This window comes from Pelobates fuscus, chromosome 3 (genome assembly GCF_036172605.1).
Source record: "Pelobates fuscus isolate aPelFus1 chromosome 3, aPelFus1.pri, whole genome shotgun sequence".
Taxonomy (NCBI): Eukaryota; Metazoa; Chordata; class Amphibia; order Anura; family Pelobatidae; genus Pelobates; species Pelobates fuscus.
In genome coordinates, this window is record NC_086319.1 from 423,811,820 (window position 1) to 423,883,908 (window position 72,089).

The 72,089-nt window shown below is 49.9% G+C and overlaps 1 protein-coding gene across 1 annotated transcript; it reads left to right on the plus strand.

The window, feature by feature from the left end:
* The first annotated feature begins 692 nt into the window (after window positions 1-692).
* Window positions 693-48,791, plus strand: LOC134603656 (phospholipid scramblase 1-like). The gene is made up of 8 exons (XM_063449824.1): window positions 693-857; window positions 3,973-4,009; window positions 10,331-10,578; window positions 16,376-16,418; window positions 20,178-20,398; window positions 39,093-39,254; window positions 42,587-42,748; window positions 48,022-48,791. The coding sequence occupies exons 2-8, from the start codon at window positions 3,997-3,999 to the stop codon at window positions 48,082-48,084; spliced, it is 912 nt and encodes a 303-aa protein (XP_063305894.1). The 5' UTR covers window positions 693-857; window positions 3,973-3,996; the 3' UTR covers window positions 48,085-48,791.
* The last annotated feature ends 23,298 nt before the right edge of the window (window positions 48,792-72,089 follow it).

A 72,089-nucleotide genomic window follows, 5' to 3' on the forward strand; every position in this document is an offset into this window, starting at 1 on the left:
ACACACGCACTGTCTCTCTCTCTCACACACACGCACTGTCTCTCTCTCACACACACACACACACACACTGTCTCTCTCTCACACACTGTCTCGGTTTCTCTCCGCCTGTCTCACACTGTCTCTCTCTCTCTCTTACTCTCTCCCTGTCTCTCACACACTGTATCTCTCCCTCTCACACACACTGTTTCTCTTCCTGTCTCTATCTCTCTCTCCCTGTCTCTCTCTCTCTCTCTCTCCCTGTCTCTCTCTCTCTCTCTCTCTCCCTGTCTCTCTCTCTCTCTCTCCCTGTCTCTCTCTCTCTCTCTCTCCCTGTCTCTCTCTCTCTCTCTCTCTCCCTGTCTCTCTCTCTCTCCCTGTCTCTCTCTCTCTCTCCCTGTCTCTCTCTCTCTCTCCCTGTCTCAGTCTCACTCTCTCCCTGTCTCAGTCTCACTCTCTCCCTGTCTCAGTCTCTCCCTGTTTCTCTCTCTCCCTGTCTCTGTCTCTCCCTGTTTCTCTCTCTCCCTGTCTCTGTCTCTCCCTGTTTCTGTCTCTCCCTGTTTCTGTCTCTGTCTCACTCTCTCCCTGTCTCACTCTCTCTCTTTCTCTCTGTCTCTCTCTCTCTCTCCCTGTCTCTCCCTCTCTCTCTCCCTGTCTCTCTCTCTCTCCCTCTCTCTCTCTCTCTCTCTCTCTCTCCCTCCCCCCAGGGGAGCCCCCGCCCTGCTCTCCCTCCCCCCCATTCCTCCATTGGGCTGGATCTGGTTTCTTTCCTCCCCCGACAGGAAAAAATATTCCGGACAAAACGAGTCTGAGTGTGAGTGAGAGACAGCTTTACGGGGGGCTGGAGACTCCCCAACTGCACCCTGGGGGAGGGCAACAAGGTATGGATCTGCCCTGCTCCTCCCCCCCACTGCTGCCCCCCAAACTTTACTGTCCTCTGCCCCCACCTGAACCTTAAAATATAGCCCCCCAAACTTTACTGTCCTCTGCTCCCCTGAACCTTAATATATAGCCCCCCAAACTTTACTGTTCTCTGCTCCCCTGAACCTTAATATGCAGACCCCCAAACTTTACTGTCCTCTGCTCCCCCTGAACCTTAATATATACCCCCAAACTTTACTGTCCTCTGCCCCCTCCCTGAACCTTAAAATATAGCCCCCCAAACTTTACTGTCCTCTGCTCCCCTGAACCTTAATATATAGCCCCCCAAACTTTACTGTTCTCTGCTCCCCTGAACCTTAATATGCAGACCCCCAAACTTTACTGTCCTCTGCCCCCCTGTACCTTAATATATAGCCCCCCAAACTTTGCTGTCCTCTGCTCCCCCTGAACCTTAATATATAGCCCCCAAACTTTACTGTCCTCTGCTCCCCCTGAACCTTAATATATAGCCCCCCAAACTTTACTGTCCTCTGCTCCCCCTGAACCTTAATATATAGCCCCCCAAACTTTACTGTCCTCTGCTCCCCCTGAACCTTAATATATAGCCCCCCAAACTTTACTGTCCTCTGCTCCCCCTGAACCTTAATATATAGCCCCCCAAACTTTACTGTCCTCTGCTCCCCCTGAACCTTAATATATAACCCCCCAAACTTTACTGTCCTCTGCTCCCCCTGAACCTTAATATATAGCCCCCCAAACTTTACTGTCCTCTGCTCCCCCTGAACCTTAATATATAGCCCCCCAAACTTTACTGTCCTCTGCTCCCCCTGAACCTTAATATATAGCCCCCCAAACTTTACTGTCCTCTGCTCCCCCTGAACCTTAATATATAGCCCCCCAAACTTTACTGTCCTCTGCTCCCCCTGAACCTTAATATATAGCCCCCCAAACTTTACTGTCCTCTGCTCCCCCTGAACCTTAATATATAGCCCCCCAAACTTTACTGTCCTCTGCTCCCCCTGAACCTTAATATATAGCCCCCCAAACTTTACTGTCCTCTGCTCCCCCTGAACCTTAATATATAGCCTCCCAAAATTTACTGTCCTCTGCTCCCCTGAACCTTAATATATAGGCCCCCAAAACTTTACTGTCCTCTCCCCCCCTGAACCTTAATATATAGCCCCCCAAACGTTACTGTCCTCTGCCCCCCTGAACCTTAATATATAGCCCCCCAAACTTTACTGTCCTCTGCTCCCCCTGAACCTTAATATATACCCCCAAAACTTTACTGTCCTCTGCTCCCCCTGAACCTTAATATTCACCCCCAAAACACTGAGCTTTACCATTATATACCCCATAAACTTTACTGTACTTTGCCCCAACAAATCTTCAGTCCTCTGCTCCCCAAAGCCTCGATACTATTATCTACCCTGCAACTCTAAACTACACTGTTATTTGCCCCAACCCTAAATTATATTGTAGCCTCTTACACAATACCTCACCCCCCCAATACCCTTTCATATCTCCCTACATACCTTCTCATGGTATCCCCTCATTTCATGCTGCTCCCCCCCCCTCCCCCCCCAATACCCTCTCATATAATTTCATGGTATCCCCGCATGCTGCTTTTTTCTCAGAACCCCACTATCAATGTATCCCCATCACTTGCTCGCATTCTGCTCCTCTGCTTTCACAATGTATCCTCCCTCTTTAAATGCTTTCTTTGTGTCCTGAATCATCGCCCTGCTCATGTTTTTTATACTCTTCCCATTACACACTTTTTGTTCCTGAAGTGCTCATCTGTCAAATTATCATCCTTTCCCTCTGCATCCTCCAAATCCTCGTCCCCCACCTGTATCCCCCAAATCCTCGCCCACCCCTCTGTATCCTCCAGATCCTCGCCCCCCCTGTATCCCCCAAATCCTCGTCCCCCCCTGTATCCCCTAAATCCTCGCCCCCCCCGTATCCCCCAGATCCTCGTCCTCCCCTCTCCGTATCCCCCAGATCCTCGCCCCCCCCCTCCGTATCCCCCAGATCCTCGCCCCCCCCCCTCCGTATCCCCCAGATCCTCGTCCCTTCCCTCCGTATCCCCCAGATCCTCGTCCCCCCCTCCGTATCCCCCAGATCCTCGTCCCTTCCCTCCGTATCCCCCAGATCCTCGTCCCTTCCCTCCGTATCCCCCAGATCCTCGTCCTCCCCCCTCCGTATCCCCCAGAGCCTCGTCCCTTCCCTCCGTATCCCCCAGATCCTCGTCCTCCCCCCTCTGTATCCCCCAGATCCTCGTCCTCCCCCCTCCGTATCCCCCAGAGCCTCGTCCCTTCCCTCCGTATCCCCCAGATCCTCGTCCTCCCCCTCCGTATCCCCCAGATCCTCGTCCTCCCCTCTCCGTATCCCCCAGATCCTCGCCCCCCCCTCCGTATCCCCCAGATCCTCGCCCCCCCCTCCGTATCCCCCAGAGCCTCGTCCCTCCCCTCCGTATCCCCCAGATCCTCGTCCCTCCCCTCCGTATCCCCCAGATCCTCGTCCCTTCCCTCCGTATCCCCCAGAGCCTCGTCCCTCCCCTCCGTATCCCCCAGATCCTCGTCCCTTCCCTCCGTATCCCCCAGATCCTCGCCCCCCCCCTCCGTATCCCTCATACCCTCAATATTTCCATTTTCCTCCCTAGGAGCAGTTTGTCTCTTTGTTTCTCTCGGTCGGCCTTTGTTTTGGTTTTCTCCCACCCTTAGTGATGATTCACATAGAAAATTCTTCAGGCCTGTTTAACATATGAAACGAAACACACCTAAGCAGGCTGTCTGCTGTCTGCACCTTGTTACCTACCAAACCCATCATATAGGAAAGACTCACCTACACAACAAACCACCACAGCAGCCCACCTCAATGTGTAGCTCAACCACATCACCACTACCTCGTTCTACAACATTCGGCTTCAGTTACCTACAGCCAAAGGTCCACCAGTCTGTCTGCCACCTGACCTAAAAAGTTGCTGATTAACAACCCGAATTATGACTGCTTCATTCCACATACACTCTTAGCCAGCCAGCCGGGTTTCTCTCACTGATACACTGTGTTGTATTCTCTGTGTACTAATCCTGTGGTTTTGGTGTTTGGCAGGACGGCTGAGGTATATCCCACACGATGGCAGCGCCAGGTAAGAATTAAAGTGGAGTAGAGTGGGTCCAACCTTACAAAAATAGAGTGCTCTGATAAACAGAAAACAACAGATCACTGCTAGGATTTATCATTCTAGGGCTGCCATCGAATATATGCATGGTTCATAAACCCAGCAGTTCTATTCACTGTATCCCCGAGCTATAGCCGGCTGGTAGGATAAACCCAGCAGTTCTATTCACTGTATCCCCGAGCTATAGCCGGCTGGTAGAATGAACCCAGCAGTTCTATTCACTGTATCCCGGAGCTATAGCCGGCTGGTAGGATAAACCCAGCAGTTCTATTCACTGTATCCCAGAGCTATAGCCGGCTGGTAGGATAAACCCAGCGGTTCTATTCACTGTATCCCTGAGCTATAGCCGGCTGGTAGAATAAACCCAGCAGTTCTATTCACTGTATCCCCGAGCTATAGCCGGCTGGTAGAAAAAACCCAGCAGTTCTATTCATTGTATCCCCGAGCTATAGCCGGCTGGTAGGATAAACCCAGCAGTTCTATTCACTGTATCCCTGAGCTATAGCCGGCTGGTAGAATAAACCCAGCAGTTCTATTCACTGTATCCCCGAGCTATAGCCGGCTGGTAGAATGAACCCAGCAGTTCTATTCACTGTATCTCCGAGCTATAGCCCGCTGGTAGAATAAACCCAGCAGTTCTATTCACTGTATCCCCGAGCTATAGCCGGCTGGTAAAATAAACCCAGCGGTTCTATTCACTGTATCCCCGAGCTATAGCCGGCTGGTAGAATGAACCCAGCAGTTCTATTCACTGTATCCCGGAGCTATAGCCGGCTGGTAGGATAAACCCAGCAGTTCTATTCACTGTATCCCAGAGCTATAGCCGGCTGGTAGGATAAACCCAGCGGTTCTATTCACTGTATCCCTGAGCTATAGCCGGCTGGTAGAATAAACCCAGCAGTTCTATTCACTGTATCCCCGAGCTATAGCCGGCTGGTAGAATAAACCCAGCAGTTCTATTCATTGTATCCCCGAGCTATAGCCGGCTGGTAGGATAAACCCAGCAGTTCTATTCACTGTATCCCTGAGCTATAGCCGGCTGGTAGAATAAACCCAGCAGTTCTATTCACTGTATCCCCGAGCTATAGCCGGCTGGTAGAATGAACCCAGCAGTTCTATTCACTGTATCTCCGAGCTATAGCCCGCTGGTAGAATAAACCCAGCAGTTCTATTCACTGTATCCCGAGCTATAGCCGGCTGGTAAAATAAACCCAGCGGTTCTATTCACTGTATCCCCGAGCTATAGCCGGCTGGTAGAATAAACCCAGCGGTTCTATTCACTGTATCCCCGAGCTATAGCCGGCTGGTAGGATAAACCCAGCAGTTATATTCAATGTATCCCCGAGCTATAGCCGGCTGGTAGGATAAACCCAGCAGTTATATTCAATGTATCCCCGAGCTATAGCCGGCTGGTAGGATAAACCCAGCAGTTCTATTCACTGTATCCCCGAGCTATAGCCGGCTGGTAGGATAAACCCAGCAGTTCTATTCACTGTATAACCGAGCTATAGCCGGCTGGTAGGATAAACCCAGCAGTTCTATTCACTGTATCCCCGAGCAATAGCCGGCTGGTAGAATAAACCCAGCAGTTCTATTCACTGTATCCCCGAGCAATAGCCGGCTGGTAGGATAAACCCAGCAGTTCTATTCACTGTATCCCCGAGTTATAGCCGGCTGGTAGGATAAACCCAGCAGTTCTATTCACTGTATCCCCGAGCTATAGCCGGCTGGTAGAATAAACCCAGCAGTTCTATTCACTGTATCCCGGAGCTATAGCCGGCTGGTAGGATAAACCCAGCGGTTCTATTCACTGTATCCCCGAGCTATAGCCGGCTGGTAGGATAAACCCAGCAGTTCTATTCACTGTATCCCCGAGCTATAGCCGGCTGGTAGAATAAACCCAGCAGTTCTATTCACTGTATCCCCGAGCTATAGCCGGCTGGTAGAATAAACCCAGCAGTTCTATTCACTGTATCCCTGAGCTATAGCCGGCTGGTAAAATAAACCCAGCAGTTCTCTTCACTTTATCCCTGAGCTATAGCCGGCTGGTAGGATAAACCCAGCAGTTCTATTCACTGTATCCCCGAGCTATAGCCGGCTGGTATAATAAACCCAGCAGTTCTATTCACTGTATCCCCGAGCAATAGCCGGCTGGTAAAATAAACCCAGCAGTTCTATTCACTGTATCCCAGAGCTATAGCCGGCTGGTAGAATAAACCCAGCAGTTCTATTCACTGTATCCCGGAGCTATAGCCGGCTGGTAGGATAAACCCAGCGGTTCTATTCACTGTATCCCCGAGCTATAGCCGGCTGGTAGGATAAACCCAGCAGTTCTATTCACTGTATCCCCGAGCTATAGCCGGCTGGTAGAATAAACCCAGCAGTTCTATTCACTGTATCCCCGAGCAATAGCCGGCTGGTAAAATAAACCCAGCAGTTCTATTCACTGTATCCCAGAGCTATAGCCGGCTGGTAGAATAAACCCAGCAGTTCTATTCACTGTATCCCGGAGCTATAGCCGGCTGGTAGGATAAACCCAGCGGTTCGATTCACTGTATCCCCGAGCTATAGCCGGCTGGTAGGATAAACCCAGCAGTTCTATTCACTGTATCCCCGAGCAATAGCCGGCTGGTAGAATAAACCTAGCAGTTCTATTCACTGTATCCCTGAGCTATAGCCGGCTGGTAGAATAAACCCAGCAGTTCTATTCACTGTATCCCTGAGCTATAGCCGGCTGGTAGGATAAACTCAGCAGTTCTATTCACTGTATCCCCGAGCTATAGCCGGCTGGTAGGATAAACCCAGCAGGTCTATTCACTGTATCCTCGAGCTATAGCCGGCTGGTAGAATAAACCCAGCAGCTCTATTCACTGTATCCCCGAGCTATAGCCGGCTGGTAGGATAAACCCAGCAGTTCTATTCACTGTATCCCCGAGCTATAGCCGGCTGGTAGAAAACACCCAGCAGTTCTATTCACTGTATCCCCGAGCTACAGCCGGCTGGTAAAATAAACCCAGCAGTTCTATTCACTGTATCCCTGAGCTACAGCCGGCAGGTAGGATAAACCCAGCAGTTCTATTTACTGTATCCCCGAGCTTTAGCCGGCTGGTAGAATAAACCCAGCAGTTCTATTCACTGTATCCCCGAGCTATAGCCGGCTGGTAAAATAAACCCAGCGGTTCTATTCACTGTATCCCCGAGCTATAGCCGGCTGGTAGAATAAACCCAGCGGTTCTATTCACTGTATCCCCGAGCTATAGCCGGCTTGTAGGATAAACCCAGCAGTTATATTCAATGTATCCCCGAGCTATAGCCGGCTGGTAGGATAAACCCAGCAGTTATATTCAATGTATCCCCGAGCTATAGCCGGCTGGTAGGATAAACCCAGCAGTTCTATTCACTGTATCCCCGAGCTATAGCCGGCTGGTAGGATAAACCCAGCAGTTCTATTCACTGTATAACCGAGCTATAGCCGGCTGGTAGGATAAACCCAGCAGTTCTATTCACTGTATCCCCGAGCAATAGCCGGCTGGTAGAATAAACCCAGCAGTTCTATTCACTGTATCCCCGAGCAATAGCCGGCTGGTAGGATAAACCCAGCAGTTCTATTCACTGTATCCCCGAGTTATAGCCGGCTGGTAGGATAAACCCAGCAGTTCTATTCACTGTATCCCCGAGCTATAGCCGGCTGGTAGAATAAACCCAGCAGTTCTATTCACTGTATCCCGGAGCTATAGCCGGCTGGTAGGATAAACCCAGCGGTTCTATTCACTGTATCCCCGAGCTATAGCCGGCTGGTAGAATAAACCCAGCAGTTCTATTCACTGTATCCCCGAGCTATAGCCGGCTGGTAGAATAAACCCAGCAGTTCTATTCACTGTATCCCTGAGCTATAGCCGGCTGGTAAAATAAACCCAGCAGTTCTATTCACTTTATCCCTGAGCTATAGCCGGCTGGTAGGATAAACCCAGCAGTTCTATTCACTGTATCCCCGAGCTATAGCCGGCTGGTATAATAAACCCAGCAGTTCTATTCACTGTATCCCCGAGCAATAGCCGGCTGGTAAAATAAACCCAGCAGTTCTATTCACTGTATCCCAGAGCTATAGCCGGCTGGTAGAATAAACCCAGCAGTTCTATTCACTGTATCCCGGAGCTATAGCCGGCTGGTAGGATAAACCCAGCGGTTCGATTCACTGTATCCCCGAGCTATAGCCGGCTGGTAGGATAAACCCAGCAGTTCTATTCACTGTATCCCCGAGCTATAGCCGGCTGGTAGAATAAACCCAGCAGTTCTATTCACTGTATCCCTGAGCTATAGCCGGCTGGTAAAATAAACCCAGCAGTTCTATTCACTTTATCCCTGAGCTATAGCCGGCTGGTAGGATAAACCCAGCAGTTCTATTCACTGTATCCCCGAGCTATAGCCGGCTGGTATAATAAACCCAGCAGTTCTATTCACTGTATCCCCGAGCAATAGCCGGCTGGTAAAATAAACCCAGCAGTTCTATTCACTGTATCCCAGAGCTATAGCCGGCTGGTAGAATAAACCCAGCAGTTCTATTCACTGTATCCCGGAGCTATAGCCGGCTGGTAGGATAAACCCAGCGGTTCGATTCACTGTATCCCCGAGCTATAGCCGGCTGGTAGGATAAACCCAGCAGTTCTATTCACTGTATCCCCGAGCAATAGCCGGCTGGTAGAATAAACCCAGCAGTTCTATTCACTGTATCCCCGAGCTATAGCCGGCTGGTAGAATAAACCCAGCAGTTCTATTCACTGTATCCCCGAGCTACAGCCGGCTGGTAGAATAAACCTAGCAGTTCTATTCACTGTATCCCCGAGCTATAGCCGGCTGGTAGAATAAACCCAGCAGTTCTATTCACTGTATCCCTGAGCTATAGCCGGCTGGTAGGATAAACTCAGCAGTTCTATTCACTGTATCCCCGAGCTATAGCCGGCTGGTAGGATAAACCCAGCTGTTCTATTCACTGTATCCCCGAGCTACAGCCGGCTGGTAGAATAAACCCAGCAGCTCTATTCACTGTATCCCTGAGCTACAGCCGGCTGGTAGGATAAACCCAGCAGTTCTATTCACTGTATCCCCGAGCTATAGCCCGCTGGTAGGATAAACCCAGCAGCTCTATTCACTGTATCCCCGAGCTTTAGCCGGCTGGTAGAATAAACTCAGCAGTTCTATTCACTGTATCCCCGAGCTATAGCCGGCTGGTAGAATAAACCCATGAGTTCTATTCACTGTATCCCCGAGCTATAGCCGGCTGGTAGAATAAACCCAGCTGTTCTATTCACTGTATCCCCGAGCTATAGCCGGCTGGTAGAATAAACCCATGAGTTCTATTCACTGTATCCCCGAGCTATAGCCGGCTGGTAGAATAAACCCAGCTGTTCTATTCACTGTATCCCCGAGCTATAGCCGGCTGGTAGAATAAACCCAGCTGTTCTATTCACTGTATCCCTGAGCTATAGCCGGCTGGTAGAATAAACTCAGCAGTTCTATTCACTGTGTCCCCGAGCTATAGCCGGCTGGTAGGATAAACCCAGCAGGTCTATTCACTGTATCCTCGAGCTATAGCTGGCTGGTACATAAACCCAGCAGTTCTATTCACTGTATCCCCGAGCTATAGCCAGCTGGTAGAATAAACCCAGCAGTTCTATTCACTGTATCCCCGAGCTATAGCCGGCTGGTAGGATAAACCCAGCAGTTCTATTCACTGTATCCCCGAGCTATAGCCGGCTGGTAGGATAAACCCAGCAGTTCTATTCACTGTATCCCTGAGCTATAGCCGGCTGGTAGGATAAACCCAGCAGTTCTATTCACTGTATCCCCGAGCTATAGCCGGCTGGTTAAATAAACGCAGCAGTTCTAGTCACTGTATCCTCGAGCTATAGCCGGCTGGTAGAATAAACCCAGCAGTTCTATTCACTGTATCCCCGAGCTATAGCCGGCTGGTAGAATAAACCCATGAGTTCTATTCACTGTATCCCTGAGCTATAGCCAGCTGGTAGGATAAACCCAGCAGTTCTATTCACTGTATCCCTGAGCTTTAGCCGGCTGGTAGGATAAACCCAGCAGTTCTATTCACTGTATCCCCAAGTTATAGCCGGCTGGTAGGATAAACCCAGCAGTTCTATTCACTGTATCCCTGAGCTATAGCCAGCTGGTAGGATAAACCCAGCAGTTCTATTCACTGTATCCCTGAGCTATAAGTTAATCAGTTATTAAATGAATGATTGACCATCAGTATTGACCCCTGCGTTCTTCCCACAGGTTATCCTTCACCCATGGCTGGGTACTCTTCCCCACCATATCCCACCCCACCTTATCCTGGCCCATCAGCAACTCCTGCACCTTCATCACCCGGTTTCCATGACTACCCTGGTCCTGGATACAGCATTCCCCCACATGACCACATGCACCCCTCGAAACATCCACAGCCAGCCCCTTCTCCAGGGGGAGCACCTTACCTGCCCGTGAGCACAGGAACTGCCACCTGTGGCCTGGCCTACTTGGATCAGGTAAGTCAGGGGTTACTATATTCAGAGGTTGAAGGGAACAATATGTTTGGATGAATCTGACTGGGGGGGGGGGGCTCGTGTGACTCCCTGGGGAAGGGGAAGTCCCCAATGGGACACCTTACAACCGATTACAATATCAGCAAAGCGTATTCCTGCTAGGACAGGGACAGTTACCGTCATGGAGCTTATTGCTAGATGCCTGAGTTGTTCACAGCTGGTTGTGGTGTGTTCAGTGCTGACAGGTGGTTGCAGTGTGTGCAGTGCTGACAGGTGGTTGCAGTGTGTTCAGTGCTGACAGGTGGTTGCGATGTGTTCAGTGCTGACAGGTGGTTGCGATGTGTGCAGTGCTGACAGGTGGTTGCGATGTGTGCAGTGCTGACAGGTGGTTGCGATGTGTTCAGTGCTGACAGGTGGTTGCAGTGTGTTCAGTGCTGACAGGTGGTTGCGATGTGTTCAGTGCTGACAGGTGGTTGCGATGTGTTCAGTGCTGACAGGTGGTTGCGATGTGTTCAGTGCTGACAGGTGGTTGCAGTGTGTGCAGTGCTGACAGGTGGTTGCGATGTGTTCAGTGCTGACAGGTGGTTGCAGTGTGTTCAGTGCTGACAGGTGGTTGCGGTGTGTTCAGTGCTGACAGGTGGTTGCGGTGTGTTCAGTGCTGACAGGTGGTTGCGATGTGTGCAGTGCTGACAGGTGGTTGCGGTGTGTTCAGTGCTGACAGGTGGTTGCGGTGTGTTCAGTGCTGACAAGTGGTTGCAATGTGTGCAGTGCTGACAGGTGGTTGCGATGTGTGCAGTGCTGACAGGTGGTTGCAGTGTGTGCAGTGCTGACAGGTGGTTGCAGTGTGTGCAGTGCTGACAGGTGGTTGCAGTGTGTGCAGTGCTGACAGGTGGTTGCAGTGTGTGCAGTGCTGACAGGTGGTTGCAGTGTGTGCAGTGCTGACAGGTGGTTGCAGTGTGTGCAGTGCTGACAGGTGGTTGCAGTGTGTGCAGTGCTGACAGGTGGTTGCGATGTGTTCAGTGCTGACAGGTGGTTGCAGTTTGTTCAGTGCTGGCAGGTGGTTGCAGTGTGTTCAGTGCTGACAGGTGGTTGCGGTGTGTTCAGTGCTGACAGGTGGTTGCAGTGTGTTCAGTGCTGACAGGTGGTTGCGATGTGTTCAGTGCTGACAGGTGGTTGCGATGTGTTCAGTGCTGACAGGTGGTTGCGATGTGTTCAGTGCTGACAGGTGGTTGTGATGTGTGCAGTGCTGACAGGTGGTTGCAGTGTGTGCAGTGCTGACAGGTGGTTGCAGTGTGTGCAGTGCTGACAGGTGGTTGCGATGTGTGCAGTGCTGACAGATGGTTGCAGTGTGTGCAGTGCTGACAGGTGGTTGCGGTGTGTTCAGTGCTGACAGGTGGTTGCGATGTGTGCAGTGCTGACAGGTGGTTGTGATGTGTTCAGTGCTGACAGGTGGTTGCAGTGTGTGCAGTGCTGACAGGTGGTTGCAGTGTGTGCAGTGCTGACAGGTGGTTGCAGTGTGTGCAGTGCTGACAGGTGGTTGCGATGTGTGCAGTGCTGACAGATGGTTGCAGTGTGTGCAGTGCTGACAGGTGGTTGCCGTGTGTTCAGTGCTGACTGGTGGTTGCAGTGTGTGCAGTGCTGACAGGTGGTTGCAGTGTGTGCAGTGCTGACAGGTGGTTGCAGTGTGTGCAGTGCTGACAGGTGGTTGCGATGTGTGCAGTGCTGACAGATGGTTGCAGTGTGTGCAGTGCTGACAGGTGGTTGCAGTGTGTGCAGTGCTGACAGGTGGTTGCAGTGTGTGCAGTGCTGACAGGTGGTTGCAGTGTGTGCAGTGCTGACAGGTGGTTGCGATGTGTGCAGTGCTGACAGATGGTTGCAGTGTGTGCAGTGCTGACAGGTGGTTGCGGTGTGTTCAGTGCTGACAGGTGGTTGCGATGTGTGCAGTGCTGACAGGTGGTTGTGATGTGTTCAGTGCTGACAGGTGGTTGTGATGTGTTCAGTGCTGACAGGTGGTTGTGATGTGTTCAGTGCTGACAGGTGGTTGCAGTGTGTGCAGTGCTGACAGGTGGTTGCAGTGTGTGCAGTGCTGACAGGTGGTTGCAGTGTGTGCAGTGCTGACAGGTGGTTGCAGTGTGTGCAGTGCTGACAGGTGGTTGCAGTGTGTGCAGTGCTGACAGGTGGTTGCGATGTGTGCAGTGCTGACAGATGGTTGCAGTGTGTGCAGTGCTGACAGGTGGTTGCCGTGTGTTCAGTGCTGACAGGTGGTTGCAGTGTGTGCAGTGCTGACAGGTGGTTGCAGTGTGTGCAGTGCTGACAGGTGGTTGCGATGTGTGCAGTGCTGACAGATGGTTGCAGTGTGTGCAGTGCTGACTGGTGGTTGCCGTGTGTTCAGTGCTGACTGGTGGTTGCCGTGTGTTCAGTGCTGACTGGTGGTTGCAGTGTGTGCAGTGCTGACAGGTGGTTGCAGTGTGTGCAGTGCTGACAGGTGGTTGTGGTGTGTGCAGTGCTGACAGGTGGTTGCAGTGTGTGCAGTGCTGACAGGTGGTTGCGATGTGTGCAGTGCTGACAGGTGGTTGCGATGTGTGCAGTGCTGACAGGTGGTTGCAGTGTGTGCAGTGCTGACAGGTGGTTGTGGTGTGTGCAGTGCTGACTGGTGGTTGCGGTGTGTGCAGTGCTGACAGGTGGTTGCAGTGTGTGCAGTGCTGACAGGTGGTTGCAGTGTGTGCAGTGCTGACAGGTGGTTGTGGTGTCTATATAGGGATAAACGCTGTATTTTGTGCAGGTTAGTGAGAGCTTTTTTCCTGTCGAGTACATGGAAGGGCACTGTAATGGAGTGGGTTCCGGTCATGCTGTGTCCTGGAAGGACGGCTCATTGGGCTGTCGCCCCGCCCTCTGCGACACTCATATTACACATTCCCAGACATTGTTCGTAGATGGGCTCTTGCTCTGTCAGCGTCTTATTGCTCCAGACATGGTACGTAGAATGCCTCCCTCCAAGCTAGCCAAACCAAGGCCTGAATGTGTCGGCAACCAGTGTGGCTACCAGTTTAACCCAGTGTCTCTCAGAGTGCGTAATCCAGCCAGAGCGTCAGACAGCTTACATTATTGCACATTATGTCTTCGATTCTTTAATATCATGCGCGCTGGACATGAAAAGCGCACTGGCGACTTCAGAGGCAGCTCAGATCCAGGCGTCCTGGCTCCAGCCTCCGGAACCCACGGCAGCCAGGCTGGAGGATCAGACTGCTGGCTATATGAATACAATATGTGTTTAAGACTGACATTGCACCTTGTTGTAAAATCTTCATTTATTTTCTGAATATTGTCCTAGAGACCACAATGTACTCGTGGAGTCCGCCTTATTTACTGCAAACGCTGTTACAGGTTTTCTTAACATTGGAGCTCCATGCCTATTGTTGCTATTCAGAATATTTCTCCCCTGTGTACCTGGCCTCCTATTTCACATTATGTTAAGTATTTGGAACTGGTGCGTGACTCATTGGGGAGGGCATGGCAGGGTGTGTGCAGTAAAAGCCTTTCTTTTATGGAGTTCCACCGCAGTAGTTCCTGGTCTATTATAATATAACATGGTAAAATATCTGTATTCTGTAATTTGTTTAACAGAGCTTGCCGTTCACAATGTGTCATTTAATCCCAACATTGCAAACTTTAACAGACTGTCTCGTAGAACCAGGACTAGGTGGGGGGCTGGGTGGCAACTTCCCGCCGGGGTACTAGTACCTCACATACCGCTCACATACCGCTCTCTCTCCTAAGGACAGCACTCTACCCTCTCCTCCAGCTCTGCTTTATTCCCACGTTATTTGATTGCTACCTCCTGTCCTAGTGTGTTTTATACCCCACCTACTATGGACTGTAAGGAGCAGGGTCTTCTTCCACCTTGTAAAATTACTAACAAAAGGGAGTGGAGTTTGCTGATGTGGCCTCAGACCAGGCTATTTATTTTCAGTCAGACAGAATACACTAGGGAACCATAGCCACTTCATCTCATGTAAGTGGTTATAGTACCTGGAGTTCTCTGTCCTGTGGTTTTAATTGGTTTGACACTGAGTCGCTGTGTTGGCTCAGGTGACACTTGCAGACCATCACTACTACCTAGTGGTATTAGTGCCAGCTAGGTCCATGTACCTGGGGACCCTTATTCAGTGCCAAACCAATCGAAAATAAACACTGAACGGTTTGGCGGTGCCAGTATTAACACTTCAATGAGATAAAGTGGTGATGGTGCCTTTAATCCTGGCGGTTGTTTGTACCGGAGCGGGGACTTTCCTGGGTGGATGTCATAAAACCTGTAACCCCAATGCTTGCATTTCAGTGTAGAAAGCTGTGATAACACATTGTTTGGGATAACTGACCTGGGGGTTCGTGGGACCGCAAAGGCCGAGGTTCAATCATTATGTAGCAATATCATTTAGGTGATAGACACACAAGCGTCTCCAATTCCAGCGTCCCATGTGTAGTATTGAGGCGGTTGTATTGCACGTGAGTTTGGTGGTCGGCAGGGCTGAACATAGACTGCGTGCAATGCACCATAACCACTAAATCACTGCTCCTGCTTAAAACCCAGTCATTAAAATCGTTAACGCAGGACGTGGCAGTGATAATCATAATACTGTCTACGGAGCGCCCATAGCATTCCCCCTCCTCCCACCACACAGCGGATAGAGAGCCCCCATAGACATTACCTTGTCATTAATGAGTGACGGTCCTTGCAAACCCACCATCAAATAAACATCAGCGTGATGGGAGAATGCCTTCCTTACACATGAAATAAAAATCCTTCATTGTGTGAGCTAAATATCTCTGACAAAGAATCTTGAGATATAGACACCAGCACATGGATTGGCTGCGATGCCCTTGTGGCTATCGGGGGTCGGCTGCCGTGTCTGCGGTGCCTGTGTGCCTGTCGGGGGTCGGCTGCCGTGTCTGCGGTGCCTGAGTTCCTGTCGGGGGTCGGCTGCCGTGTCTGCGGTGCCTGAGTTCCTGTCGGGGGTCGGCTGCCGTGTCTGCGGTGCCTGAGTGCCTGTCGGGATCGGCTGCCGTGTCTGCGGTGCCTGAGTGCCTGTCTGGGTCGTCTGCCGTGTCTGCGGTGCCTGAGTGCCTGTCTGGGTCGTCTGCCGTGTCTGCGGTGCCTGAGTGCCTGTCTGGGTCGTCTGCCGTGTCTGCGGTGCCTGAGTGCCTGTCTGGGTCGGCTGCCGTGTCTGCAGTGCCTGTGTGCCTGTCGGGGTCGGCTGCGTGTCTGCGTTGCCTGAGTGCCTGTCTGGGTCGGCTGCCGTGTCTACGGTGCCTGAGTGTCTGTCTGGGTCGGCTGCCGTGTCTGCGGTGCCTGTGTGCCTGTCAGGGGTTGGCCGCCGTGTCTGCGGTGCCTGTCGGCGGTTGGCTGCCGTGTCTGCGGTGCCTGTGTGCCTGTCGGGGTCGGCTGCCGTGTCTGCGGTGCCTGTGTGCCTGTCGGGGATTGGCTGCCGTGTCTGCGGTGCCTGTGTGCCTGTCGGGGTCGGCTGCCGTGTCTGCGGTGCCTGTGTGCCTGTCGGGGGTCGGCTGCCGTGTCTGCGGTGCCTGTTGGGGTCGGCTGCCGTGTCTGTGGTGCCTGTGTGCTTGTCGGGGTTGGCTGCCGTGTATTCGGTGCCTGTGTGCCTGTCGGGGTCGGCTGCTGTGTCTGCTGTGCCTGTCGGGGTCGGCTGCCTTGCCCGCCGGGGCTGATATCTGCTTAGCGCAGCACTGTTGCTCTGCCATTTTATGATTGCTGATTTTTAATGCTTTTCATCTAATTGCTTTTCAGATTGACCAAATTCTAATTCACCAGAAAACAGAGCTGCTGGAAGGCAAGTGATTTTATAGAAATGAAACGGGTCTGGTCGGGATCACACAGAAACTCAGACAAAGAAAATAAACAAAATATTTATGTACCAAGGTTATGTACTAAACAGTAAATGCAAAATGAATTTCAAATGTAAGGCCGAGTATGAAAGCAGAGCCATCTTGGAGAATTTTTAAGTTTCCGTTATAAACAGTGAATTATAGGGAACACTCCAATGCCCAAATACTGAAAAATAAAATTCATTATTTAGTAGACATTTAATCAAAACTATATTCCTCTGGGGTATATCTTCAAACAGCTTGTAAAACCTGTAGATCTCGCGTCTGCACCCTTTGCAAGCCCTCCCCTTCTAACTCCGCCCACGCTTTCTGTGACTGTCCAATCAGACTGCCAGGCAGGTGCTATGATTGGCAGCCAGGAGTGTAACAAGGTTATTTTATAAAAGTGACAATCACTGTTGAAATCTGCACTTTTTGCACAATGAAAACACTTCACACTTCAGCTTCAGGTGTCTGGATTGTCCCTTAAAATGTGCTTTGGAAATCTTACTATAAGTGCGAAAGCAGAACGAACACTGCAAACACATCACCTGACTTTCTACCGATTCCTTGTTAATCCGTTACACCAATTAAAGGCCAAGCGAGTGTAACGAGTACGATAATACAGTACCCGGGATTGTCCGTTTAGAAGTACCTTATAGGGAGATGCACTGCACCGTGTGTAAGGACACTGTGTCTCGTACGCCGACAGATCCCAATGGAATGAACACAGTAACCGTGTTTGGCCAAGGGCTGGCCTTTGGAGACTTGTCCTTCAAAATGTGGTGAAATCCAAATAAATAGAAACAAACACACATAACTTTGTAGAACAAGTAACATAATAATACATCAATCTATAACACAATCAGAACTTTCCTAAATATGGAAAAACACTGATATCCAGAGGCAACTGGTCCGTTATTGGCAATTTCCAAATTAGCATATTGTGTTCATACAAATCAATGCATTTTCCAGTTTCACCAACAGAGAGCAATGGGGAGTCATCGTAAACCGGAAAAAATCCCCAAATACCAGCTAGAGGGTTTAGGGACACACACATTGCAATTCACATGTAAAAAGAAATCAACACAGTAAAGGAGGAGACTATATTTAAAAGAAGAAAAACTACCACAACAAGAGGACATAGTCTTAAATTAGAGGGACAAAGGTTTAAAAAAAATATCAGGAAGTATTACTTTACTGAGAGGGTAGTGGATGCATGGAATAGCCTTCCAGCTGAAGTGGTAGAGGTTAACACAGTAAAGGAGTTTAAGCATGCGTGGGATAGGCATAAGGCTATCCTAACTATAAGATAAGGCCAGGGACTAATGAAAGTATTTAGAACATTGGGCAGACTAGATGGGCCGAATGGTTCTTATCTGCCGTCACATTCTATGTTTCTAATGTCTGTAAGGAGCACGTTAAAGGGACGCACACTGCAATGTCTGTAAGGAACACGTTAAAGCGACACACACTGCAATGTCTGTAAGGAACACGTTAAAGCGACACACACTGCAATGTCTGTAAGGAACACGTTAAAGCGACACACACTGCAATGTCTGTAAGGAACACGTTAAAGCGACACACACTGCAATGTCTGTAAGGAACACGTTAAAGGGACACACACTGCAATGTCTGTAAGGAACACGTTAAAGGGATACGCACACTGCAATGTCTGTAAGGAACACGTTAAAGGGACACACACTGCAATGTCTGTAAGGAACACGTTAAAGGGACACACACTGCAATGTCTGTAAGGAACACGTTAAAGGGACACACACTGCAATGTCTGTAAGGAACACGTTAAAGCGACACACACTGCAATGTCTGTAAGGAACACGTTAAAGGGACACACACACTGCAATGTCTGTAAGGAACACGTTAAAGGGACACACACTGCAATGTCTGTAAGGAACACGTTAAAGGGACACACACTGCAATGTCTGTAAGGAACACGTTAAAGGGACACACACTGCAATGTCTGTAAGGAACACGTTAAAGGGACACACACACTGCAATGTCTGTAAGGAACACGTTAAAGGGACACACACTGCAATGTCTGTAAGGAACACGTTAAAGGGACACACACACTGCAATGTCTGTAAGGAACACGTTAAAGGGACACACACTGCAATGTCTGTAAGGAACATGTTAAAGGGACACACACACTGCAATGTCTGTAAGGAACACGTTAAAGGGACACACACTGCAATGTCTGTAAGGAACACGTTAAAGGGACACACACTGCAATGTCTGTAAGGAACACGTTAAAGGGACACACACTGCAATGTCTGTAAGGAACACGTTAAAGGGACACACACTGCAATGTCTGTAAGGAACACGTTAAAGGGACACACACACTGCAATGTCTGTAAGGAACACGTTAAAGGGACACACACTGCAATGTCTGTAAGGAACACGTTAAAGGGACACACACTGCAATGTCTGTAAGGAACACGTTAAAGGGACACACACACTGCAATGTCTGTAAGGGACACGTTAAAGGGACACACACACTGCAATGTCTGTAAGGAACACGTTAAAGGGACACACACACTGCAATGTCTGTAAGGAGCACGTTAAAGGGACGCACACTGCAATGTCTGTAACGAACACGTTAAAGGGACACACACTGCAATGTCTGTAACGAACACGTTAAAGGGGGACACGCACTGCAATGTCTGTAAGGAACACGTTAAAGGGACACACACTGCAATGCCTGTAAGGAACACGTTAAAGGGACACACACTGCAATGCCTGTAAGGAACACGTTAAAGGGACACACACACTGCAATGTCTGTAAGGAACACGTTAAAGGGACACACACTGCAATGTCTGTAAGGAACACGTTAAAGGGACACACACTGCAATGTCTGTAAGGGACACGTTAAAGGGACACACACTGCAATGTCTGTATGGAACACTTTAAAGCACTGCTCAGCACCTTGTTCCAGCTCGTGGAGGAGTCGGCGGGGAAAAACCTTGTAAGTACTAGAGCTCCCAGGGCTTTGTGTCGTCAACTCCCTGAGAAGGAATAGAGCTGGTCCCCTATCATGCTCGAGGACGGAGCGGCTCTAGGAGGACCCCAGTCAAGCCACGGCAACTGGGGCAGGAACCCTGAGGTTTTCCCCTGTTCCAGCTAGGAAGCGGTCCTTGGCGGAGGTACCCAGCCGGGTACAGGGAGCTCCGTTACAGACACACATATTGCAATGTCTTTAAAGGGACACACATTGCAATGTCTGTATGGAACTATTTAAAGGAACACACACACTGCTGTATCTACACAGATCACAATGACACACCCTGTCACATACTAGCATTGTCAATGTCCTCGGCTGTCCGTAACCTTTGACCTGTGATCGTGACAATCTCTTCTCCCATTTTCTTTTCTTTTCATTAAATTTGTGATTTTGAGATATTAAGCTCGATATGAAAAGATTAACAAGAAATGCAAAATCTGAACAATTCTGACAGTCAGAGAAAGAGTGGTCGTTACAAAACTGGGGTGCAATAGACCCAATGTATGTTTTAATATAGGATGTTACCGATAATGCTTTGTATTTATTGTATTGTACTGCCCGTCTGTAATTCTCACCTACTCCCCACCTTCCTTGCCCTGTCTGTCTCTTTAACCTTCCTCTCCATCTACACCTTCCTCCCCTCATCTTACCTACACCCCTCTCCTTCACTCCCCCATTTTACCTTTTCTCCCTCCTCCCCCCCAGCCATCACCGGTTTTGAGACCTGCAATCAGTATGAATTGAGGAACAGTATGGGTCAGCGAGTATTCTCAGTGCGGGAGCGGAGCTCGCTGTGTGCACGCTGGTGCTGTGGCTCTCTCCGTCCTCTCACACTCCAAGTCTTTGACTCTTCGGGACGAGAGGTCATTCATTTCATTCGTCCACTGAAATGTGCGAGCTGCTGCTTCTCGTGCTGCCTACAGGAGGTAACCTTCCCTGCCACAAAATACCTAATATAGCGAGAAAACAAATACCGCCACTTACCTGCTAATACATAATGCCCGGGTACCTACCTCACAGAATGCAGACATATCTACAACCATGGGGCAACGTTAGGCCCCAACTAAGCATGTCTAATATAATATATTGATAAATGTCTGACAAACTGTTCGTTATTGGAGTCACTCACTTCATTTAATTCATTTTAGTCGCTTATTTTACCTGATTCACGCATTTTTTCACAATGTTATCACCATAGTGATGACTTCCAGCACATGCCATGGCACTGGTCACATGACTTGGCGCATTAATTGAAGAACAATTCATGTTGTAAATATTCACTTAGTAATCCCAGGTGTGGCCGAAACATTGATCATCCTTTAAAAGTTAATGCTAACGTCTGTCTGTCTGTCTGTCTACCTATGTATCGTATCTATACCACTGCACCTCCATCCTGCCCTGCAGCTCTCTGTTATTCCTGTACTGACCCCCCACACAGCTCTGTCACTGCACCTCCATCCTGCCCTGCAGCTCTCTCTGCTATTCCTGTACTGACCCCACACACAGCTCTGTCACTGCACCTCCATCCTGCCCTGCAGCTCTCTCTGCTATTCCTGTACTGACCCTACACACAGCTCTGTTAGTGCACCTCCATCCTGCCCTGCAGCTCTCTCTGCTATTCATGTACTGACCCCACACACAGCTCTGTCACTGCACCTCCATCCTGCCCTGCAGCTCTCTCTGCTATTCCTGTACTGACCCCACACACAGCTCTGTCACTGCACCTCCATCCTGCCCTGCAGCTCTCTCTGCTATTCCTGTACTGACCCCACATACAGCTCTGTCACCGCACCTCCATCCAGCCCTGCAGCTCTCTCTGCTATTCCTGTACTGACCCCACACACAGCTCTGTCACTGCACCTCCATCCTGCCCTGCAGCTCTCTCTCTGCTATTCCTGTACTGACCCCACACACAGCTCTGTCACTGCACCTCCATCCTGCCCTGCAGCTCTCTCTGCTATTCCTGTACTGACCCCACACACAGCTCTGTCACTGCACCTCCATCCTGCCCTGCAGCTCTCTGTTATACCTGTACTGACCCCCCACACAGCTCTGTCACTGCACCTCCATCCTGCCCTGCAGCTCTCTCTGCTATTCCTGTACTGACCCCACACACAGCTCTGTCACTGCACCTCCATCCTGCCCTGCAGCTCTCTCTGCTATTCCTGTACTGACCCTACACACAGCTCTGTTAGTGCACCTCCATCCTGCCCTGCAGCTCTCTCTGCTATTCATGTACTGACCCCACACACAGCTCTGTCACTGCACCTCCATCCTGCCCTGCAGCTCTCTCTGCTATTCCTGTACTGACCCCACACACAGCTCTGTCACTGCACCTCCATCATGCCCTGCAGCTCTCTCTGCTATTCCTGTACTGACCCCACATACAGCTCTGTCACCGCACCTCCATCCAGCCCTGCAGCTCTCTCTGCTATTCCTGTACTGACCCCACACACAGCTCTGTCACTGCACCTCCATCCTGCCCTGCAGCTCTCTCTGCTATTCCTGTACTGACCCCACACACAGCTCTGTCACTGCACCTCCATCCCACCCTGCAGCTCTCTCTGCTATTCCTGTACTTACCCCACACACAGCTCTGTCACTACACCTCCATCCTACCCTGCAGCTCTGCTATTCCTGTACTGACCCCACACACAGCTCTGTCACTACACCTCCATCCTGCCCTGCAGCTCCCTCTGCTATTCCTGTACTTACCCCACACACAGCTCTGTCACTACACCTCCATCCTACCCTGCAGCTCACTCTGCTATTCCTGTACTGACCCCCCACACAGCTCTGTCACTGCACCTCCATCCTGCCCTGCAGCTCTCTGCTATTCCTGTACTGACCCCACACACAGCTCTGTCACTGCACCTCCATCCTGCCCTGCAGCTCCCTCTGCTATTCCTGTACTGACCCCACACACAGCTCTGTCACTGCACCTCCATCCTGCCCTGCAGCTCTCTCTGCTATTCCTGTACTTACCCCACACACAGCTCTGTCACTACACCTCCATCCTACCCTGCAGCTCTCTCTGCTATTCCTGTACTGACCCCACACACAGCTCTGTCACTACACCTCCATCCTGCCCTGCAGCTCTCTCTGCTATTCCTGTACTTACCCCACACACAGCTCTGTCACTACACCTCCATCCTACCCTGCAGCTCTCTCTGCTATTCCTGTACTGACCCCACACACAGCTCTGTCACTGCACCTCCATCCTGCCCTGCAGCTCTCTCTGCTATTCCTGTACTTACCCCACACACAGCTCTGTCACTACACCTCCATCCTACCCTGCAGCTCTCTCTGCTATTCCTGTACTGACCCCACACACAGCTCTGTCACTACACCTCCATCCTGCCCTGCAGCTCCCTCTGCTATTCCTGTACTTACCCCACACACAGCTCTGTCACTACACCTCCATCCTACCCTGCAGCTCACTCTGCTATTCCTGTACTGACCCCCCACACAGCTCTGTCACTGCACCTCCATCCTGCCCTGCAGCTCTCTGCTATTCCTGTACTGACCCCACACACAGCTCTGTCACTGCACCTCCATCCTGCCCTGCAGCTCTCTCTGCTATTCCTGTACTGACCCCACACACAGCTCTGTCACTGCACCTCCATCCTGCCCTGCAGCTCTCTCTGCTATTCCTGTACTGACCCCACACACAGCTCTGTCACTGCACCTCCATCCTGCCCTGCAGCTCTCTCTGCTATTCCTGTACGTACCCCACACACAGCTCTGTCACTACACCTCCATCCTACCCTGCAGCTCTCTCTGCTATTCCTGTACTGACCCCACACACAGCTCTGTCACTACACCTCCATCCTGCCCTGCAGCTCTCTCTGCTATTCCTGTACTTACCCCACACACAGCTCTGTCACTACACCTCCATCCTACCCTGCAGCTCTCTCTGCTATTCCTGTACTGACCCCACACACAGCTCTGTCACTGCACCTCCATCCTGCCCTGCAGCTCTCTCTGCTATTCCTGTACTGACCCCACACACAGCTCTGTCACTGCACCTCCATCCTGCCCTGCAGCTCTCTCTGCTATTCCTGTACTGACCCCACACACAGCTCTGTCACTACACCTCCATCCTGCCCTGCAGCTCTCTCTGCTATTCCTGTACTGACCCCACACACAGCTCTGTCACTACACCTCCATCCTACCCTGCAGCTCTCTCTGCTATTCCTGTACTGACCCCACACACAGCTCTGTCACTACACCTCCATCCTGCCCTGCAGCTCTCTCTGCTATTCCTGTACTTACCCCACACACAGCTCTGTCACTACACCTCCATCCTACCCTGCAGCTCTCTCTGCTATTCCTGTACTGACCCCACACACAGCTCTGTCACTACACCTCCATCCTGCCCTGCAGCTCTCTCTGCTATTCCTGTACTGACCCCACACACAGCTCTGTCACTGCACCTCCATCCTGCCCTGCAGCTCTCTCTGCTATTCCTGTACTGACCACACACACAGCTCTGTCACTACACCTCCATCCTGCCCTGCAGCTCTCTCTGCTATTCCTGTACTGACCCCACACACAGCTCTGTCACTACACCTCCATCCTGCCCTGCAGCTCTCTCTGTTATTCTTGTACTGACCCCACACACAGCTCTGTCACTGCACCTCCATCCTGCCCTGCAGCTCTCTCTGCTATTCCTGTACTGACCCCACACACAGCTCTGTCACTGCACCTCCATCCTGCCCTGCAGCTCTCTCTGCTATTCTTGTACTGACCCCACACACAGCTCTGTCACTGCACCTCCATCCTGCCAGGCAGCTCTCTGCGATTTCTGTACTGACCCCACACAGCTCTGTCACTGCACCTCCATCCTGCCCTGCAGCTCTCTCTGCTATTCCTGTACTGACCCCCCCCCCCCCCACACACACAGCTCTGTCACTGCACCTCCATCCTGCCCTGCAGCTCTGTCTGCTATTCCTGTACTGACCCCGCACACAGCTCTGTCACTGCACCTCCATCCAGCCCTGCAGCTCTCTGCTATTCCTGTACTGACCCCACACACAGCTCTGTCACTACACCCCCATCCTGCCCTGCAGCTCTCTCTGCTATTCCTGTACTGACCCTACACACAGATCTGTCACTGCACCTCCATCCTGCCCTGCAGCTCTCTCTGCTATTCCTGTACTGACCCTACACACAGCTCTGTCACTACACCCCCATCCTGCCCTGCAGCTCTCTCTGCTATTCCTGTACTGACCCCACACACAGCTCTGTCACTACACCTCCATCCTGCCCTGCAGCTCTCTCTACTATTCCTGCACTGACCCCCACACACAGCTCTGTCACTGCACCTCCATCCTGCCCTGCAGCTCTCTCTGCTATTCCTGTACTGACCCCACACACAGCTCTGTCACTACACCTCCATCCTGCCCTGCAGCTCTCTCTGCTATTCCTGTACTAACCCCACACACAGCCCTGTCACTACACCTCCATCCTGCCCTGCAGCTCTCTCTGCTATTCCTGTACTGACCCCACACGCAGCTCTGTCACTACACCTCCATCCTGCCCTGCAGCTCTCTCTGCTATTCCTGTACTGGCCCCACACACAGCTCTGTCACTGCACCTCCATCCTGCCCTGCAGCTCTCTCTGCTATTCCTGTACTGACCCCACACACAGCTCTGTTACTGCACCTCCATCCTGCCCTGCAGCTCTCTCTGCTATTCCTGTACTGACCCCAAACACAGCTCTGTCACTGCACCTCCATCCTGCCCTGCAGCTCTCTCTGCTATTCCTGTACTGACCCCACACACAGCTCTGTCACTGCACCTCCATCCTGCCCTGCAGCTCTCTCTGCTATTCCTGTACTGACCCCACACACAGCTCTGTCACTGCACCTCCATCCTGCCCTGCAGCTCTCTCTGCTATTCCTGTACTGACCCCACACACAGCTCTGTCACTGCACCTCCATCCTGCCCTGCAGCTCTCTCTGCTATTCCTGTACTGACCCCACACACAGCTCTGTCACTGCACCTCCATCCTGCCCTGCAGCTCTCTCTGCTATTCCTGTACTGACCCCACACACAGCTCTGTCACTGCACCTCCATCCTGCCCTGCAGCTCTCTCTGCTATTCCTGTACTGACCCCACACACAGCTCTGTCACTGCACCTCCATCCTGCCCTGCAGCTCTCTCTGCTATTCCTGTACTGACCCCCCACACAGCTCTGTCACTGCACCTCCATCCTGCCCTGCAGCTCTCTGCTATTCCTGTACTAACCCCCCACACAGCTCTGTCACTACACCTCCATCCTGCCCTGCAGCTCTCTCTGCTATTCCTGTACTGACCCCACACACAGCTCTGTCACTACACCTCCATCCTGCCCTGCAGCTCTCTCTGCTATTCCTGTACTGACCCCACACACAGCTCTGTCACTGCACCTCCATCGTGCCCTGCAGCTCTCTCTGCTATTCCTGTACTGACCCCACACACAGCTCTGTCACTGCACCTTCATCCTGCCCTGCAGCTCTCTCTGCTATTCCTGTACTGACCCCACACACAGCTCTGTCACTACACCTCCATCCTGCGCTGCAGCTCTCTCTGCTATTCCTGTACTGACCCCAAACACAGCTCTGTCACTACACCTCCATCCTGCCCTGCAGCTCTCTCTCCTATTCCTGTACTGACCCCACACACAGCTCTGTGACTGCACCTCCATCCTGCCCTGCAGCTCTCTCTGCTATTCCTGTACTGACCCCACACACAGCTCTGTCACTGCACCTCCATCCTGCCCTGCAGCTCTCTCTGCTATTCCTGTACTGACCCCCCACACAGCTCTGTCACTGCACCTCCATCCTGCCCTGCAGCTCTCTGCTATTCCTGTACTAACCCCCCACACAGCTCTGTCACTACACCTCCATCCTGCCCTGCAGCTCTCTCTGCTATTCCTGTACTGACCCCACACACAGCTCTGTCACTACACCTCCATCCTGCCCTGCAGCTCTCTCTGCTATTCCTGTACTGACCCCACACACAGCTCTGTCACTGCACCTCCATCGTGCCCTGCAGCTCTCTCTGCTATTCCTGTACTGACCCCACACACAGCTCTGTCACTGCACCTTCATCCTGCCCTGCAGCTCTCTCTGCTATTCCTGTACTGACCCCACACACAGCTCTGTCACTACACCTCCATCCTGCCCTGCAGCTCTCTCTGCTATTCCTGTACTGACCCCACACACAGCTCTGTCACTGCACCTCCATCGTGCCCTGCAGCTCTCACTGCTATTCCTGTACTGACCCCACACACAGCTCTGTCACTGCACCTCCATCCTGCCCTGCAGCTCTCTCTGCTATTCCTGTACTAACCACACACACAGCTCTGTCACTGCACCTCCATCCTGCCCTGCAGCTCTCTCTGCTATTCCTGTACTGACCCCACACACAGCTCTGTCACTACACCTCCATCCTGCCCTGCAGCTCTCTCTGCTATTCCTGTACTGACCCCACACACAGCTCTGTCACTGCACCTCCATCCTGCCCTGCAGCTCTCTCTGCTATTCCTGTACTGACCCCACACACAGCTCTGTCACTACACCTCCATCCTGCCCTGCAGCTCTCTCTGCTATTCCTGTACTGACACCCCACACAGCTCTGTCACTGCACCTCCATCCTGCCCTGCAGCCCTCTCTACTATTCCTGTACTGACCCCACACACAGCTCTGTCACTGCACCTCCATCCTGCCCTGCAGCTCTCTCTGCTATTCCTGTACTGACCCCACACACAGCTCTGTCACTGCACCTCCATCCTGCCCTGCAGCTCTCTCTGCTATTCCTGTACTGACCCCACACACAGCTCTGTCACTGCACCTCCATCCTGCCCTGCAGCTCTCTCTGCTATTCCTGTACTGACCCCACACACAGCTCTGTCACTGCACCTCCATCCTGCCCTGCAGCTCTCTCTCCTATTCCTGTACTGACCCCACACACAGCTCTGTCACTGCACCTCCATCCTGCCCTGCAGCTCTCTCTCCTATTCCTGTACTGACCCCACACACAGCTCTGTCACTGCACCTCCATCCTGCCCTGCAGCTCTCTCTCCTATTCCTGTACTGACCCCACACACAGCTCTGTCACTGCACCTCCATCCTGCCCTGCAGCTCTCTCTGCTATTCCTGTACTGACCCCACACACAGCTCTGTCACTGCACCTCCATCCTGCCCTGCAGCTCTTTCTGCTATTCCTGTACTGACCCCACACACAGCTCTGTCACTGCACCTCCATCCTGCCCTGCAGCTCTCTCTGCTATTCCTGTACTGACCTCACACACAGCTCTGTCACTGCACCTCCATCCTGCCCTGCAGCTCTCTCTGCTATTCCTGTACTGACCCCACACACAGCTCTGTCACTGCACCTCCATCCTGCCCTGCAGCTCTCTCTGCTATTCCTGTACTGACCCCACACACAGCTCTGTCACTGCACCTCCATCCTGCCCTGCATCTCTCTCTGCTATTCCTGTACTGACCCCACACACAGCTCTGTCACTGCACCTCCATCCTGCCCTGCAGCTCTCTCTGCTATTCCTGTACTGACCCCACACACAGCTCTGTCACTGCACCTCCATCCTGCCCTGCAGCTCTCTCTGCTATTCCTGTACTGACCCCACACACAGCTCTGTCACTGAACCTCCATCCTGCCCTGCATCTCTCTCTGCTATTCCTGTACTGACCCCACACACAGCTCTGTCACTGCACCTCCATCCTGCCCTGCAGCTCTCTCTGCTATTCCTGTACTGACCCCACACACAGCTCTGTCACTGCACCTCCATCCTGCCCTGCAGCTCTCTCTGCTATTCCTGTACTGACCCCACACACAGCTCTGTCACTGAACCTCCATCCTGCCCTGCAGCTCTCTCTGCTATTCCTGTACTGACCCCACACACAGCTCTGTCACTACACCTCCATCCTGCCCTGCAGCTCTCTCTGCTATTCCTGTACTGACCCCACACACAGCTCTGTCACTGCACCTCCATCCTGCCCTGCATCTCTCTCTGCTATTCCTGTACTGACCCCACACACAGCTCTGTCACTGCACCTCCATCCTGCCCTGCAGCTCTCTCTGCTATTCCTGTACTGACCCCACACACAGCTCTGTCACTGCACCTCCATCCTGCCCTGCAGCTCTCTCTGCTATTCCTGTACTGACCCCACACACAGCTCTGTCACTGAACCTCCATCCTGCCCTGCATCTCTCTCTGCTATTCCTGTACTGACCCCACACACAGCTCTGTCACTGCACCTCCATCCTGCCCTGCAGCTCTCTCTGCTATTCCTGTACTGACCCCACACACAGCTCTGTCACTATACCTCCATCCTGCCCTGCAGCTCTCTCTGCTATTCCCGTACTGACCCCACACACAGCTCTGTAACTGCACCTCCATCCTGCCCTGCAGCTCTCTCTGCTATTCCTGTACTGACCCCACAAACAGCTCTGTCACTGCACCTCCATCCTGCCCTGCAGCTCTCTCTGCTATTCCTGTACTGACCCCCCACACAGTTCTGTCACTGCACCTCCATCCTGCCCTGCAACTCTCTCTGCTATTCCTCTACTGACCCCACACACAGCTCTGTCACTACACCTCCATCCTGCCCTGCAGCTCTCTCTGCTATTCCTGTACTGACCCCCCACACAGTTCTGTCACTGCACCTCCATCCTGCCCTGCAACTCTCTCTGCTATTCCTCTACTGACCCCACACACAGCTCTGTCACTACACCTCCATCCTGCCCTGCATCTCTCTCTGCTATTCCTGTACTGACCCCACACACAGCTCTGTCACTACACCTCCATCCTGCCCTGCAGCTCTCTCTGCTATTCCTGTACTGGCCCCACACACAGCTCTGTCACTGCACCTCCATCCTGCCCTGCAGCTCTCTCTGCTATTCCTGTACTGACCCCACACACAGCTCTGTTACTGCACCTCCATCCTGCCCTGCAGCTCTCTCTGCTATTCCTGTACTGACCCCAAACACAGCTCTGTCACTGCACCTCCATCCTGCCCTGCAGCTCTCTCTGCTATTCCTGTACTGACCCCACACACAGCTCTGTCACTGCACCTCCATCCTGCCCTGCAGCTCTCTCTGCTATTCCTGTACTGACCCCACACACAGCTCTGTCACTGCACCTCCATCCTGCCCTGCAGCTCTCTCTGCTATTCCTGTACTGACCCCACACACAGCTCTGTCACTGCACCTCCATCCTGCCCTGCAGCTCTCTCTGCTATTCCTGTACTGACCCCACACACAGCTCTGTCACTACACCTCCATCCTGCCCTGCAGCTCTCTCTGCTATTCCTGTACTGACCCCACACACAGCTCTGTCACTGCACCTCCATCCTGCCCTGTAGCTCTCTCTGCTATTCCTGTACTGACCCCACACACAGCTCTGTCACTGCACCTCCATCCTGCCCTGCAGCTCTCTCTGCTATTCCTGTACTGACCCCACACACAGCTCTGTCACTGCACCTCCATCCTGCCCTGCAGCTCTCTCTGCTATTCCTGTACTGACCCCCCACACAGCTCTGTCACTGCACCTCCATCCTGCCCTGCAGCTCTCTGCTATTCCTGTACTAACCCCCCACACAGCTCTGTCACTACACCTCCATCCTGCCCTGCAGCTCTCTCTGCTATTCCTGTACTGACCCCACACACAGCTCTGTCACTACACCTCCATCCTGCCCTGCAGCTCTCTCTGCTATTCCTGTACTGACCCCACACACAGCTCTGTCACTGCACCTCCATCGTGCCCTGCAGCTCTCTCTGCTATTCCTGTACTGACCCCACACACAGCTCTGTCACTGCACCTTCATCCTGCCCTGCAGCTCTCTCTGCTATTCCTGTACTGACCCCACACACAGCTCTGTCACTACACCTCCATCCTGCGCTGCAGCTCTCTCTGCTATTCCTGTACTGACCCCAAACACAGCTCTGTCACTACACCTCCATCCTGCCCTGCAGCTCTCTCTCCTATTCCTGTACTGACCCCACACACAGCTCTGTGACTGCACCTCCATCCTGCCCTGCAGCTCTCTCTGCTATTCCTGTACTGACCCCACACACAGCTCTGTCACTGCACCTCCATCCTGCCCTGCAGCTCTCTCTGCTATTCCTGTACTGACCCCCCACACAGCTCTGTCACTACACCTCCATCCTGCCCTGCAGCTCTCTCTGCTATTCCTGTACTGACCCCACACACAGCTCTGTCACTGCACCTCCATCCTGCCCTGCAGCTCTCTCTGCTATTCCTGTACTGACCCCACACACAGCTCTGTCACTGCACCTCCATCCTGCCCTGCAGCTCTCTCTCCTATTCCTGTACTGACCCCACACACAGCTCTGTCACTGCACCTCCATCCTGCCCTGCAGCTCTCTCTCCTATTCCTGTACTGACCCCACACACAGCTCTGTCACTGCACCTCCATCCTGCCCTGCAGCTCTCTCTCCTATTCCTGTACTGACCCCACACACAGCTCTGTCACTGCACCTCCATCCTGCCCTGCAGCTCTCTCTGCTATTCCTGTACTGACCCCACACACAGCTCTGTCACTGCACCTCCATCCTGCCCTGCAGCTCTTTCTGCTATTCCTGTACTGACCCCACACACAGCTCTGTCACTGCACCTCCATCCTGCCCTGCAGCTCTCTCTGCTATTCCTGTACTGACCTCACACACAGCTCTGTCACTGCACCTCCATCCTGCCCTGCAGCTCTCTCTGCTATTCCTGTACTGACCCCACACACAGCTCTGTCACTGCACCTCCATCCTGCCCTGCAGCTCTCTCTGCTATTCCTGTACTGACCCCACACACAGCTCTGTCACTGCACCTCCATCCTGCCCTGCATCTCTCTCTGCTATTCCTGTACTGACCCCACACACAGCTCTGTCACTGCACCTCCATCCTGCCCTGCAGCTCTCTCTGCTATTCCTGTACTGACCCCACACACAGCTCTGTCACTGCACCTCCATCCTGCCCTGCAGCTCTCTCTGCTATTCCTGTACTGACCCCACAAACAGCTCTGTCACTGAACCTCCATCCTGCCCTGCATCTCTCTCTGCTATTCCTGTACTGACCCCACACACAGCTCTGTCACTGCACCTCCATCCTGCCCTGCAGCTCTCTCTGCTATTCCTGTACTGACCCCACACACAGCTCTGTCACTGCACCTCCATCCTGCCCTGCAGCTCTCTCTGCTATTCCTGTACTGACCCCACACACAGCTCTGTCACTGAACCTCCATCCTGCCCTGCAGCTCTCTCTGCTATTCCTGTACTGACCCCACACACAGCTCTGTCACTACACCTCCATCCTGCCCTGCAGCTCTCTCTGCTATTCCTGTACTGACCCCACACACAGCTCTGTCACTGCACCTCCATCCTGCCCTGCATCTCTCTCTGCTATTCCTGTACTGACCCCACACACAGCTCTGTCACTGCACCTCCATCCTGCCCTGCAGCTCTCTCTGCTATTCCTGTACTGACCCCACACACAGCTCTGTCACTGCACCTCCATCCTGCCCTGCAGCTCTCTCTGCTATTCCTGTACTGACCCCACACACAGCTCTGTCACTGAACCTCCATCCTGCCCTGCATCTCTCTCTGCTATTCCTGTACTGACCCCACACACAGCTCTGTCACTGCACCTCCATCCTGCCCTGCAGCTCTCTCTGCTATTCCTGTACTGACCCCACACACAGCTCTGTCACTATACCTCCATCCTGCCCTGCAGCTCTCTCTGCTATTCCCGTACTGACCCCACACACAGCTCTGTCACTGCACCTCCATCCTGCCCTGCAGCTCTCTCTGCTATTCCTGTATTGACCCCCCACACAGTTCTGTCACTGCACCTCCATCCTGCCCTGCAACTCTCTCTGCTATTCCTCTACTGACCCCACACACAGCTCTGTCACTACACCTCCATCCTGCCCTGCAGCTCTCTCTGCTATTCCTGTACTGACCCCACACACAGCTCTGTTACTGCACCTCCATCCTGCCCTGCAGCTCTCTCTGCTATTCCTGTACTGACCCCACACACAGCTCTGTCACTGCACCTCCATCCTGCCCTGCAGCTCTCTCTGCTATTCCTGTACTGACCCCACACACAGCTCTGTCACTGAACCTCCATCCTGCCCTGCATCTCTCTCTGCTATTCCTGTACTGACCCCACACACAGCTCTGTCACTGCACCTCCATCCTGCCCTGCAGCTCTCTCTGCTATTCCTGTACTGACCCCACACACAGCTCTGTCACTATACCTCCATCCTGCCCTGCAGCTCTCTCTGCTATTCCCGTACTGACCCCACACACAGCTCTGTAACTGCACCTCCATCCTGCCCTGCAGCTCTCTCTGCTATTCCTGTACTGACCCCACACACAGCTCTGTCACTGCACCTCCATCCTGCCCTGCAGCTCTCTCTGCTATTCCTGTACTGACCCCCCACACAGTTCTGTCACTGCACCTCCATCCTGCCCTGCAACTCTCTCTGCTATTCCTGTACTGACCCCACACACAGCTCTGTCACTACACCTCCATCCTGCCCTGCAGCTCTCTCTGCTATTCCTGTACTGACCCCACACACAGCTCTGTTACTGCACCTCCATCCTGCCCTGCAGCTCTCTCTGCTATTCCTGTACTGACCCCACACACAGCTCTGTCACTGCACCTCCATCCTGCCCTGCAGCTCTCTCTGCTATTCCTGTACTGACCCCACACACAGCTCTGTCACTGCACCTCCATCCTGCCCTGCAGCTCCCTCTGCTATTCCTGTACTGACCCCTCACACAGCTCTGTCACTTCACCTCCATCCTGCTCTGCAGCTCTCTCTGCTATTCCTGTACTGACCCCACACACAGCTCTGTTACTGCACCTCCATCCTGCCCTGCAGCTCTCTCTGCTATTCCTGTACTGACCCCACACACAGCTCTGTCACTGCACCTCCATCCTGCCCTGCAGCTCTCTCTGCTATTCCTGTACTGACCCCACACACAGCTCTGTCACTGCACCTCCATCCTGCCCTGCAGCTCTCTCTGCTATTCCTGTATTGACCCCCCACACAGTTCTGTCACTGCACCTCCATCCTGCCCTGCAACTCTCTCTGCTATTCCTCTACTGACCCCACACACAGCTCTGTCACTACACCTCCATCCTGCCCTGCAGCTCTCTCTGCTATTCCTGTACTGACCCCACACACAGCTCTGTTACTGCACCTCCATCCTGCCCTGCAGCTCTCTCTGCTATTCCTGTACTGACCCCACACACAGCTCTGTCACTGCACCTCCATCCTGCCCTGCAGCTCTCTCTGCTATTCCTGTACTGACCCCACACACAGCTCTGTCACTGAACCTCCATCCTGCCCTGCATCTCTCTCTGCTATTCCTGTACTGACCCCACACACAGCTCTGTCACTGCACCTCCATCCTGCCCTGCAGCTCTCTCTGCTATTCCTGTACTGACCCCACACACAGCTCTGTCACTATACCTCCATCCTGCCCTGCAGCTCTCTCTGCTATTCCCGTACTGACCCCACACACAGCTCTGTAACTGCACCTCCATCCTGCCCTGCAGCTCTCTCTGCTATTCCTGTACTGACCCCACACACAGCTCTGTCACTGCACCTCCATCCTGCCCTGCAGCTCTCTCTGCTATTCCTGTACTGACCCCCCACACAGTTCTGTCACTGCACCTCCATCCTGCCCTGCAACTCTCTCTGCTATTCCTGTACTGACCCCACACACAGCTCTGTCACTACACCTCCATCCTGCCCTGCAGCTCTCTCTGCTATTCCTGTACTGACCCCACACACAGCTCTGTTACTGCACCTCCATCCTGCCCTGCAGCTCTCTCTGCTATTCCTGTACTGACCCCACACACAGCTCTGTCACTGCACCTCCATCCTGCCCTGCAGCTCTCTCTGCTATTCCTGTACTGACCCCACACACAGCTCTGTCACTGCACCTCCATCCTGCCCTGCAGCTCCCTCTGCTATTCCTGTACTGACCCCTCACACAGCTCTGTCACTTCACCTCCATCCTGCTCTGCAGCTCTCTCTGCTATTCCTGTACTGACCCCACACACAGCTCTGTTACTGCACCTCCATCCTGCCCTGCAGCTCTCTCTGCTATTCCTGTACTGACCCCACACACAGCTCTGTCACTGCACCTCCATCCTGCCCTGCAGCTCTCTCTGCTATTCCTGTACTGACCCCACACACAGCTCTGTCACTGCACCTCCATCCTGCCCTGCAGCTCCCTCTGCTATTCCTGTACTGACCCCTCACACAGCTCTGTCACTACACCTCCATCCTGCTCTGCAGCTCTCTCTGCTATTCCTGTACTGACCCCACACACAGCTCTGTTACTGCACCTCCATCCTGCCCTGCAGCTCTCTCTGCTATTCCTGTACTGACCCCACACACAGCTCTGTCACTGCACCTCCATCCTGCCCTGCAGCTCTCTCTGCTATTCCTGTACTGACCCCACACACAGCTCTGTCACTGCACCTCCATCCTGCCCTGCAGCTCTCTCTGCTATTCCTGTACTGACCCCACACACAGCTCTGTCACTGCACCTCCATCCTGCCCTGCAGCTCTCTCTGCTATTCCTGTACTGACCCCACACACAGCTCTGTCACTACACCCCCATCCTGCTCTGCAGCTCTCTCTGCTATTCCTGTACTGACCCCACACAGCTCTGTCACTGCACCTCCATCCTGCCCTGCAGCTCCCTCTGCTATTCCTGTACTGACCCCACACACAGCTCTGTCACTACACCTCCATCCTGCCCTGCAGCTCTCTCTGCTATTCCTGTACTGACCCCACACACAGCTCTGTCACTGCACCTCCATCCTACCCTGCAGCTCTCTCTGCTATTCCTGTACTGACCCCCCACACAGCCCTGTCACTGCACCTCCATCCTGCCCTGCAGCTCTCTCTGCTATTCCTGTACTGACCCCACACACAGCTCTGTCACTGCACCTCCATCCTACCCTGCAGCTCTCTCTGCTATTCCTGTACTGACCCCCCACACAGCCCTGTCACTACACCTCCATCCTGCCCTGCAGCTCCCTCTGCTATTCCTGTACTGACCCCACACACAGCTCTGTCACTACACCTCCATCCTGCCCTGCAGCTCTCTCTGCTATTCCTGTACTGACCCCACACACAGCTCTGTCACTGCACCTCCATCCTACCCTGCAGCTCTCTCTGCTATTCCTGTAGTGACCCCACACACAGCTCTGTCACTACACCTCCATCCTGCCCTGCAGCTCTCTCTGCTATTCCTGTACTGACCCCACACACAGCTCTGTCACTACACCTCCATCCTGCCCTGCAGCTCTCTCTGCTATTCCTGTACTGACCCCACACACAGCCCTGTCACTACACCTCCATCCTGCCCTGCAGCTCTCTCTGCTATTCCTGTACTGACCCCACACACAGCTCTGTCACTACACCTCCATCCTGCCCTGCAGCTCTCTCTGCTATTCCTGTACTGACCCCACACACAGCTCTGTCACTACACCTCTATCCTGCCCCGCAGCCCTCTCTGCTATTCCTGTACTGACCCCACACACAGCTCTGTCACTGCACCTTCATCCTGCCCTGCAGCTCTCTCTGCTATTCCTGTGATGTAGATTAATTTAGAAATAAACAAATATGTTTAAATGTCTATCTGTTCCTGTCCAAATCTGAGATGATTAAATTGCGTATACGCAGAAGTAAGCTCACACTGACACATGGAGTTCAGGTTAAAAGCACTTCAGAAAATTTAATACAATCTGGTTGGAAAACAGTTGTGCAGATCTTTTTAAAAGCAAAATGACATCATCATTGAATATCAGATAATAACTAATAAACATCATTGATTGGATTAAACATTATGTGACTAACTTCGTGTCCACCCACCAATATTATTAATTGGCTCAGGGGTTTGAGTGACCAGCTAGGTGTCCTCCCACCGGGAGGTGGTATTGTTCTGGGCAAGGGTGTGGACAGAAGGCTCAGGCGCCATCTTTCCCAGCATGAGGTTTACTCGGTGGAAAGGGGGGCTTGAGCGTCATTTTACACAGTCAGTGATATCAGGCCTCATGTCCAGGTGCAAGGTCTCTTATGAATAGAACATTTCATTACTACTGTGTTCTCGTGGCCTTCAAACTATACTATCTTACAAGTCCTAAGGAGTAGCCGGCAAGTCTTAAGGAGTAGCCAGCACCTCCTGGTACTTGTCCTTGTAGGAAACACGGTCTTTGTCTACTGTATTAATTGGGTTGGGAAATTCAGTCACGTAAGGTAGTTTTAAAATGAACAAGTTAAGTCATGAGGACAAAATGGAGGATTTGAAGAAGTCAGGTTAGGAGGACAAAATGGAGGATTGTCACAATATAAGGTTAAAATGGAGTTAGTACAATAATTCAATACAAGTACAATAATAATTTTTAATAATTCCACATCACCTGTACTGACCCCACACACAGCTCTGTCACTGCACCTCCATCCTGCCCTGCAGCTCTCTCTGCTATTCCTGTACTGACCCCACACACAGCTCTGTCACTGCACCTCCATCCTGCCCTGCAGCTCTCTCTGCTATTCCTGTACTGACCCCACACACAGCTCTGTCACTGCACCTCCATCCTGCCCTGCAGCTCTCTCTGCTATTCCTGTACTGACCCCACACACAGCTCTGTCACTGCACCTCCATCCTGCCCTGCAGCTCTCTCTGCTATTCCTGTACTGACCCCACACACAGCTCTGTCACTACACCTCCATCCTGCCCTGCAGCTCTCTCTGCTATTCCTGTACTGACCCCACACACAGCTCTGTCACTGCACCTTCATCCTGCCCTGCAGCTCTCTCTGCTATTCCTGTACTGACCCCACACACAGCTCTGTCACTGCACCTCCATCCTGCCCTGCAGCTCTCTCTGCTATTCCTGTACTGACCCCACACACAGCTCTGTCACTACACCTCCATCCTGCCCTGCAGCTCTCTCTGCTATTCCTGTACTGACCCCACACACAGCTCTGTCACTGCACCTCCATCCTGCCCTGCAGCTCTCTCTGCTATTCCTGTACTGACCCCACACACAGCTCTGTCACTGCACCTCCATCCTGCCCTGCAGCTCTCTCTGCTATTCCTGTACTGACCCCACACACAGCTCTGTCACTGCACCTCCATCCTGCCCTGCAGCTCTCTCTGCTATTCCTGTACGTACCCCACACACAGCTCTGTCACTACACCTCCATCCTACCCTGCAGCTCTCTCTGCTATTCCTGTACTGACCCCACACACAGCTCTGTCACTACACCTCCATCCTGCCCTGCAGCTCTCTCTGCTATTCCTGTACTTACCCCACACACAGCTCTGTCACTACACCTCCATCCTACCCTGCAGCTCTCTCTGCTATTCCTGTACTGACCCCACACACAGCTCTGTCACTGCACCTCCATCCTGCCCTGCAGCTCTCTCTGCTATTCCTGTACTGACCCCACACACAGCTCTGTCACTACACCTCCATCCTGCCCTGCAGCTCTCTCTGCTATTCCTGTACTGACCCCACACACAGCTCGGTCACTGCACCTCCATCCTGCCCTGCAGCTCTCTCTGCTATTCCTGTACTGACCCCACACACAGCTCTGTCACTACACCTCCATCCTACCCTGCAGCTCTCTCTGCTATTCCTGTACTGACCCCACACACAGCTCTGTCACTACACCTCCATCCTGCCCTGCAGCTCTCTCTGCTATTCCTGTACTGACCCCACACATAGCTCTGTCACTGCACCTCCATCCTGCCCTGCAGCTCTCTCTGCTATTCCTGTACTGACCCCACACACAGCTCTGTCACTGCACCTCCATCCTGCCCTGCAGCTCTCTCTGCTATTCCTGTACTGACCCCACACACAGCTCTGTCACTGCACCTCCATCCTGCCCTGCAGCTCTCTCTCTCTGCTATTCCTGTACTGACCCCACACACAGCTCTGTCACTGCACCTCCATCCTGCCCTGCAGCTCTCTCTGCTATTCCTGTACTGACCCCACACACAGCTCTGTCACTGCACCTCCATCCTGCCCTGCAGCTCTCTCTGCTATTCCTGTATTGACCCCACACACAGCTCTGTCACTACACCTCCATCCAGCCCTGCAGCTCTCTCTGCTATTCCTGTACTGACCCCACACACAGCCCTGTCACTGCACCTCCATCCTGCCCTGCAGCTCTCTCTGCTATTCCTGTACTGACCCCACACACAGCTCTGTCACTGCACCTCCATCCTGCCCTGCAGCTCTCTGCTATTCCTGTACTGACCCCACACACAGCTCTGTCACTGCACCTCCATCCTGCCCTGCAGCTCTCTGCTATTCCTGTACTGACCCCACACACAGCTCTGTCACTACACCTCCATCCTGCCCTGCAGCTCTCTCTGCTATTCCTGTACTGACCCCCCACACAGCTCTGTCACTACACCTCCATCCAGCCCTGCAGCTCTCTCTGCTATTCCTGTACTGACCCCACACACAGCCCTGTCACTGCACCTCCATCCTGCCCTGCAGCTCTCTCTGATATTCCTGTAAGACGAGCACTATACCTCCATTTCTTTCTAATGACAGATGGAGGTTCAGAGTCCACCTGGACATACCATTGGGTACGTAGCACAGTCGTGGCATCCATTTGTTCCAAAATACACCCTTCTAACAGAGACCCGTGAGCCAGTGTTGAAAGTAGTGGGACCGTGTATCATGTCAAACTGCTGTGGGGACGTCAATTTTCAGGTGAGAAAACACAACTAACCAAAAGTCTGTACTGGAAGAGGTTTTTTTCCTGTACTGTTCGTTCTCTGACATGCACTCCCTCCCTCTCTCCTTGTTCTCCGCCATTCCCTCCCTTCTCTTACATTCCCTTCCTCCTTCCTGTTTCTGTGCTATTCCCTCCATCTTTATTCATTCTCTGCGATTCCCTTCGTTCTCTTTCTCTACCCCTTTCTCCCTCCTCGCTCTCTACCATTCCCTTCCTCCACGTTCTCTGCCATTCCCTCCCTCCTCGTCCTCTGCCATTCCCTCCCTCCTCGTCCTCTGCCATTCCCTCCCTTCTCTTCCTCTGCCATTCCCTCCCTCCTCGTTCTCTGCCATTCCCTCCCTCCTCGTTCTCTGCCATTCCCTCCCTCCTCGTCCTCTGCCATTCCCTCCCTCCTCGTTCTCTGCCATTCCCTCCCTCCTCGTTCTCTGCCATTCCCTCCCTCCTCGTCCTCTGCCATTCCCTCCCTCCTCGTCCTCTGCCATTCCCTCCCTTCTCTTCCTCTGCCATTCCCTCCCTCCTCGTTCTCTGCCATTCCCTCCCTCCTCGTTCTCTGCCATTCCCTCCCTCCTCGTTCTCTGCCATTCCCTCCCTCCTCGTTCTCTGCCATTCCCTCCCTCCTCGTGCTCTGCCATTCCCTCCCTCCCTCCTCGTTCTCTGCCATTCCCTCCCTCCTCGTTCTCTGCCATTCCCTCCCTCCTCGTGCTCTGCCATTCCCTTCCTCCCTCCTTGTTCTCTGCCATTTCCTCCCTCCTCGTTCTCTGCCATTCCCTCCCTCCTCGTGCTCTGCCATTCCCTTCGTCCCTCCTTGTTCTCTGCCATTTCCTCCCTCCTTGTTCTCTGCCATTTCCTCCCTCCCTCCTTGTTCTCTGCCATTCCCTCCCTCCTTGTTCTCTGCCATTCCCTCCCTCCTTGTTCTCTGCCATTCCCTCCCTCCTCGTTCTCTGCCATTCCCTCCCTCCTCGTTCTCTGCATTCCCTTCCTCCTCGTTCTCTGCATTCCCTTCCTCCTCGTTCTCTGCCATTCCCCCCTCGTTTTCTGCCATTCCCTCCCTCCTCATTCTCTGCCATTCCCTCCCTCCCTCTCGTTCTCTTCCATTCCCATCCTCCTCGTTCTCTGCCATTCCCTCCCTCCCTCCTTGTTCTCTGCCATTCTCTCCCTCCTCGTTCTCTGCCATTCCCTCCCTCCTCGTTCTCTGCCATTCCCTCCCTCCTCGTCCTCTGCCATTCCCTTCCTCCTCGTCCTCTGCCATTCCCTCCCTCCTCGTTCTCTGCCATTCCCTTCCTCCTCGTTCTCTGCCATTCCCTCCCTCCTCGTTCTTTGCCATTCCCTCCCTCCTCGTGCTCTGCCATTCCCTCCCTCCCTCCTCGTGCTCTGCCATTCCCTCCCTCCTCGTGCTCTGCCATTCCCTTCCTCCCTCATTGTTCTCTGCCATTCCCTCCCTCCTTGTTCTCTGCCATTCCCTCCCTCCTCGTTCTCTGCATTCCCTTCCTCCTCGTTCTCTGCCATTCCCCCCTCGTTCTCTGCCATTCCTCCCTCGTTCTCTGCCATTCCCTCCCTCCTCGTTTTAAGCCATTCCCTCTTCATTATCTGCCGTTCCCTCCCTCCCTCCTCCGTTCTCTGCCATTCCCTCCCTCCTCGTGCTCTGCCATTCCCTCCCTCCCTCATTGTTCTCTGCCATTCCCTCCCTCCTTGTTCTCTGCCATTCCCTCCCTCCTCGTTCTCTGCATTCCCTTCCTCCTCGTTCTCTGCCATTCCCCCCTCGTTCTCTGCCATTCCCCCCTCGTTCTCTGCCATTCCCTCCCTCCTCGTTTTAAGCCATTCCCTCTTCATTATCTGCCGTTCCCTCCCTCCCTCCTCCGTTCTCTGCCATTCCCATCCTCCTCGTTCTCTGCCATTCCTGTACTGACCCCACACACAGCTCTGTCACTGCACCTCCATCCTACCCTGCAGCTCTCTCTGCTATTTCTGTACTGACCCCACACACAGCTCTGTCACTGCACCTCCATCCTGCCCTGCAGCTCTCTCTGCTATTCCTGTAGGGCGAGCACTATACCTGCCATTCCCTCCCTCTTCGTTCTCTGCCATTCCCTCCCTCCTCATTCTCTGCCATTCCCTCCCTCCTCATTCTCTGCCATTCCCTCCCTCCCTCCTCGTTCTCTGCCATTCCCTCCCTCCCCCTCGTTCTCTGCCATTCCCTCCCTCCCTCCTCGTTTTAAGCCATTCCCTCTTCAATCTCTGCTATTCCCGTCCTCCTCGTTCTCTGCCATTCACTCCCTCCTCGTTTTAAGCCATTCACTCCCTCCCTCCTCATTCTCTGCCATTCACTCCCTCCCTCCTCATTCTCTGCCATTCACTCCCTCCCTCCTCATTCTCTGCCATTTCCTCCCTCCTCGTTCTCTGCCATTCCCTCCCTCCCTCCTCATTCTCTGCCATTCCCTCCCTCCTCGTGCTCTGCCATTCACTCCCTCCTCGTGCTCTGCCATTCCCTCCCTCCTCGTGCTCTGCCATTCCCTCCCTCCTCGTTCTCTGCATTCCCTTCCTCCTCGTTCTCTGCCATTCCCTCCTCGTTTTCTGCCATTCCCTCCCTCCTCGTTTTAAGCCATTCCCTCTTCATTCTCTGCCGTTCCCTCCCTCCCTCCTCGTTCTCTGCCATTCCCATCCTCCTCGTTCTCTGCCATTCCCATCCTCCTGGTTCTCTGCCATTCCCTCCCTCCCTCCTCGTTCTCTGCCATTCCCTCCCTCCTCATTCTCTGCCATTCCATCCCTCCTCATTCTCTGCCATTCCCTCCCTCCTCATTCTCTGCCATTCCCTCCCTCCTCATTCTCTGCCATTCCCTCCCTCCCTCCTCGTTCTCTGCCATTCCCTCCCTCCCCCTCGTTCTCTGCCATTCCCTCCCTCCCTCCTCGTTTTAAGCCATTCCCTCTTCAATCTCTGCCATTCCCGTCCTCCTCGTTCTCTGCCATTCACTCCCTCCTCGTTTTAAGCCATTCACTCCCTCCCTCCTCGTTCTCTGCCATTCCCTCCCTCCCTGCTCATTCTCTGCCATTCCCTCCCTTCTCGTTCTCTGCCATTCCCTCCCTTCTCGTTCTCTGCCATTCCCTCCCTCCTCGTTCTCTGCCATTCACTCCCTCCTCGTTCTCTGCCATTCACTCCCTCCTCGTTTTAAGCCATTCACTCCCTCCCTCCTCGTTCTCTGCCATTCCCTCCCTCCCTCCTCATTCTCTGCCATTCCCTCCCTCCTCGTTCTCTGCCATTCCAATTGACTATATGTAGCTGTAAAACCGTGACATTTTGTTTTTTTGCCAGGTGAAGCCGTTGTGCGAATCGCGAAGTGTTGGCCTAATCAGTAAGCAGTGGAGTGGTTTACCAAAGGAAATTTTCACAGATGCAGATAACTTTGGGATACAGTTTCCTAAAGATCTGGATGTGAAGATGAAAGCAGTGTTATTGGGAGCTTGTTTCCTCCTGGTGAGTTCTCCGACACAATTAGAATATTCAGTGCCTGTAGGGGAGGTTATTATATGTAATGCTGTAATAGATGTGCTTGTTGTGTGCTGCGTGCTGTTACAGGAGTGGTTGTTGTGTGCTGCGTGCTGTTACAGGAGTGGTTGTTGTGTACTGCGTGTTGTTATGGGTGGTTGTTGTGTGCTGCATGTTGTTACAGGAGTGGTTGTTGTGTGCTGCGTGTTGTTATGGGTGGTTGTTGGCTGCTGGGTGTTACAGAGATGGTTGTTGTGTGCTGTGTGCTGTTACAGAGGTGTTTGTTGTGTGCTGCGTGTTATGGCTGGTTGTCGTGCGCTGCATCTTGTTATGAGTGGTTGCTGTGTACTGCGTGTTGTTGTTACAGAGATGGATGTTGTGTGATGTGGTTGTGTGATGCGTGTTGTTACAGAGGTGTTTGTTGTGTGCTGTGTGTTGTTACAGAGATGGTTGTTGTTTACTGTGTGTTATGGGTGGCTGTTGTGTACTGTACTGTGTACACTCTTCATGAGTGTGAAGAAAATAGATTTCTGTTTAATATTTTCTTCTTTGTTCTGGCTTTTTCCTACAAATATTGCATGTATATTGAATATTGGTTTGGTAGTTTGAAACTACCGAACACCGACCACCCTCCTGGCTCATTAACTTCAAAAGAACCGACTATTAAGTGCTCCCTGGGCGGCCGCTGTTCGTATAGCCGAACGCCACGTGGAATAGAAAACGGCGGCCATCTTGTTCGCACGAGGGGAGTCAGCTGGACTTGGTCGTCGAGTGTCTGGAACTAAAATCGGACACTCGACCTCACGAACCACCGCTGAAACTACCGAACGCCTGCTTCTTTTAGTTACCGAACAGCCAGGAGAGCGCCATTCGGTAATTTTGTTCGTACGGACAAGGGGAGCAATTGCTCCTATGAGCCAGGAGGATCCATTTGGTACTTCGTTTTTTACCTTTTTCTGAATTGGTGAAATATGACTTCCATACTTTTTAAGAACTCCTGAACCGATCTGGGTGAAATTTGGATATGTCTGTCCCCCAGATCGGGGCTATCAGGGGATACGTAATTTGTGGGGATGCCTTGTGGGGAAAGGGGTGTTCCAACTTTTGCCTGGAGATAATTGATTTACTCCTTAACTTATCTCAATATCTCTCAGGCAGAGGGAAGGCGGGTATTACTGTAAAACTGTATGGTGATTGGTTATTGTCTTTTTTTGCTGTGGGAGGTCCTTTTGCAGGAGGATTTCTCATAAAAGCCAGCCTGTTTTCAATAAACTTGATTCCTGTTACACCCTTCATGAAGTCTAGGCTCATGTTTGGGGAATATTCTATTTGCTGAGGAGAATCGTCTTGGAAGCTGCATTCATCTACACTATTCCTCTACTTCCTACTGCAGCTATAATCACTTATGCTCAGCTATTGGAAAAGGAATAGAAGGCCGCAGTACCATAACCACTGCAGGTCTTAACACTGAGATGGTTGTTGTGTGCTGCATGTTGTTATGGGTGGCTGTTGTGTGTTGTTACAGAGATGGTTGTTGTGTAGTGCAATGTGTTAGAGATTGTTATCATGTGCTGTGTGTTGTTATTGGTGGTTTGGTTTTGTTGCAGAGATGGTTTTGTGTGATGTGTGTTGTTATGGGGGGTTGTTGTGTGCTGTGTGTTCTTACATGTCATTTATTACACGTGAGTTTACAGAGGAAGAGGTTCTATTTCAACTGTCAATAGTAAAGACAAATAAGTCAATGGGACCTGATGGAATACACCCAAAGCTATTAAAAGAGCTTAGTGGTGTACTAGCAAAGACATTAACAGATGTATTTAACCAATCATTGATAACAGGAGTAGTCCCAGAAGATTGGAAGTTAGCGAATGTTGTGCCCATTCACAAGAAAGGTAATAGGGAGGAGTCGGGCAACTATAGGCCAGTAAGCCTTACTTCAGTAGTGGGGAAAGTGATGGAAACCATGTTAAAGGATAGGATTGTTGAACATCTAAAAACACATGGATTTCAAGATCAGAGACAACATGGGTTTACTTCAGGGAGATCATGCCAAACTAATCTTATTGATTTTTTTGATTGGGTAACTAAACTTATAGATAAGGGTGGTGCAGTAGACATTGCTTACCTAGATTTCAGTAAGGCTTTTGACACTGTTGCACATAGAAGGCTTATCAATAAACTACAATCTTTGAGTTTGGATTCCAATATTGTTGAATGGGTAAGGCAGTGGCTGAGTGACAGGCAACAGAGGGTTGTAGTCAATGGAGTATATTCGAAGCTTGGGCTTGTCACCAGTGGGGTACCTCAGGGATCTGTACTTGGACCCATTCTCTTTAATATTTTTATTAGTGATATTGCAGAAGGTCTTGATGGTAAGGTGTGTATTTTTGCGGATGATACTAAGATATGTAACAGGGTTGATGTTCCAGGAGGGATAAGCCAAATGGCAAATGATTTAGGTAAACTAGAAAAATGGTCAGAGTTGTGGCAACTGACACATTTAATGTGGATAAGTGCAAGATAATGCATCTTGGACGTAAAAACCCAAGGGCAGAGTACAGAATATTTCATAGAGTCCTAACCTCAACATCTGAGGAAAGGGATTTAGGGGTGATTATTTCTGAGGACTTAAAGGTAGGCAGACAATGTAATAGAGCAGCAGGAAATGCTAGCAGAATGCTTGGTTGTATAGGGAGAGGTATTAGCAGTAGAAAGAGGGAAGTGCTCATGCCATTGTACAGAACACTGGTGAGACCTCACTTGGAGTACTGTACACAGTACTGGAGACCCTATCTTCAGAAGGATATTGATACCTTAGAGAGAGTTCAAAGAAGGGCTACTAAACTGGTTCATGGATTGCAGGATAAAACTTACCAGGAAAGGTTAAAAATAGGTTTAAAAAGGTTTAAAAATAATATCAGGAAGTATTACTTTACTGAGAGGGTAGTGGATGCATGGAATAGCCTTCCAGCTGAAGTGGTAGAGGTTAACACAGTGAAGGAGTTTAAGCATGCGTGGGATAGGCATAAGGCTATCCTAACTGTGAGATAAGGCGATGGTTGTTGAGTGCTACGTTTTGTTATGATGGGTTGTTATGTGCTGCGTGTTATGGGTGGTTGTTGTGTTCTGCGTGTTGTTACAGAGATGGTTGTTGTGTTGTTATGGGTGGTTGTTGTGTACTGCGTGTTGTTAGAGATGGTTGTTGTGTTGTTATGGGTGATTGTTGTGTGCTGCGTGTTGTTACAGAGTGGTTTTTGTGTTGTTATGGGTAGTTGTTGTGTGCTGCGTGTTGTTATGGTTGATTGTTGTGTGCTGTGTGTTACAGAGTTACATAGATGATTGTTGTGTTGTTATGGGTGGTTGTTGTGTGCTGTGTGTTGATACAGAAGTGATTGTTGTGTGCTGCGTGTCTTTAGAGATGGTTGCTGTGTTGTTATGGGTGGTTGTTGTGTGCTGCATGTTGCTATGGTTGATTGTTGTGTGCTGTGTGTTGTTACAGAGTTACAGAGATGATTGTTGTGTGCTGCCTTTTGTTATGGGCCGTTGTGTGCTGCGTGTTATGGGTGGTTGTTTTGTGCTGCGTGTTGTTACAGAGGTGGTTGTTGTGTGCCTACTGTTGTTATGGGTGGTTGTTGTGTGCTGCGTGTTTTTATGGGTAGTGTGTGTTGTTACAGAGATGGCTGTTGTGTGATATGTTTTGTTAAGGGTGGTTGTTCTGTACTGCATGTTGTTATGAGGGTTGTTGTGTGCTGCATGTTATGGGTGCTGTGTGTTGTTACAAAGGTGGTTATTGTGTGCTGCATGTTGTTAGAGATGGTTGTTGTGTGCTTTGGATGGTTGTTGTGTACTGCATGTTTTTATTGGCGGTTGTTATGTGCTGCGTGTTGTTACAGAGATGGTTGTTGTGTGCTGCGTGTTGTTACAGAGATGGTTGTTGTCTGCTGCGTGTTGTTACAGAGATGGTTGTTGTGTGCTATGTGTTGTTACAGAGATGGTTGTTGTGTGCTACGTGTTGTTACAGAGATGGTTGTTGTGTGCTGCGTGTTGTTACAGAGATGGTTGTTGTGTGCTGTGTGTTATTACAGAGATGGTTGTTGTGTGCTGTGTGTTATTACAGAGATGGTTGTTGTGTGCTGCGTGTTGTTACAGAGATGGTTGTTGTGTGCTGCGTGTTGTTACAGGGATGGTTGTTGTGTGTTGCGTGTTGTTACAGAGATGGTTGTTGTGTGCTGCGTGTTGTTACAGAGATGGTTGTTGTCTGCTGCGTGTTGTTACAGAGATGGTTGTTGTGTGCTGTGTGTCATTAAAGAGATGGTTGTTGTGTGCTGCGTGTTGTTACAGAGATGGTTGTTGTGTGCTGTGTGTTATTACAGAGATGGTTGTTGTGTGCTGTTTGTTGTAACAGAGATGGTTGTTGTGTGCTGTGTGTTATTACAGAGATGGTTGTTGTGTGCTGCGTGTTGTTACAGAGATGGTTGTTGTCTGCTGCGTGTTGTTACAGAGATGGTTGTTGTGTGCTGCGTGTTGTTACAGAGATGGTTGTTGTGTGCTGTTTGTTGTAACAGAGATGGTTGTTGTGTGCTGTGTGTTATTACAGAGATGGTTGTTGTGTGCTGCGTGTTGTTACAGAGATGGTTGTTGTGTGCTGCGTGTTGTTACAGAGATGGTTGTTGTGTGCTGTGTGTTGTAACAGAGATGGTTGTTGTGTGCTGTGTGTTATTACAGAGATGGTTGTTGTGTGCTGCGTGTTGTTACAGAGATGGTTGTTGTGTGCTGCGTGTTGTTACAGAGATGGTTGTTGTGTGTTGTTACAGAGATGGTTGTTGTGTGCTGCGTGTTGTTACAGAGATGGTTGTTGTCTGCTGCGTGTTATTACAGAGATGGTTGTTGTGTGCTGCATGTTGTTACAGAGATGGTTGTTGTGTGCTGCGTGTTGTTACAGAGATGGTTGTTGTGTGTTGTTACAGAGATGGTTGTTGTGTGCTGCGTGTTGTTACAGAGATGGTTGTTGTGTGCTGTGTGTTATTACAGAGATGGTTGTTGTGTGCTGTTTGTTGTTACAGAGATGATTGTTGTGTGCTATGTGTTGCTACAGGAGTGTTTTTTGTGTGCGTGTGTTGTTATGGGTGGTTGTTGTGTTGATATATCTCTGCAGTTCAGGAACGGTAATGTGTAAAATCCTTTCCTTTAACCTTCCAACAACATGATAGGTGGGGACTGTAGTTAAAAGTATAACGTGCATTTATTTTTATATCTTCCAGGACTATGTCTTTTTTGAGAGATCGAGAGCCAAGTTGGAGCGGCAGACGGTGATCAGTAGCTAACAGCCCAAAACTTGCCCCCCCTCCCTGAACCCCAAATGAACTTTAACCCCTTCCTGCCGCTCCCCTCCTCCACATACCTCTGGGAGGATTAATATCCATGGTTTACAATTCTTGGTATGAATGCCTTTATTCTGTACAGATTTAATATTATCTTATCTATAATAAAATTTACTCAGGATACAAAATGGAGCTGAAGTGGTCACTGTAAAGCAAAAACGGCTAACTTTGGATCTGCTAAAAATGGAAATATAAAGAGTGCCTGAATGGTCGGGGGTAGTAGGAACCGGCAGGATATTAATGGATTGCCCCAGGACCCCAGCAGCGATGGCCGCACGAATAAAGGTGGAGAAACGTTTAACACTCACACGAAATAAATGTTGGATACTCTGCAAAGAGATGGCGTCCAATAAACGAATGCGTAACAGCGCTTCCAGTAACAAGCCCTTACTGTGATGTGAAAAACATGACACTAAACAGCGTTGTTTTCATTTCCTAACGCATCCCATGTGAGTGCATAGATTAAAGAAACACTCCAAACACCATAGACACTACAGGAGTGCCATGGCACCCAGCCCTAATATCTGGGTGGGCCAGGCGCTGCCTCTATTTGAGCCACAAGCTCTCTGCGTTGAGCTAAACCCCGCAGTGCACAGTTTAGCTCTTTGGCTGGGATGAGCTCCGGAGAAGAAGTTCTGGCTCCCCATAATGGCAATGACCGGCACCCGACAGTCCTCGGGTATGGAGTCAAACTGTTAGAAAATGGGAGGGTGCCAGGGTACACATTGCAGTCTGCTGTAGTGGTTATGGTGCTTTAATATTAATAAAGTTCCAGCATAGCAAACAGTTTGTGCTTAGTATACATATTGTATTTACTCAGCTGGTTTATGTACAAGAACACAACTGTGAGCCCTGAATGTAGCGGATCATTTAAACCAATGATATGACATAACGGAACATCATGGGGGATAAGGTGCAGCTTCAGGGAGAAATCACCCAGTAAGCTGACACTCAGTGGGCTGAGTTAACATATAGCTCCATTAGAATGCTGGGTGGGCTGCGATAAGATATATCTCCATTAGAATGCTGGGTGGGCTGAGATAAGATATAGCTCCATTAGAATGCTGGGTGGGCTGCGATAAGATATATCTCCATTAGAATGCTGGGTGGGATGAGATAAGATATAGCTCCATTAGAATGCTGGGTGGGCTGAGATAAGATAAAGCTCCATTAGAATGCTGGGTAGGCTGAGATAAGATATAGCTCCATTAGAATGCTGGGTGGGATGAGATAAGATATAGCTCCATTAGAATGCTGGGTGGGCTGAGGTAAGATATAGCTCCATTAGAATGCCGGGTGGGCTGAGATAAGATAAAGCTCCATTAAAATGCTGGGTGGGCTGAGATAAGATATAGCTCCATTAGAATGCTGGGTGGGATGAGATAAGATATAGCTCCATTAGAATGCCGGGTGGGCTGAGATAAGATATAGTTCCATTAGAATGCCGGGTGGGCTGAGATAAGATATAGCTCCATTAGAATGCTGGGTGGGCTGAGATAAGATAAAGCTCCATTAGAATGCTGGGTGGGCTGCGATAAGATATAGCTCCATTAGAATGCCAGGTGGGCTGAGATAAGATATAGCTCCATTAGAATGCTGGGTGGGCTGAGATAAGATATAGCTCCATTAGAATGCTGGGTGGGATGAGATAAGATATAGCTCCATTAGAATGCTGGGTGGGCTGAGATAAGATATAGCTCCATTAGAATGCTGGGTGGGCTGAGATAAGATATAGCTCCATTAGAATGCTGGGTGGGCTGAGATAAGATATAGCTCCATTAGAATGCTGGGTGGGATGAGATAAGATATAGCTCCATTAGAATGCTGGGTGGGCTGAGATAAGATATAGCTCCATTAGAATGCTGGGTGGGCTGCGATAAGATATAGCTCCATTAGAATGCTGGGTGGGATGAGATAAGATATAGCTCCATTAGAATGCTGGGTGGGCTGAGATAAGATATAGCTCCATTAGAATACTGGGTGGGATGAGATAAGATATAGCTCCATTAGAATACTGGGTAGGCTGAGATAAGATATAGCTCCATTAAAATGCTGGGTGGGATGAGATAAGATATAGCTCCATTAGAATGCCGGGTGGGCTGAGATAAGATATAGCTCCATTAGAATGCCGGGTGGGCTGAGATAAGATAAAGCTCCATTAGAATGCTGGGTGGGCTGCGATAAGATATAGCTCCATTAGAATGCCGGGTGGGCTGAGATAAGATATAGCTCCATTAGAATGCTGGGTGGGCTGAGATAAGATATAGCTCCATTAGAATGCTGGGTGGGATGAGATAAGATATAGCTCCATTAGAATGCTGGGTGGGCTGAGATAAGATATAGCTCCATTAGAATGCTGGGTGGGATGAGATAAGATAAAGCTCCATTAGAATGCTGGGTGGGCTGCGATAAGATATAGCTCCATTAGAATGCTGGGTGGGCTGCGATAAGATATAGCTCCATTAGAATGCTGGGTGGGCTGAGATAAGATATAGCTCCATTAGAATGCTGGGTGGGATGAGATAAGATAAAGCTCCATTAGAATGCTGGGTGGGCTGCGATAAGATATAGCTCCATTAGAATGCTGGGTGGGCTGAGATAAGATAAAGCTCCATTAGAATGCTGGGTGGGCTGCGATAAGATATAGCTCCATTAGAATGCTGGGTGGGATGAGATAAGATATAGCTCCATTAGAATGCTGGGTGGGATGAGATAAGATATAGCTCCATTAGAATGCTGGGTGGGATGAGATAAGATATAGCTCCATTAGAATGCTGGGTGGGATGAGATAAGATATAGCTCCATTAGAATGCTGGGTGGGCTGCGATAAGATATAGCTCCATTAGAATGCTGGGTGGGATGAGATAAGATATAGCTCCATTAGAATGCTGGGTGGGATGAGATAAGATATAGCTCCATTAGAATGCTGGGTGGGATGAGATAAGATATAGCTCCATTAGAATGCTGGGTGGGATGAGATAAGATATAGCTCCATTAGAATGCCGGGTGGGATGAGATAAGATATAGCTCCATTAGAATGCTGGGTGGGCTGCGATAAGATATAGCTCCATTAGAATGCCGGGTGGGCTGAGATAAGATATAGCTCCATTAGAATGCTGGGTGGGATGAGATAAGATATAGCTCCATTAGAATGCTGGGTGGGATGAGATAAGATATAGCTCCATTAGAATGCTGGGTGGGATGAGATAAGATATAGCTCTATTAGAATGCTGGGTGGGATGAGATAAGATATAGCTCCATTAGAATGCTGGGTGGGATGAGATAAGATATAGCTCCATTAGAATGCCGGGCGGGCTGAGATAAGATATAGCTCCATTAGAATGATGTGTGGGCTGAGATAAGATAAAGCTCCATTAGAATGCTGGGTGGGCTGCGATAAGATATAGCTCCATTAGAATGCCGGGTGGGCTGAGATAAGATATAGCTCCATTAGAATGCTGGGTGGGATGAGATAAGATATAGCTCCATTAGAATGATGTGTGGGCTGAGATAAGATAAAGCTCCATTAGAATGCTGGGTGGGCTGCGATAAGATATAGCTCCATTAGAATGCCGGGTGGGCTGAGATAAGATATAGCTCCATTAGAATGCTGGGTGGGATGAGATAAGATATAGCTCCATTAGAATGCTGGGTGGGCTGAGATAAGATATAGCTCCATTAGAATACTGGGTGGGCTGAGTTCATATAGCTCCATTAGAATGATGTGTGGGCTGAGATAAGATAAAGCTCCATTAGAATGCCGGGTGGGCTGAGATAAGATATAGCTCCATTAGAATGCTGGGTGGGCTGAGATAAGATATAGCTGTAACGGATCACCTGGCACCCCGACTTGGTACCTCCGTTAAAGGATGCTCCTAGTGCTTCCTGAGGACTCCAAGCACTCTGGCAGACACCATAATCACCGAATCCAAGAAACCTTTAAATTCTCCCAAGCGTTTGAATGCTGTAGACCATTGAATAGGAACCATACGAATAGGCTTGTACCCCTAGCAGTCAACTGGAACAGCATACAATAAATCCTTCCCCCAATAATGAGACGACACATCACTTTGAGGTTAAAACAGGAACTCTGGACTGGCTCATCCAGCCTGGCTTTTATTTCCAACTCACACATACAGGCCACACCCAGGGGGAGGCATAAAAGAACCAATGACATAGATGTTACCTCCCACACATCCCCTCCCCTTAGTGTGACACATAATCCCATTATGCATACAGTGTAAAATATACTTTTACACAACTTTCATAACTTTAAAACCATACATCACATTCACATAAAAATACATATCCACAATCAATCCATTCGGGGGAACAACATATTAAAAAATGGCATGGATCAGACCAGGGGTTCAAAAGTTACTAAAAGTATATTTTGTCCCTTTCTGGCTGGCAGAAAAACATCCCCACAATGCACCCTGGTTTCCTCCCTTCTGCCCTGGAGTTAATTGGAGAAGTAATCCAATTACCCAGGACTAAAGGCAGACTCCATTAACCACATGGTTGCAAAACAACATAAAACACTTTAAAATACATAAAGTCACATTTACACATAACACACAGACATTTCACCTATCCCCAGATAGCTGGGATCTGCACGCACAAAACTACCGAATAGCGCGCAGATCCTACTCACACAGTACAATTGCCATGGAGCTAAAGTCTTTCCCATAGTCTTTCATTATATGAATAGGCTCCATGGTATGGCTATCTGGGGTATCACATTCCCATAAAGTCTGGTCCATAGTCCAAAGGCAAGAGGCGGGCAATCAGCCCCCTCCAAGGACACGTGGCAAGGTCGGTTTCGCCACAATAGCTCCATTAGAATGCTGGGTGGGCTGAGATAAGATAAAGCTCCATTAGAATGCCGGGTGGGCTGAGATAAGATATAGCTCCATTAGAATGCCGGGTGGGCTGAGATAAGATATATCTCCATTAGAATGCTGGGTGGGCTGAGATAAGATATAGCTCCATTAGAATGCTGGGTGGGCTGAGATAAGATATAGCTCCATTAGAATGCTGGGTGGGCTGAGATAAGATATATCTCCATTAGAATGCTGGGTGGGCTGAGATAAGATATAGCTCCATTAGAATGCCGGGTGGGCTGAGATAAGATATAGCTCCATTAGAATGCTGGGTGGGATGATATAAGATATAGCTCCATTAGAATGCTGGGTGGGCTGAGGTAAGATATAGCTCCATTAGAATGCTGGGTGGGCTGAGATAAGATAAAGCTCCATTAGAATGCTGGGTGGGCTGAGATAAGATATAGTTCCATTAGAATGCCGGGTGGGCTGAGATAAGATATAGCTCCATTAGAATGCCGGGTGGGCTGAGATAAGATATAGCTCCATTAGAATGCTGGGTGGGATGAGATAAGATATAGCTCCATTAGAATGCCGGGTGGGCTGAGATAAGATATAGCTCCATTAGAGTGCTGGGTGGGCTGAGATAAGATATATCTCCATTAGAATGCTGGGTGGGCTGAGATAAGATATAGCTCCATTAGAATGCTGGGTGGGCTGAGATAAGATATAGCTCCATTAGAATGCTGGGTGGGCTGAGATAAGATAAAGCTCCATTAGAATGCCGGGTGGGCTGAGATAAGATATAGCTCCATTAGAATGCCGGGTGGGCTGAGATAAGATATAGCTCCATTAGAATGCCGGGTGGGCTGAGATAAGATAAAGCTCCATTAGAATGCAGGGTAGGCTGAGATAAGATATAGCTCCATTAGAATGCTGGGTGGGCTGAGATAAGATATAGCTCCATTAGAATGCTGGGTGGGCTGAGATAAGATATAGCTCCATTAGAATGCTGGGTGGGATGAGATAAGATAAAGCTCCATTAGAATGCTGGGTGGGATGAGATAAGATATAGCTCCATTAGAATGCCGGGTGGGCTGAGATAAGATATAGCTCCATTAGAATGCCGGGTGGGCTGAGATAAGATATAGCTCCATTAGAATGCCGGGTGGGCTGAGATAAGATATAGCTCCATTAGAATGCCGGGTGGGCTGAGATAAGATATAGTTCCATTAGAATGCCGGGTGGGCTGAGATAAGATATAGCTCCATTAGAATACTGGGTGAGAAGAGATAAGATATAGCTCTATTAGAATGCTGGGTGGGCTGAGATACGATATATCTCCATTAGAATGCTGGGTGGGCTGAGATAAGATATAGCTCCATTAGAATGCTGGGTGGGATGAGATATAGCTCCATTAGAATGCTGGGTGGGATGATCTGTGGTGGGTAACCCTTACCAAGGGGGCACTGGGGGATGGAACAATCACCGAATATGGTGATCTGAGCCGAACGGTGTGACGAATTAACCAAGCTTAGGAGGAGGTGTGTCTGAGTATATAAGAAGGACCACCAGGCTATTCAGTTGGACTGAGTTAATGTATGAGAGTGTGATCACAATGCTTGATGCAGGGAAATAAATTAAATCAAAATGCATCAATCAGCAGAACAAGATGTCACAAGCACATGATTTTTTTTAATTAATTCATTATACAGACAAAATAATTACAAAATTATAAATTGAAAATAAAAGTTTCCCTGGATACACCGCTTTCTCTGTGTGTTGGCAGGTGCAGGCACCCACCCTCGGGTAACCAAGATCAACGTGTTTAGAGACCTGATTGCCAGGCCGGGGGGACATACAGATGGCGCAGTGTGCTCTTAGCACCTTGTCGTTAGACAGTTTTAATTATATTAAAATTATTATTATCTCTTTTTATCAAGATTTCAGCAGAATTCAAGCCTGGCGCATGTGCCATGGACCCTCCAGTCTTGCAGTGGCTAGCAACATTTATCTGGGCTAGCGTACGATCTGCTGGAGGTTTCATCAAACATGGCAGTTTGGTGTGGGAACAAGGAGGTTGGTGGATTAAGAGTGGGTGGCAGTACATGTGAGTTTCACATCCACCAGCAGGGGCAGTGCATAGCGTCCATTGCATTTACTAGATTAGTACATAGCAGCAGTGAGATTAGTGTATTCACAGAACTAACTCCGACTGGCCTTGTTCAGCCTCTGGGACAGAAAAGTCACATGAAATCTGTCATCTCACCCACAACCTACCATGTGATGGTAATCACATGGCGAACGCAGCCTTGGGCTTTCACTCACATTGTGAAACTTTACTGTATTTAACATTCTGCAACAAATAACTGGGACTACGAGTGCTGGGAATAACAGAGTGTGCGGGAGCTGGGAAAAACTGGAACTACGAGTTGCTGGGAATAACTGAGAGTGTGCTGGAGCTGGGAATAACTGGAACTACGAATGCTGGGAATAACTGAGAGTGTGCAGGAGCTGGGAATAACTGGAACTATGAGTGCTGGGAATAACTGAGAGTGTGCGGGAGCTGGGAATAACTGGAACTACGAGTGCTGGGAATAACTGAGTGTGCGGTAGCTGGGAATAACTGGAACTACGAGTGCTGGGAATAACTGAGTGTGCGGTAGCTGGGAATAACTGGAACTACGAGTGCTGGGAATAACTGAGTGTGCGGTAGCTGGGAATAACTGGAACTATGAGTGCTGGGAATAACTGAGAGTGTGCAGGAGCTGGGAATAACTGGAACTACGAGTGCTGGGAATAACTACGAGTGTGCGGGAGCTGGGAATAACGAACTACGAGTGCTGGGAATAACTGAGAGTGTGCGGGAGCTGGGAATAACTGCAACTACGAGTGCTGGAAATAACTGAGAGTGTGCGGGAGCTGGGAATAACTGGAACTACGAGTGCTGGGAATAACAGAGTGTGCAGGAGCTGGGAATAACTGGAACTACGAGTGCTGGGAATAACTGAGAGTGTGCGGGAGCTGGGAATAACTGGAACTACGAGTGCTGGGAATAACTGAGAGTGTGCAGGAGCTGGGAATAACTGGAACTACGAGTGCTGGGAATAACTGAGAGTGTGCGGGAGCTGGGAATAACTGGAACTACGAGTGCTGGGAATAACTGAGAGTGTGCAGGAGCTGGGAATAACTGGAACTACGAGTGCTGGGAATAACTGAGAGTATGCGGGAGCTGGGAATAACTGGAACTACGAGTGCTGGGAATAACTGAGAGTGTGCAGGAGCTGGGAATAACTGGAACTATGAGTGTGCGGGAGCTGGGAATAACGAACTACGAGAGCTGGGAATAACTGGGAGTGTGCGGGAGCTGGGAATAACTGGAACTACGAGTGCTGGGAATAACTGAGAGTGTGCGGGAGCTGGGAATGACTGGAACTACGAGTGCTGGGAATAACAGAGTGTGCAGGATCTGGGAAAAACTGGAACAACGAGTGCTGGGAATAACTGAGAGTGTGCGGGAGCTGGGAATAACTGGAACCACGAGTGCTGGGAATAACTGAGAGTGTGCGGGAGCTGGGAATAACTGGAACTACGAGTGCTGGGAATAACTGAGAGTGTGCGGGAGCTGGGAATAACTGGAACTACGAGTGCTGGGAATAACTGAGAGTGTGCGGGAGCTGGGAATAACTGGAACTACGAGTGTGCGGGAGCTGGGAATAACGAACTACGAGTGCTGGGAATAACTGAGAGTGTGCGGGAGCTGGGAATAACTGGAACTACGAGTGCTGGGAATAACTGAGAGTGTGCAGGAGCTGGGAATAACTGGAACTACGAGTGCTGGGAATAACTGGGAGTATGCGGGAGCTGGGAATAACTGGAACTACGAGTGTGCGGGAGCTGGGAATAATGAACTACAAGAGCTGGGAATAACTGGGAGTATGCGGGAGCTGGGAATAACTGGGACTATGTGAGAGGAGAAAAACTGGGACTACTGGAGTTGGGGGTAGTGTTGTCGCGAACCCGAAATTTTCGGTTCGCGAACGGCGAACTTCCGCAAATGTTCTCGAACCGGCGAACCGCGCGAACCGCGCGAACCGCCATTGACTTCAATGGGCAGGCGAATTTTAAAACCAACAGGGACTCTTTCTGGCTACAAAAGTGATGGAAAAGTTGTTTCAAGGGGACTAACACCTGGACTGTGGCATGCCGGAGGGGGATCCATGGCAAAACTCCCATGGAAAATTGCACAGTTGATGCAGAGTCTGCTTTTAATCCATAAAGGGCAGAAATCACCTAACATTGACACCTGTCCTCAAAGCCCTGCCCTGATACACACTGACACAGAGCAGAATAGAGACTGTTCACCGTCCACAGAGACCATGACACACTGACACAGAGCAGAATAGGGACTGTTCCCCCTACATAGGGTCACTTGGCAGATATGGATTGACACCTGTCCTCAAAACCCCTGATACACACTGACACAGAGCAGAATAGGGACTGTTCCCTGTCCACAGAGTCCATGATACACACTGACACAGAGCAGAATAGAGACTGTTCCCCGTCCACAGAGACCATGATACACACTGACACAGAGCAGAATAGGGACTGTTACCCCTACATAGGGTCACTTGGCAGGTATGGATTGACACCTGTCCTCAAAGCCCATGATACACACTGGGCGGTGGGTGGGGGCCATAAATCACAATGGGGGGGCCTACTTTCCTCCCCCCGGGCCCCCATCCCTGCGCGGTGGGTGGGGGGCATAAATCACAATGGGACGGACCTACTGATAGGAGTGGAGTATTGTTCATATCAGTTTAATACCTTCCGCGTCTCCTATCAGTGGACGTGTAAATGGCAGAGATTTTTAATTGTTGAATCACCTCCCCTTTTTAGGCCAAGGTGGGAAGATGCTTAGACCACTGGTATATTGGTGCCATCTTGGAGGATTTTTTTGGGGTTTGGTTTTTGAAGCCACAGTGCTGCACCAGTGGGCCTAAAAATTAGGCATGTACACATGCCTGAAAAATTTGGTATTGTTGCAGCCGCTGCTGTAGCAGCGGCCAGAAAAATTGATGTTTGTATCACAGGCAGAAAGTGCCCTAAAACATGGCGGCTTGAACCCTAGTTGGTGGCGGATAAGTCACGCAAGTCAAACGTCATTCAGAGCTAAAATACAGCAGCGTGTGGACCATTTTTAGCCCAAGGCCCAGGCCATTTTTAGCCCAGGCCTTTTTTAAGCGAATGTATCGCCCAGTGTCAGTCCCTTCGGGATCCATCCCTCATTCACCTTAATAAAGGTGAGGTAATCTAGACTTTTTTGACCTAGGCGACTTCTCTTCTCAGTGACAATACCTCCTGCTGCACTGAAGGTCCTTTCTGACACGACACTTGAAGCGGGGCAGGCCAGAAGTTCTATCGCAAATTGGGATAGCTCAGGCCACAGGTCAAGCCTGCACACCCAGTAGTCAAGGGGTTCATCGCTCCTCAGAGTGTCGATATCTGCAGTTAAGGCAAGGTAGTCTGCTACCTGTCGGTCGAGTCGCTCTCTGAGGGTGGATCTCGAAGGGCTGTGGCGATGCATAGGACTTAAAAAGGTCCGCATGTCCTCCATCAACAACACGTCTTTAAAGCGTCCTGTCCTTGCCGGCGTGGTCGTGGGAGGAGGAGGAGGAGGATGACTTCCACCTCTCCCCCTGTTAGATTCCCGTTGTGCTGTGACATCACCCTTATACGCTGTGTAAAGCATACTTTTTTATTTATTTTGCAAATGCTGCATCCTTTCCGACTTGTTGTAATTCGGTAACATTTCCGCCACTTTCTGCTTATACCGGGGGTCTAGTAGCGTGGACACCCAGTACAGGTCGTTCTCCTTCAGCCTTTTTATACGAGGGTCCCTCAACAGGCAGGACAGCATGAAAGACCCCATTTGCACAAGGTTGGATGCCGAGCTACTCATTTCCCGTTCCTCCTCCTCACTGATGTCATTGAAGGTATGTTCTTCCCCCCAGCCACGTACAACACCACGGGTACCAGATAGGTGACAACGAGCACCCTGGGATGCCTGTTGTGTTTGGTCTTGCTCCTCCTCCTCAAAGCTACAGTCCTCCTCTGACTCCTCTTCCTCACAATCCTCTTCCAGCGTTGCCGCAGGTCCAGCAAGCGATGCTGATAAGGCTGTTTCTGGTGGTGATGGTGACCACAACTCTTCCTCTTCCTCTTCACGCTCATCTACAGCCTGATCCAGCACTCTTCGCAGGGCACGCTCCAGGAAGAAAACAAATGGTATGATGTCGCTGATGGTGCCTTCGTTGCGACTGACTAGGTTTGTCACCTCCTAAAAAGGACGCATGAGCCTACAGGCATTGCGCATGAGCGTCCAGTAACGTGGCAAAAAAATTCCCAGCTCCCCAGAGGCTGTCCTAGCACCCCGGTCAAACAAATATTCATTAACAGCTTTTTCTTGTTGGAGCAGGCGGTCGAACATTAGGAGTGTTGAATTCCAACGTGTAGGGCTGTTGCAAATCAAGCGCCTCACTGGCATGTTGTTTCACCGCTGGATATCGGCAAAGTGAGCCATGGCCGTGTAGGAACGCCTGAAATGGCCACACACCTTCCTGGCCGGCTTCAGGACGTCCTGTAAGCCTGTGTACTTATGCACAAAGCGTTGTACGATCAGATTACACACATGTGCCATGCACGGCACATGTGTCAACTTGCCCAACTTCAATGCCGCTATCAAATTTTTTCCGTTGTCACACACCACTTTGCCGATATCCAGTTGCTGCGGAGTCAGCCACTTTTCCACCTGTGCATTCAGGGCGGACAGGAGTGCTTGTCCGGTGTGACTCTCTGCTTTCAAGCAAGTCAAACCCAAGACGGCGTGACACTGCCGTATCCGGGATGTGGAATAGTACCTGGGGAGCTGGGGGGGTGCCGTTGATGTGGAGCAAGAAGCAGCGGCACAAGAGGACTCAGCCGAGGAGGTTATGGAAGAGGATGGAGTAGGAGGAGTAGAGGAGATGGCAGCAGGACTGCCTGCAATTCGTGGCGGTGTCACCAACTCCTCTGCAATGCCACGCATTCCTTGCTTGTCAGCCGTCAGCAGGTTTACCCAATGCGCAGTGTAGGTGATATACCTGCCCTGACCATGCTTTGCAGACCAGGTATCAGTGGTCAGATGGACCCTTGCCCCAACACTGTGTGCCAGACATGCCATGACTTCCTTTTGCACAATCGAGTACAAGTTGGGGATTGCCTTTTGTGAAAAGAAATTCCGTCCTGGTACCTTCCACTGCGGTGTCCCAATAGCTACAAATTTTTTGAACGCCTCAGACTCAACCAGATTGTATGGTAAAAGCTGGCGGGCTAATAGTTCGGACAAGCCAGCTGTCAGACGCTGGGCAAGGGGGTGACTTGGTGACATTGGCTTCTTACGCTCAAACATGTCCTTGACAGACACATGACTGTGGGCAGATGAGCGGGAACTGCTCAAGGCGGGAGACGGAGTGGCGGATGGTTGAGAGGGGGGAAGAAGGACAGCAGTGGTTGACGTGGCTGAAGATGCTGGACCAGGAGGAGGATGGCGGCTTAGAGTAGGCGTGCTGCTTGTACTCATGTGTTGATCCCATAGGCGTTTGTGATGTGAGATCATGTGCCTACGCAAAGCAGTTGTACCTAGGTGGGTGTTGGACCTCCCACGACTCAGTTTCCTTTGGCACAGGTTGCAAATGGCATCGCTGTTGTCAGAGGCAGACACACAAAAAAATGCCACACTGCTGAGCTCTGCAATGACGGCATTCTGGTGGTGGACACAGCATGCGTTGATTGGCGTGCTGTCGGGCTGACCCCGGGTGCCGATGCATGCTGTCTGACTGTGCCACTAGCTCCTTGCGACGACCCCCCCCCCCTGCTTCCAACTCGTCTCCTCCTCCTCTCTGTCTCCCCATCTGAACTTTCGCCCTGTTCTTCTTCTTGCCGAGCGGGCACCCACGTGACATCCATGGACGCATCGTCATCATCAACCGCTTCGCTTGTATCTGACAACTGAGAAAAGGAAGCAGCAGCGGGTACAACATCATCATCATCACACCGTACCTCCATGTGTTTAATGCTGCCTGCCTGAGACATATCCCTGTTATCTACATCCTCTAGCAATAATGGTTGCGCATCACTCATTTCTTCAAACGGGTGTGTGAATAACTCCTCTGACATACCAAGTAAAGCGGCTGTGGTGCTAGTTTTGGTGGTGGCGGCAGGCGGGTGAGTGGTATCTTGAGAGGTGCCTGAAGCTAAGCTGGAGGAGGATGGTGCGTCAAGGTTCCGAGCGGAGGCTGTACAAGATTGGGTGTCCTGTGTTAGCCAGTCAACTATGTCCTCAGAACTTTTCAAGTTCAGGGTACGTGGCTTCTGAAAACTGGGCATTATTCTAGGGCAAAAGGGAATCACAGCACCACGACCACGACGGCCCCTGCGGGGTGGCCTGCCTCTGCCTGTCATTTTTGGGGGGATTAGTGGTACTATGCGTGCAAGCTACTGTGAGACCAGATATGATTGGCAATGTGAACTGTAACAGTTCTGCAGAGCACACACTGTAGGCCTGACACACCCGCTTGAAGACAAGTAACTGCTATTCAATCTATAACAGTGAAAAATAAATTTTGGTTTTAAAAGCACGCTATAGAGACACCAGATATGATTGGCAATGTGCACTGGAATAGTTCTGCAGAGCACACACTGTAGGCCTGAGACACCCGCTTGAAGACAAGTAACTGCTATTCAATCTATAACAGTGAAAAATAAATTTTGGTTTTAAAAGCACGCTATAGAGACACCAGATATGATTGGCAATGTGCACTGGAACAGTTCTGCAGAGCACACGCTGAAGGAAGGACTGACAGAGCCGCTTGAAGACAAGTAACTGCTATTCAATCTATAACAGTGAAAAATAAATTTTGGTTTTAAAAGCACGCTATAGAGACACCAGATATGATTGGCAATGTGCACTGGAACAGTTCTGGAGAGCACACGCTGAAGGAAGGACTGACAGAGCCGCTTGAAGGACACTGACTGGCTGCTATTAGCTTACACTAGAAACCTTTTTTCTTTGTAAAAGCACGCTATAGAGACACCAGATATGATTGGCAATGTGCACTTGAACAGTTCTGCAGAGCACACACTGTAGGCCTGACACACCCGCTTGAAGACAAGTAACTGCTATTCAATCTATAACAGTGAAAAACAAATTTTGGTTTTAAAAGCACGCTATAGAGACACCAGATATGATTGGCAATGTGCACTGGAACAGTTCTGGAGAGCACACGCTGAAGGAAGGACTGACAGAGCCGCTTGAAGGACACTGACTGGCTGCTATTAGCTTACACTAGAAACCTTTTTTCTTTGTAAAAGCACGCTAAAGAGACACCAAATATGATTGGCAACTGTCAAAGCACGCTGGAACAGGTCTACAGAGCACACGCTGAAGTAGGCCTGACACCCAGACGCTTGCAGACAACTAACTGCTCTTCTATTACAGTGAAAAAAAAATATTTCTTTTAAATCTAAAGCTTAAGCTATTGTAAAAACAGATATGAGTGGTGGCACTGGGCAAGAGGGCACAGTATCCACTGTGAACCTCACACAGAAGCTGGCAGGCAGGCAACTGCTCTTCTATTACAGTGGAAACAAAATTTTGGTTGTAAAAGCACGCTATAGAGACACCAGATATGAGTGGCAACTGTCAAAGTACGCTGGCAGGGTTGGTCAGGGCACACGCTGAAGGAAGGCCTGACAGAGCCGCTTGAAGGACACTGACTGGCTGCTATTAGCTTACACTGGAAACCTTTTTTCTTTGTAAAAGCACGCTAAAGAGACACCAGATATGATTGGCAACTGTCAAAGCACGCTGGCACAGGTCTGCAGAGCACACGCTGAAGTAGGCCTGACACCCAGACGCTTGCAGACAACTAACTGATCTTCTATTACAGTGAAAAAAAATTATTTCTTTAAAATCTAAAGCTTAAGCTATTGTTAAAACAGATATGAGTGGTGGCACTCACTGTGCAAATGGGCAAGGCATCCAACCTGACACAGAAGCTCGCAGGCAGGCAACTGCTCTTCTATTACAGTGAAAAAAAATGATTTCTTTAAAATCTAAAGCTTAAGCTATTGTTAAAACAGATATGAGTGGTGGCACTGGGCAAGTAGGCACAGTATCCAATGTGAACCTCACACAGAAGCTGGCAGGCAGGCAACTGCTCTTCTATTACAATGAAAACTAATTATTTATTTAAAATCTAAAGCTTAACCAATTGTTAAAACAGATATGAGTGGTGGCACTGACTGTGCAAATGGGCAAGGCATCCAACCTGACACAGAAGCTGGCAGGCAGGCAACTGCTCTTCTATTACAGTGAAAACAAATTATTTATTTTAAATCTAAAGCATAACCAATTGTTAAAACAGATATGAGTGGTGGCACTGGGCAAGTAGGCACAGTATCCAATGTGAACCTCATACAGAAGCTGGCAGGCAGGCAACTGCTCTTCTATTACAGTGGAAACAAAATTTTGGTTGTAAAAGCACGCTATAGAGACACCAGATATGAGTGGCAACTGTCAAAGTACGCTGGCAGGGTTGTGCAGGGCACACGCTGAAGGAAGGCCTGACAGAGCCGCTTGAAGGACACTGACTGGCTGCTATTAGCTTACACTGGAAACCTTTTTTCTTTGTAAAAGCACGCTAAAGAGACACCAGATATGATTGGCAACTGTCAAAGCACGCTGGCACAGGTCTGCAGAGCACATGCTGAAGTAGGCCTGACACCCAGACGCTTGCAGACAACTAACTGATCTTCTATTACAGTGAAAAAAAAAGATTTCTTTAAAATCTAAAGCTTAAGCTATTGTTAAAACAGATATGAGTGGTGGCACTGACTGTGCAAATGGGCAAGGCATCCAACCTGACACAGAAGCTGGCAGGCAGGCAGGCAACTGCTCTTCTATTACAGTGAAAAAAAAAGGTTTTCTTTAAAATCTAAAGCTTAAGCTATTGTTAAAACAGATATGAGTGGTGGCACTGGGCAAGTAGGCACAGTATCCAATGTGAACCTCACACAGAAGCTAGCAGGCAGGCAACTGCTCTTCTATTACAGTGGAAACAAAATTTTGGTTGTAAAAGCACGCTATAGAGACACCAGATATGAGTGGCAACTGTCAAAGTACGCTGGCAGGGTTGTGCAGGGCACACGCTGAAGGAAGGCCTGACAGAGCCGCTTGAAGGACACTGACTGGCTGCTATTAGCTTACACTGGAAACCTTTTTTCTTTGTAAAAGCACGCTAAAGAGACACCAGATATGATTGGCAACTGTCAAAGCACGCTGGCACAGGTCTGCAGAGCACACGCTGAAGTAGGCCTGACACCCAGACGCTTGCAGACAACTAACTGATCTTCTATTACAGTGAAAAAAATGATTTCTTTAAAATCTAAAGCTTAAGCTATTGTTAAAACAGATATGAGTGGTGGCACTGACTGTGCAAATGGGCAAGGCATCCAACCTGACACAGAAGCTGGCAGGCAGGCAACTGCTCTTCTATTACAGTGAAAAAAAATGATTTCTTTAAAATCTAAAGCTTAAGCTATTGTTAAAACAGATATGAGTGGTGGCACTGGGCAAGTAGGCACAGTATCCAATGTGAACCTCACACAGAAGCTGGCAGGCAGGCAACTGCTCTTCTATTACAATGAAAACAAATTATTTATTTAAAATCTAAAGCTTAACCAATTGTTAAAACAGATATGAGTGGTGGCACTGACTGTGCAAATGGGCAAGGCATCCAACCTGACACAGAAGCTGGCAGGCAGGCAACTGCTCTTCTATTACAGTGAAAACAAATTATTTATTTTAAATCTAAAGCTTAACCAATTGTTAAAACAGATATGAGTGGTGGCACTGGGCAAGTAGGCACAGTATCCAATGTGAACCTCACACAGAAGCTGGCAGGCAGGCAACTGCTCTTCTATTACAGTGGAAACAAAATTTTGGTTGTAAAAGCATGCTATAGAGACACCAGATATGAGTGCCAACTGTCAAAGTACGCTGGCAGGGTTGTGCAGGGCACACGCTGAAGGAAGGCCTGACAGAGCCTCTTGAAGGACACTGACTGGCTGCTATTAGCTTACACTGGAAAACTTTTTTCTTTGTAAAAGCACGCTAAAGAGACACCAGATATGATTGGCAACTGTCAAAGCACGCTGGCACAGGTCTGCAGAGCACACGCTGAAGTAGGCCTGACACCCAGACGCTTGCAGACAACTAACTGATCTTCTATTACAGTGAAAAAAAAAGATTTCTTTAAAATCTAAAGCTTAAGCTATTGTTAAAACAGATATGAGTGGTGGCACTGGGCAAGTAGGCACAGTATCCAATGTGAACCTCACACAGAAGCTGGCAGGCAGGCAACTGCTCTTCTATTACAGTGAAAAAAATGATTTCTTTAAAATCTAAAGCTTAAGCTATTGTTAAAACAGATATGAGTGGTGGCACTGGGCAAGTAGGCACAGTATCCAATGTGAACCTCACACAGAAGCTGGCAGGCAGGCAACTGCTCTTCTATTACAATGAAAACAAATTAATTATTTTAAATCTAAAGCTTAACCAATTGTTAAAACAGATATGAGTGGTGGCACTGACTGTGCAAATGGGCAAGGCATCCAACCTGACACAGAAGCTGGCAGGCAGGCAACTGCTCTTCTATTACAGTGAAAACAAATTATTTATTTTAAATCTAAAGCTTAACCAATTGTTAAAACAGATATGAGTGGTGGCACTGGGCAAGTAGGCACAGTATCCAATGTGAACCTCACACAGAAGCTGGCAGGCAGGCAACTGCTCTTCTATTACAGTGGAAACAAAATTTTGGTTGTAAAAGCATGCTATAGAGACACCAGATATGAGTGCCAACTGTCAAAGTACGCTGGCAGGGTTGTGCAGGGCACACGCTGAAGGAAGGCCTGACAGAGCCGCTTGAAGGACACTGACTGGCTGCTATTAGCTTACACTGGAAAACTTTTTTCTTTGTAAAAGCACGCTAAAGAGACACCAGATATGATTGGCAACTGTCAAAGCACGCTGGCACAGGTCTGCAGAGCACACGCTGAAGTAGGCCTGACACCCAGACGCTTGCAGACAACTAACTGATCTTCTATTACAGTGAAAAAAAAAGATTTCTTTAAAATCTAAAGCTTAACCCCTTAAGGACACATCACATGTGTGACATGTCATGATTCCCTTTTATTCCAGAAGTTTAGTCCTTAAGGGGTTAAGCTATTGTTAAAACAGATATGAGTGGTGGCACTGACTGTGCAAATGGGCAAGGCATCCAACCTGACACAGAAGCTGGCAGGCAGGCAACTGCTCTTCTATTACAGTGAAAAAAAATGATTTCTTTAAAATCTAAAGCTTAAGCTATTGTTAAAACAGATATGAGTGGTGGCACTGGGCAAGTAGGCACAGTATCCAATGTGAACCTCACACAGAAGCTGGCAGGCAGGCAACTGCTCTTCTATTACAATGAAAACAAATTATTTATTTAAAATCTAAAGCTTAACCAATTGTTAAAACAGATATGAGTGGTGGCACTGACTGTGCAAATGGGCAAGGCATCCAACCTGACACAGAAGCTGGCAGGCAGGCAACTGCTCTTCTATTACAGTGAAAACAAATTATTTATTTTAAATCTAAAGCTTAACCAATTGTTAAAACAGATATGAGTGGTGGCACTGGGCAAGTAGGCACAGTATCCAATGTGAACCTCACACAGAAGCTGGCAGGCAGGCAACTGCTCTTCTATTACAGTGGAAACAAAATTTTGGTTGTAAAAGCATGCTATAGAGACACCAGATATGAGTGCCAACTGTCAAAGTACGCTGGCAGGGTTGTGCAGGGCACACGCTGAAGGAAGGCCTGACAGAGCCGCTTGAAGGACACTGACTGGCTGCTATTAGCTTACACTGGAAAACTTTTTTCTTTGTAAAAGCACGCTAAAGAGACACCAGATATGATTGGCAACTGTCAAAGCACGCTGGCACAGGTCTGCAGAGCACACGCTGAAGTAGGCCTGACACCCAGACGCTTGCAGACAACTAACTGATCTTCTATTACAGTGAAAAAAAAAGATTTCTTTAAAATCTAAAGCTTAAGCTATTGTTAAAACAGATATGAGTGGTGGCACTGGGCAAGTAGGCACAGTATCCAATGTGAACCTCACACAGAAGCTGGCAGGCAGGCAACTGCTCTTCTATTACAGTGAAAAAAAATGATTTCTTTAAAATCTAAAGCTTAAGCTATTGTTAAAACAGATATGAGTGGTGGCACTGGGCAAGTAGGCACAGTATCCAATGTGAACCTCACACAGAAGCTGGCAGGCAGGCAACTGCTCTTCTATTACAATGAAAACAAATTAATTATTTAAAATCTAAAGCTTAACCAATTGTTAAAACAGATATGAGTGGTGGCACTGACTGTGCAAATGGGCAAGGCATCCAACCTGACACAGAAGCTGGCAGGCAGGCAACTGCTCTTCTATTACAGTGAAAACAAATTATTTATTTTAAATCTAAAGCTTAACCAATTGTTAAAACAGATATGAGTGGTGGCACTGGGCAAGTAGGCACAGTATCCAATGTGAACCTCACACAGAAGCTGGCAGGCAGGCAACTGCTCTTCTATTACAGTGGAAACAAAATTTTGGTTGTAAAAGCATGCTATAGAGACACCAGATATGAGTGCCAACTGTCAAAGTACGCTGGCAGGGTTGTGCAGGGCACACGCTGAAGGAAGGCCTGACAGAGCCGCTTGAAGGACACTGACTGGCTGCTATTAGCTTACACTGGAAAACTTTTTTCTTTGTAAAAGCACGCTAAAGAGACACCAGATATGATTGGCAACTGTCAAAGCACGCTGGCACAGGTCTGCAGAGCACACGCTGAAGTAGGCCTGACACCCAGACGCTTGCAGACAACTAACTGATCTTCTATTACAGTGAAAAAAAAAGATTTCTTTAAAATCTAAAGCTTAACCCCTTAAGGACACATCACATGTGTGACATGTCATGATTCCCTTTTATTCCAGAAGTTTAGTCCTTAAGGGGTTAAGCTATTGTTAAAACAGATATGAGTGGTGGCACTGACTGTGCAAATGGGCAAGGCATCCAACCTGACACAGAAGCTGTCAGGCAGGCAACTGCTCTTCTATTACAGTGAAAAAAAATGATTTCTTTAAAATCTAATGCTTAAGCTATTGTTAAAACAGATATGAGTGGTGGCACTGACTGTGCAAATGGGCAAGGCATCCAACCTGACACAGAAGCTGGCAGGCAGGCACCTGCTCTTCTATTACAGTGAAAAAAAATGATTTCTTTAAAATCTAAAGCTTAAGCTATTGTTAAAACAGATATGAGTGGTGGCACTGACTGTGCAAATGGGCAAGGCATCCAACCTGACACAGAAGCTGGCAGGCAGGCAAATGCTCTTCTATTACAGTGAAAACAAATTATTTATTTTAAATCTAAAGCTTAACCAATTGTTAAAACAGATATGAGTGGTGGCACTGGGCAAGTGGGCACAGTATCCAATGTGAACCTCACACAGAAGCTGGCAGGCAGGCAACTGCTCTTCTATTACAGTGAAAAAAAATATTTATTTTAAATGTAAAGCTTAACCTATTGTTAAAACAGATATGAGTGGTGGCACTGGGCAAGTAGGCACAGTATCCAATGTGAACCTCACACAGAAGCTGGCAGGCAGGCACCTGCAATTACATTACACAGGGAAAAAAAAATAAAAAGCAGCCTGATGTTATAGCCCTAAAAAGGGCTTTTTGGGGTGCTGTCCTTACAGCAGAGATCAGATGAGTCCTTCAGGATTGTAGTGGACACTGAATACCCTAGCCTAGCTATCAATTTCCCTATCAAATGAGCAGCAGCTACACTTTCCCTCCTCTATCTAAGAATGCAGCTTCAGAATGAATCTAAAATGGATGCTGTACAGGAGGTGGGAGGTTCTGGAAGGGAGGGTCTGCTGCTAATTTGCTGGAATGTGTCTGCTGACTGTGAGGCACAGGGTCAAAGTTTGCCCAATGATGACGAATAGGGGGCGGATCGAACTGGCATGTGTCCGCCCGCCGTGGCGAACGCGAACACGCTAAGTTCGCCGGGAACTGTTCGCCGGCGAACAGTTCGGTACATCACTAGTTGGGGGTAACTAGGACTATGGGACCTGGGAATAAATAGGACTACAGGAATTGAGAATTACTGGGACTACTGGAGTTGGGCGTAAGTAGGACTATGGGACCTGGGAATAGATGGGATTACAGGAATTGGGAATAGCTGGGACTACGGAACCTGGGAATATCAGAGACTATGGGAGCTGGGAATAACTGGGACAACAGTAGCTGGGAATGGATGGCACTACAGGACCTCGGAGTAGGCATGTGCATGGGGAAAATTTTCGGTTCGGCATTCCGCAATTCGGGACTTCAGCAATTCGACACTTCGGGACTTCTCTTGCAGCCGCTTAGTAGATAACTTCCTATTTCCCACGGTGTTAGGGAGTTATCTACCAAAAAGCTGAAAGACCTAAATTGGTCTTTCAGCCAAATTTACGCGAGTAGGGGCATGTCTATAACTGGGTCTACGGGACCTGGAAATAACTTGGACTATGGGACCTGGGAATAACTGGGACTATGGGACCTGGGAATAACTGGGACTACGAGAGCTGGGAATAACTGGATGTGGCGAAACCAACCTCGCCACTGGGCATTGGAGAAGCCTGTTTGCCCGCCTCCTGCCTGCTGACTATGGCCTCTGGGAGATTTGACCCTTTAAATACAGTGTGAAGAAATGACTCTATCATCCGGCATTTCAGCATATTTCTTGCTTTTTCTGTTTATTTTCATTCGGCAGATGGGATTGCCGAACAAAGACCACCCCCCTGGCTCACTTAACTTCAAAGCCGGCATCACTTTCACCCTCTATGTGTGCGGTCAGCGTTCGTACTGCCGAACGCCACGTGGCAGAGAAAACCGCGGCCATCTTTTTTTCGTCAAACAAAGGCAGTGGGACTTGGTCGTCGAGTGTCTGGAACTAAAATCGGACACTCGTCTTCCCGAACACCGGTCTCAATCATACGAACGCTGGAACTATTGATACCGATTAGCTAGAAGAGCGCTATTTGGTACAAATGTGCACACAAATGAGGGGAACAATCGCTGCTAGGAGCCAGGGGAATTCATTCGGTACCTGTTTGTGTTGGGTGTGTTTTATATTTATACTGTACAGGATTGGATAAATGTTACTCCTCCCTGTGGGATGTCCCTTTGCATGGGGACCTGCATAAAAAGCCATGTATGTGAATAAAAGTTAGTTCTACTTGTATCCTGATCCTGGACTCTGACTGTTATTTGGAATTTGTATGCTTTATCAAGGGAATTATCTTGTGAAGCTGTTATATTTCGTATGGATCTCGTTTCCTGTAACTACCGAACAGAGGTCTCTCTACCTTAGACTCTGACATTTCGGGAGGAAACTACCGAACGCGGTTTGGCTAGACTTGGTTTCCTTACAACTGGTGGCAAGCGGAGGGATTCGAATCCCGAATGGACATTTCAAACCAAGCAAGGGAATGAATGGCTCAGCAGTACCAGCTACTTAAAAGAACCACACTAAAGGACTTACTGGAAGCTCGAGGCAGAGTGGCAAGTAACAAGACAAAAGCCACGTTAATTGCAGAATTAATACAGAGCGATAACACCAGTAATACAGAGATGGATCAAGAGGAAGAAACCGTGATGCAAAAGGACATCCGATGGATGATCAGTCTATTGGGACCCAGCCCAACTGCAGAGGCGGTTCTGCAGGTCGTGGCACAAGCCAGACAATCGCAAAAAGAGCGAGAGGACCGGGACAGACCGTCACAGGGAGATTTACTACACTCCCCGGGAAGTACTGGGGAACTACCAAAGAAGGTAAATTATGCAGCTTTCAAATCTTTTAATGACAATGAGATGGAAATTGACAGTTACTTACAAGACTTTGAACGTCAATGTGCACTGGAGGGATTAGACTCCACAAAATGGGCTGCAGTCATTAGCAGTAAATTGTCAGGTAGAGCAGCTGAGGCGCTGCGAGCAGTACCTGAGGGGGACATACATAATTATGAAAAAGTAAAAGACATTTTGTTGGCCAGATATGCTGTAACCCCGGAGGCATACCGGAAAAAGTTTAGAGATCTGAGGAAGACTGGGAGAGATTCCCATACGGAATGGGCTTTTCGGCTACAACGGGCGGCCCGCAATTGGATGAAGGGCTGCCAAGCAACCACCCTGGAGGATGCTTTGCAACTAATGTTATTGGAGCAATTTTTTAATCACATTGCAGAGGACATAAAAGACTGGGTTAAAGATAGAAAACCAAAAACTGTGGAGGAAGCCGCCAGACTAGCGGACGAGTACCAGGATAACAGGAGGAAGGAGCAAGGGGTGAGCAAACCACCTTTTAAGCCTGATTACACGGCTCCAACAACCCCTACCCCTCTTAGACCCTCCATGAGTAACCCCTCACCGAACCCAGCAAACACATCTCGACCCCCTGCAGTGTGCCATTATTGCAAGCAACCGGGACATTATAAGAATCAGTGCCCTCGCTTAAACCGGGGAAGCTGGGAAAGGCAACCCCCACAACAACCCAGGGCAGCTGCTCATTGTGTGCAACAAGAAAGCACAACCTATGTCCCTAACCAAGAGGAACAGTGGAGTGTGTTACACGAGGTCAACCCAGTGCAAGCTGGGGGTGACAACCGGGACCACCACCGCCAATGGATTACCGTAGATGGCGTGGGGGCCCGGGCGCTGAGAGACTCTGGGGCTACTTTGACTGTGGTGCAACCTCACACGATCAGAGCGCAAGCTCGCACCGGACGCACAGTCGCTGTGAGGGTGGCTGGGGGCGCTATCCACAAACTGCCCACCGCTAATATCCTTGTCGATTGGGGTTCCGGGTCTAAACAGCTGGAGGTTGGGATTATGCAAGAACTACCCGCCGAGGTTTTGTTGGGAAATGATGTGGG

Excerpts from the sequence above, each read along its gene's own strand:
- LOC134603656 (XM_063449824.1), top strand. Across the intron at positions 39,255-42,586 it reads GTGGGGACGTCAATTTTCAG|GTGAAGCCGTTGTGCGAATC; the intron begins GTGAGAAAACAC and ends TTTTTTTGCCAG. Across the intron at positions 42,749-48,021 it reads TGGGAGCTTGTTTCCTCCTG|GACTATGTCTTTTTTGAGAG; the intron begins GTGAGTTCTCCG and ends TATATCTTCCAG.